This window comes from Sus scrofa, chromosome 8 (genome assembly GCF_000003025.6).
Source record: "Sus scrofa isolate TJ Tabasco breed Duroc chromosome 8, Sscrofa11.1, whole genome shotgun sequence".
Classification (NCBI taxonomy): Eukaryota; Metazoa; Chordata; class Mammalia; order Artiodactyla; family Suidae; genus Sus; species Sus scrofa.
This window is the reverse complement of record NC_010450.4, coordinates 117,067,604-117,139,692: the sequence shown is the minus strand read 5'-3', so window position 1 is coordinate 117,139,692 and position 72,089 is coordinate 117,067,604. Positions and strand designations below refer to the sequence as shown.

At 37.8% G+C, this 72,089-nt stretch overlaps 1 protein-coding gene across 5 annotated transcripts; it reads right to left on the bottom strand.

The window, feature by feature from the left end:
- CXXC4 (CXXC finger protein 4) lies at nt 14,750–45,251 on the bottom strand. Of its 5 annotated transcripts, none has more exons than XM_021100711.1 (4): nt 42,453–45,251; nt 41,765–41,840; nt 37,972–39,316; nt 14,750–18,837 (listed from the first exon to the last, which is right to left on the bottom strand). In XM_021100711.1, exons 3-4 carry the CDS (start codon nt 39,058–39,060, stop codon nt 18,793–18,795), a joined length of 1,134 nt encoding a protein of 377 aa, XP_020956370.1. In that variant the 5' UTR covers nt 39,061–39,316; nt 41,765–41,840; nt 42,453–45,251; the 3' UTR covers nt 14,750–18,792. The 5 variants fall into 5 exon arrangements, with proteins under 5 accessions (XP_020956370.1, XP_020956368.1, XP_020956371.1 ...); XM_021100709.1 differs by lacking the exon at nt 42,453–45,251 and adding an exon at nt 41,961–42,276; XM_021100712.1 differs by lacking the exons at nt 41,765–41,840; nt 42,453–45,251 and adding an exon at nt 41,961–42,276.

The following is a 72,089-nucleotide window of genomic DNA, read 5'->3' as shown; positions in this document are numbered from 1 at the left end:
TATCTATCTTTCATGGCAAGACCTTTAATTCTGCATCTTCCAAGTCTGGTAAAATTCTGGCATAAAGTGTGATCAATTTTGTTTTTAATGGCCACACCCACAGTATATGGAAGTCCCCAGGCTAGGGGTTGAACCCTCACCTCTGCAGGAACCCCAGTCTTTGCAGTCGGATTCCTAACTCAGTGTGCCACAGCAGGAACTCCAATATTTTTTTAATTGGATAAAGATGAATATGTTGCAGCTAGATACATAAATATCAATGATCCAAAGCAACACATAGGCCTGTTCAGAAAATCAAGAAAAATAAGTAGAGATGCAGGCAGGAATGTAAGCTTCTGCTATAAAAGTTTCCTGTAATTTGTTTAATTATGTTCAACATTTTTAAGTACTTCTATGTGTCAAGTCCTGTATTAGGTACTGAAGAGAATATAGGTATAAAAAATGAATAGGGTTATTCCCAAGCCACAAGGAGCATGTAGTCTAGTAGGTAAACTAAAGTATGTACTAGACCATTTCAAATGTAGATGATAACAACTGCATTAATAAAATTAGAAGAAAAAAAATAAAAAGGCACAGAGTTCCCTTTGTGGCTCAGTGGTTAACGAACCCAGCTAGGATCCATGAGGACGCGGGTTCGATCCCTGGCCTTGCTCAGTGGGTTAAGGATCCGGCGATGCCATTAGCTGTGTTGTAGGTTGCAGATGTGGCTCAGATCCCAAGTTCCTGTGGCTGTGGGTAGGCTGGCAGCTGTAGCTCCCATTTGCCGATTTGCCCCCTAGCCTGGGAACTTCCATGTGTCGCGGGTATGGCCATAAAAAACAAAAACAAACAAAAAAACAAAAGAAAAAGAAAGCACTTTGGACAAGAATGATTAGAGTGCTTCCAAAAAGACATCTTGAATATATAACAAAAAGGAATTTCAGGAACAGAGAAGAGCTTAAATAGCAACATTGTAGAGGGATAATATTTTGAGATATTAACTGAGATTTGTCTCTTGTAATGTATTTCCTTTTACTTTTTGCCCTGTATTCCTCCTCTCACATTACGAGAAAGATAGGATATCACTATATACAAAGAAAAACCTTTTGATTTTCAAAAACTAAAGCATTTAAATCTCAAAAGGCAAGGCTTTTGCAGTGAGAGAATTAAGCCCTGAACCATTCAAGGTATAAAGTTTATCCCATAAACAAGGAATAAAAACCCTACCTCTCTACTCAGACTACATAAAGATTCCACAGACTGAGAAAAATGGAAGATAACCCAGGAGGAAGCTAGGGCTTAGATATTGTTAGATTCTTGAAAGGACCCTATACTCTGCCCCGCCTTAACTTTGGAAGGTATAATTAAACCCTGAGGACTGAGATACCCAAAACAGGATGAGACTGATTCAAACCCCAAAATAAGAATAATAAGAGCCAGTCTTGATCAAGCCCTTAGTGGGGCCAGGTGTTATTCTTACCAAATTTTGAGTCATAGCCAGATTACAGAGATTGACCATTATAGCAGCCCCATTTTATAGATGGTACAAGTAGGTCACAGAGAAGTTAAAAAATTTATGCAAAGTCATTCCATTAGAAATGGCAGAATTGGTATTTGAATCCCAGGAGTCTGATTCTAAACAGGGCTTACCATGATTTTGAACTACCTAATGAAGACACGTTGTGCTACCTAAGATTTAGTTTCTAACACCAGCTAGGTTTAGGGATCAGCATGGAAACAGCAAGTTCAGTTATAGAAAAAGAAAATTACATTTTTTGCATGACTGAACTGTGGACATCACCACCATCATAATGATAGGTTTTAAGTGGATGATGCCTTTTAATCCCTCCGTTGGCTCTCTGAGTACAACTATTATTATCAATTTAAATATGAGAAACTGGTAGAGGTACCATAGTTAGTAGGTGGCCCAGCAGTATTTGAACTCAGGCAGTCTGACTCCCAAATCCATGTGCCCACACACTATGCCATCCTCTTCCAGGAAACTGTAACTGTGGTGTCCAGGCAAATGCCCAGCTTACATCTCCTATGGGCAACATGATTGACAGATGCTCCAACATGGCTAGTATCCCTTTAGGTCCATCTCTGCATTCATTCCAATACTACCCTTCCTCCTGGTGGCTCCTATGCGAGGACTGAGCATGGTAAGGCCACATCGGGGATTTTAGCACAAGGACTCCCATTGGCCTTATCAAATCTTCATTTGGAACTCTGTTGAAGTCTGAGACTCCACCTAATTCCCCTGCCTTGCCCTCTCCTACCACAACTGCCAAACCTATATCATGATCTGAAGCTTACCCTCACCTGCTGCTTCTTTTCCCAACCTTATTTTGGCATCTGTTTCTCTGTGAACTCCCACGAATGCAAGTGGTGCTCAGGGTGGCCTGAGAAAACAAGTAGTAAAATAGGGATTTGGTTGTGTCTCACTAATACCCATTCTGAGTGGAAACTGGGTCACAGAACATCTCTGGCACAAGGCCCAATTGCTATAGATTTTACAGTGGGTGATGATTTGCCTTTCAGGTATAATGGTTTAGACATTTTACATAGGGTGGAGTTGGCTGGTTCCTGCTAAATTGTTTTGATATTGACACCCTACAGAGAGTGAGGCAGTAAGAGCCATTGTAAGTGGTCAATAAGTCTAAGAGCTAAAGGGACTCATAGCCTACAAAAGCCCTTGTTTTCTAGAATGGAAGAGCAGATCAGCTCAGGATCAGAGGAAAGGTCTGATGAGTCACAGAGTTCCAGAGACCTTAGAAGGCTCAGAAAATGAAGATCTGTTACACTATCTTCAGGGCCCAATTTGGGAAAACCTGGTATTTTGAAATATGGGATGGGGACAGGCAGACAGATGTGCTTGAGGATGCTGGCCCTGCACTGACCCCTCAGAACTTGCAGAGGCACAACAGCTATGCTCCCATGTTAGAAGATGCTGCAGAGGCCACAATTCTGCACAGTAACTGATGTCCCTTAAAGGATCTATCCCCACCTCCTCTCTTGGCTTCTAGGACCATAACTAAAATTAAATCACAGAATTACCCAGCTGGGTGTTGCTGGGCTGGATAAGGGAGACTGTATTTGAACATACTTGTAAGAATTAGCTAGCCTGTACCAGAAAAAGTCTCTAAAGTAGCCCTGATATGGATTTAGAAAGTACTTAACAAGGCCAGAATGTAAGACTGGATAAGGAGGAATTCATTGTCTTGAGGAAAGGGGCACTTTTCTTTCGCCTTTACTTCTCCAGATTTAGCATCCTGACAAAGGGCCCTCAGGAAATTGGCAAATTCAGGACTGGCATGGATCAACCTAAGCAGATCTTTCTTGAAAGCATGCTACATTCCAACACTCATCCTATGCCATCTTCAATCCTGTACCCTCCTTACACAAGAGTCATACATCCCTTGTGATCTGAAGGTTCTCCCCACCTTCTCCTGATCGCTCTCATAATAAACTTCTTGCACCACTAACCCAGACTTATTGTCCGCTTTGAGAGGGACCTATACCAAGGCAAAAAGTAAACAAAGCCAGCCAGAGGTTTTATAAAAGCAAAAAGAGGAAATAAGACTGGAAACTGAGGTCTGGATCTGATCATGCACCTTCAAAGTCAGGTTGAGAATCCTGTCTTCACCTCTCAGTGAGGTGTTTTAGTGAGTCAACTGGTTTGATTTACAGCAAGTATTTAACGTACACAAACGTTTTTGGGAGTATAATCATCTGGAACTCAGAGTAGGAAGAGGAAAGGGGATTAGGAATCAAACATTTGAAAATCATTTAAACTTTTTAAAAACTTGTGGTCTTCATGCCTATACCCTTTGTGTGGATAAGTGATAATAGTTATCCTAAAATGACTGACTAACCAATGGCAAATAATAGGAGAGCACTAAGTCCATTTTTCAATTTGCCTTAGCAGACCCCCAAACCCCAAGGCCCAGGTGGGAGGCTCTTCCTCTAACTATAGCACTGCTCTGGGGAAGTAAGACTTGGGACAAGCATTCATTTAAGTTAAGAAAGTGTTACCTGATTATATTCAAAGGGTTAATGGTTAATACATTTACAAGTGAATTATTTCATTTAAAAATGAATCACCACACAGGTGTCTGACGTCTGAAAAAGATCAAACGGTAATAACTAAGAAGGAACAATTGGTCATTGGATGAAAGAGAACTAACAGGGCTGAAGGCAGGGTCAGGAGGGAGACCTCAACAGAAGAGGCATCTTTCAAAGTTGCTGAAGTTGGTTAGTCATTTTTTTCAGTACTTCCCATTTCTTGAAAAATGCTCATGCTTACAAAATAAGAAATAATATGTAAGGATATCAATCATTCCTTAAAAAAAAAAAAAACTAAAATTAATGTCATGCTAATACTGACATTAAATATAGATGAGGCTATCAAAATGGATGTTTGCTTGGTATTTAAGTGTATACTTGTTTGAGTGGAAGCTTTTGGAAAATATTTATGTCATATAAGTTTGTGAGCTATTTGTGATATTCGCTCTAAGGAAATACTTTTTTAGGATTGAACAGAATCCACTTGGAGGACTCCCTCATCCTAAAGAAGAGACGTGCAAGTAAGTGATTGAACATCAACTTGTGAAATATGACAGAAAAATAAGAGTAGCAGTAATTATATTTGAATTATCCAATGTCAAATGATATAAAATTCTTTATATCAACTATTATTTAGGCTTTTATATATGTGAATTCATCAAAGTGATCAATGTCATAAAGATAAAAGTCTTATTTTTAGAAAGACTACCTTCTCTTTTTAAAAAATCAGTGTTAGTATGTATGTGTATATATTCTACTGATGACTCAGGAATGATAAACTGAAAATTCATAAATATGGGTATAGAATCATTATTATGTCTAATCACTTATTTTAATAAGATATTCCAATTAGATTGAAAGGATTCATTGTCATAAATAAAGGAAAGCATAGTTAAATTTCCTATAAGCACATTTATATCATACTTTTTAGATTTCACAGCAGTGTCCCTGGATCAAACTTTTCATGTTGATATCTGGAATCAAGGTCTATTTTAATCCAAAAAATCTGTTCAAATATTAAGAGAATCCTAATTCAGGATTTCACAAATTCTCCATTCTTAGCATTACCTATTTTAGGTGTTTTCTTTTTATACATATGTATTTTAATCTGACTTGGCTTGGCATGGATCTTGTACTGATCCCTGAATCACTGGTGCATACATTTATTAGTCACAATGGGCTCATGTGCTTGCTCCTTCCCCTCAAGGCTTGGGTGTGAAATCAGTCCATCGGGACCACAGAGAAGGAGAGGAGAAGAAGGAGTCTCTCATCTTAGCCACAAATAGAGTATGGACTCAAACACTTGGGCACACTGCCTTATTTCTGCCTTATTTCTCCAACAATATCACAGGCCCAGCTTACTTCTTCCTTCTCCAGCTCAGAGACTTAAGTGCCAGGCAGTGATGAGAGTTTCCATTTCCTTGTGCAGTGGACAGTTACTGCACTTGCATCTACTCTACTCTGCTTATTGTGGTTTTGACTGCACTTTTCCTTCTCCGCTGATGCTCCACGCCTCTCAGTGAAGTTGAGAGTGACAGTTTCTAGCTCTCTATGTTCGTAACTAGAAGTCCTGTATACAGGATTCAGACTTTCCTTTTCAACAAAGGACAAAATTATCACTACCACCCATGGTTCAACTTCTTCAATTGTGCCATCTCTGTCTTCAGAGCAATGTTGTTATAATCATTTGAATATTACACATATAGATTTATTATTTGATAAAATAATAACATAAAATGGGAAACATGACTTTACTGTTCCTAGGAACAACAAATACAAATTTTCTTATGAGTATAAAGTTATTGAGTCCAAGATGAAAAACGTTAAGTGTACTGAAACTAGTAAACCTTGGCTTCAATCTTACTCACTGGGCTGCATCCAGTGAAATGAAGGTTCAACCATGAGGCAGAAAGTATGACTGAAGCATCGGTGCGAAATGCACGTTAAAGTTGGTGGCTAAAATCTGGTTTGTATTTTGAGATTTTGTGATTGTCTTAGTTCTCTCATGTATAACCCTATGGCCAGTCTTCTACACAATCAACATTTGTACACATTTCTATAAAATAATGGGGTAACTATGAGGAATGGAATTTTGCTGGTAAGTCTATCAAACCCTTTGTAAATTGTCTTCTTTATCCCAGAAGTAGTGTTGTGTTCATGCAGATCCAATCAGAGATATAACGGTATTGTGTGCACCTGTGTGTTGTGTGTGTGTTTACGCATATACATAACTAATTAATAAAAATGGATCTTTCAAGTTAACCAAATAGAGTTATCATACAATTATACAGAAATTAATTATCCTATTAGAATTCCAGTGAAGATGTTTCTCTGCCTCTTCCCTCCTGCTGCTTCCTTGCCCATTAACCCTTCAATAAAACATAATGTGGTAGACATTTATCAGCATTTCCCATTCCATCTTAATTCCCTCTTCCCTCCTACTCCTTCTCCTCTCCCTTTCTTCTTCTTCCCTCTTTTCTTCCTCCTTCCCTCCATTTCTCTTACTTTCTTTTTTCTCTTTCCCCTTCTTCCATCCTTCCTTCTTTTCCTTCCTTTCATTCATTTTATTCTACTTAGTATTAATTCCCTCCTTGTTTTTAACATATCTTGATTTCCCCTGGAGACTACTATTCTTTCATTCTTAGTAAATGTGGTAGGGAGAGGCTTATCTCCACCCTGATCTTAAGAATAGGCTAAGATCAAACAAAATTTTGCATACTGCATTTCTGTAAGATAAACACAAACTTCCCTCTTTACAGTGACTAGCTAAGTGTTGGGCACATAATCCAATATAGGCCAATTGGATCCACCAAGAATTAATTCCAAGATTTTGGCTGAACTTGTCAGGGAAGAAAATTTTTTCTATACAAGAATTCTTGGCAATGGAAAATAAATATTTAGAGGTGCAGTGGCCATACTATAAACAAATAAGGTCTCAGCATAAAGCCAACTGAGAATACTATAGAGACAAAAGAACATAAAAGCCTGGGATCCTTTCTTTAGTCTTCCCTTAGGACTTTTCAGTTACCTGAAATAATATGATGCTTTCACCATTTACACCAATGTCAATAGTTACACTTTTTACCTTCTTTAAGGTGTGAATGACTGACTGAAGCAAAAATTCTGAACAGAGAGGTTTTCGTAGAAACCAGTATTTCATTTACTCTTCTAGAAAACAGGAAGGCTAATTACATCGACTCATCATCTGATTTGTGTTTCCAGTTTAGCAATTCAGAAAAAGCCTGAGAAAGTTGGGAATATGGTGATAACGATATGGACTCATTAGCTTTTTCATATTAACTGTTATTTATTTTTTCATCCTCTCCCTATACAACTCTGCTGAAAGTTGTCATTTGACTGTGAGCATAAAAGAAGGTGTGACAACTTCACTTCCTTTTAAACGCATTAGGACTTCTAGTGAAATGCCTTTTTCAAACTATAACCCATCATTTAAAAACCTATTTACTCACTAGTCTCTGAATAAACCAGTAAGTAGTCTGTTAAATTAAGCTCACCTAGAAGTTGTTTTTCACTTAGTTCTTTTTCTAAAAGTAAGTAAATGAGACAGTCACCTACAATGTAAGTATCAAAATGATCAAAAAGGATTATTTAGAGACACTCCCATGGCAGTGAATAGCCTCGCCGTCTCAAAGTTCACAAAGACATATTAACTTCACGTCTTGAATAAAATGCAAATTTATCTTCCAATTACAATTGATATTTTAGCGTTTACAATTTGTGGCAGCTGCAGGGACAATTAAAGAATTCTAATTAAAGCTACTTGAAGCAGATAAAGCCTATGCCAGCTTCCTCCATCCAAGGCAGGTCTACCTTTTAAAGACAGAAAAGGATCAACAGTCATTTTTAATCTAAATCAAGAACAGATTTATTTACCTATCACATGCTCCCTCCACTAATAACATAAGGAATGCATACATAGATTATATAACGGAGGATATAAATGTACAACATTGGCAGCGTGTGTGATGATTACCGACAAGAATTAATCAGCATTCCTCATGCCATACACAATGCAGTTAGAATAGAAACAGCAAATCTGTTCAAGTAATGCAAACAAGCTGCATAAAAGGCTAAACAAGTAAAAGTATATCATCAGCCATGACTCAAATTACATCTTTAGATTGTGTGCCAGCTTCCTTTAAATTAGCCATTTAAGAACTCCGTCTGTGACAGACTTTTATAAACTGGGGAAGCACTATATCATCTCAGGTTCACAATTGTGTTACGGTGTGGGACTGCATTTAATAATTCACTGTGTAAATTAACCCTTACTTGATGCAACAGATACAGTGCAGTGGATACTGATGTGGTGTTTTCCTTAGTGATGAATCTATTGATAAGTCTCCAGAAGTTCTACAGCCATCCAGGGGGACAGTTTTGCCCAAGTTCCCAAAGAACGTTTAGATTATAGTTTTTTTGCTACATTATTTTCAACTCGATTTTTAAAAATTGACATTCATAAGATTCTCAGCATTTACTATCAAACTGTGAAATCAAGCATTTCAGATTTTGTTGTAGTCACTGCTTGTTTGTTTTCTTGCACTGGGTATATTGAGGGTTCTTGGGATGTTAACGGACTGAAATAATTACCCTTCGGTTCCTTCAGATGTGGAACAACTCACTGTTGAGTCCTCAGAATCCTGGTGGTAAGAATTCAATGGGGAACTTGTGGCATGTAGAGATTTCTATCAAGTGGTAGGTTTGAAACTGAAACTCAGCCTCAAGGAAATTCTGGTACGACATGCTTTATCTTGCAAATAAATATAAAGAAACACTTCTAACCATGCTCCCTGGAATGCACTTAGGCTATTAATGAAAATGGCATGACTGTCTCTATAAAGAAGCAAGAGTAAAGAACGAAAACAGTAAGTATTAAGAAATTTTGCACTCCAGGAGTTCCTGTCATGGCTCAGTGGTTAACGAACCCAGCTAGTATCCATGAGGACTAGGGTTCAATCCCTAGCCTCGCTCAGTGGGTTAAGGATCAGGCGTTGCTGTGAGTGTGGTGTAGGTCACAGATATGGCTGGGATCCAACGTTGCTGTAGTGGTGGCATAGGCTGGCATCTACAGCTCTAATTTGACCCCTAGCCTGGGAACCCCATATGCCACAGGTGTGACCCTAAAAAGACAAAAGACAAAAAAAAAAAAGAAATTTGCACTCTCATGTTTTTATAGTCATGGGCCAACTTATTCCTTGTGAAGCAAAGTTTAGGCAAACTGAAAACTTTATTATTCCTTTCTTGTGACTGGGAGTCAACTAAATCTCAATTCTGAATTTGTAATTTTAATCTCTATCTGCTTTCTGCTCAAACATTTTGGTTCTAGGAGGTGTCAAATAAGAGAGAATGATTTTATCTTCTTTGATGGAATTGATAACAAAGAAGATAAAAAGAGACAGATGAATTATGTCATACCAAGTCCAGAATTATGCTTATTTTTAGTGCACTAATTCTAGTCAGCAACAAACTTTGAACTTAATGTATTTATATTCGTGTTAGGAAAAAAGATTGCCATATGTAATTATTGCATTAGAACATGTATGGATAAACATAAACAAAAAGCATAAGCTTTTGCACACAGTGGAGATGGGTAAATTGAAGAGGATGAATAATCAACCTCTAGATAAATGAAGGGTAAGGATTGGGGTTACTAAAGGTCAAAAGAATGTGGGTCACTAGGAAGAGGGGAAAATGGAAGAATTTGCCTGAAGAATTTTCCTTTGGGTTTTCATTTCTTCTGTGCCTTGGTAGTGCAAGACATGGGCACTATCAAATAGTGATTAGAATGAAGGTGAAAATACACCTGTTGCAGGTGAGTCCTAGATCTCAGTCCGTGCCCTTTCTTTCTTTATCTACCCACATGCAGTCCTTCGATAATCTCATCCAGGTTCCTTATTTTAAAATATCATCTATATCCCCAGCCTATAAATCTACCTTAAACTCCAAGCCCATATATCCAGTTGTCTGCTTGACATCTTCACTTAAACGTCTGAGAAACAGCTCAAACTTAATATGTCTAAACCCAAAATTCAGTCTTTCTCAGTAAAAAGGGCAACTGCACTTTTTTTCAGTCATTCACATCACAAGCCCTGGCATTATTATTAATTCCTCTCTTTCCTGCATACCTAAAGCCCTACTTGTCTATCCAAATTCTATTTCCTTTATTTCCAGCTGTGTGCTAATTCCAACCTCTTTTATACATCTCCACTGCTGTCTCTCTCATTCTGCCATCTACTTTCAGTTGGATTACAGCAATGATTTCCCAGACTGGTCTCCTTTCCACCATTCTTGACCTTCTATATAGTCTACTCTCAACACAGTAGCCAAAGCAATCCTTTTATAATATAAGGTGGGCCATGTCTCCCTCCTGTCAAACCCTCCAAAGATGTCCCTTCTCACTCCAAGTAAAGATCAAACCCTTAACATGACCCAACATAATCTGGTCTCTCTTCCTTCTCTAACTGCACTCCAGACGCAATGGGCTTCTTGTTGGTCCTTGAAAACTCCAAGCCCTTCTTGTTACAAGGTCTTTGTACTTGCTCTTTCCTTTGCTAGGTAGGCTATTTCCAAGTCATCCATGTGGCTTACTTATTACTTGCCTGCTTTAGGCCATACCTCAAATGTTAACCTGCTTTGTTAGGCTTTCCCTAACTACCCATTCAAAATTCCATCTACCTTCCTCGTCCTTTCACCCCACCTGGCATTTCTAATCTCCCTTTCACATTTAAATTTTACCCATTTTATACATTACCATGTGACATGTATATTTACTTCTTATCCCTTTTTCTTTCCACTATAATGTGAACTCAATGAGGGCAGAGGTTTTTGTCTTGTTTTATGAATATATTCTGGTTGCCTAGATGAAGAGCACATGGTAAATGTGCAATATATATTTATTGAATGAATGAATTTATTAATCAGCACTGTAAAGAAGCACAAGCTACTCTGAGAGCCCGCAATAGGTGGATTTGACAGTCAGAAAAGTTATGGAGAAGTTCCTTTCAAAAGTGAAGCATTAGCTAAGTTCTGAAGAATAAAGAGGCATTATCCAGGAAAACAGAGAAAGAAGATTCTAGGTGTTAAGGACAAAGTGAACAAAACATCCTGAGGTGAGAGGCAAAACCCATTTTGCAAGTGTCAGGACTGGAAGAAAGTCTAAGTGGCTGGAGCACAAAGAAAGGCATGATATGGGATGAGAGTGCAGAGCCAGTCCACAAGACCCTCTCGGACCACATTTAGGATTTCATTCTAAGAGCAGTGGGTCATCATGGACGATGAACATGGGATCACATGAACTGTGTGTGTGTGTGTTAAAGGAACTACTCAGGTTGCAGCATAGAAAATGTTTGAGGACAGACAAGAATGAATGGGAGAAAACTCTGATAGCTAAAAACGTGGCCCCCACAAGAAATGACAGCAACTTGGACTAGAGTGGTGGCACGTCTCAAGTCCTTTGAACCTTCTTCTTTTTCTTTTCTGCCATTCCTGTCTCTTTGGTTCACTACTTTACTCTTAGGTTTTACATCCCATGGGTGCTCAAGCCTTGCCCTCTTCTCTCAGCTGGAAAGAATTTGAAATTAAAGCACTCCACTCCACCATCTCTCGTCACTCTTTCACGTGCTGCCTGCTCCATTCACAACAAACATTTTTCACTGCTTATTTATTTGTGCATTTATTTCAACTACTTGGTTGAGTTCCACGGTGTTGGTAAATGTGTCAGGAATGATGTTTTATTCATCTTGATGTCCCCAGTAGTTGGCACATTGAAGACACACAATAATACTTGTTGAATAAATGAGAAATTAAACCAATTGCTGGTTTGCCAAAGCAAAAATTACCCACAATGTTCTTGCTGCTGCTCTGTAGACATCATGAATTTTGGAGGGATAAAGGCCTTTTTCATGTGGTCAAAGTATATAAGCTACAGATTAAGTCATCTATTAGTGTTTGGATGGGCACTCAAGCTCAAATATACATGCATATAGACATCTCAATAATATATAAACACACTTAAAATATTCAAATTATGTGAAGATAAATAACACATTTGGGGAGCAAATTTTATGCAGAATTTTCAAAACAGTCCCTTAAATGACAGCAGGTAGGACTCAGTGAACTGAAGTGTTAACTTACTTAAAAAAAACAATAACAAAACCCTAAAAGCCCAAAGGATTCCATGGAGCTTCCCCAAATTCCCTGATCCCTGAGAATAAGTTAAATATAAGACACTGAGTATTAACTTCAATTGCAACAGTGTAATGGTGGCAGGATCTTTTACATGAAAGATGTTTAATAACCTGCATTGATCCCTAGCTACTAGGGTCACGAATTAAACTCTGTCAACCAAAAACAACACATACATATGCACACACAGATTAATCTCTCTCCACCCCCTGTGTTAACTCAATATTAATAAGATATAAATCATGAATACGTATAAATAAGTAAAAATTATGAATAAAATTATATGGCAATTCAGGAAAGGTAAGAAAAGTTCTTGGAGGCTCTAATGAATAAGAATTTTCAGCTACATGTGTTTTATGATGGTATCAAAGGTTAAACAGCACCATTTAAATGTTGTTCTTTTCCAACCTCCCTTCCAACTGTGCAGTTTTCCTGAAGCCATATAATTTTAAACAGAAGATCACTTTTCAGAAAAGTCATAAGCAGAAGATCATAATTCAAACCAGGCAACCAGATTCTCCTAACACCTAAGAGTGACACTGGCAATTCAGTCCTGTATTAAAAATGCCTTACATGTAGTTTATACACAATTAGAATAGTTTTTAAAAGTGCTATTCTTAGAAAGTACTGCTTCCAATTTGTGAAATTACAATACTGTTAATTGGAATGATTTTTGTCATAAGTAACGTAATAAACACAACACAGACTCAGACTAAAAAGACAGTTTGGTTGACATTTCATTTTATATACATACATGGAAAATAAGAAATGCTGACTTAAAAATTGGCCCCAAAATCTGAATGCAAAGGATACAAAGATAGATTTTAAGCCAAAATATTAGAATAAAAGATTAGAAACAAAATTTCCAAATAGCCAAAAATGTCCTATATAACTACCATGCTTATGGAGTATATGCAAGTAAAAACCTTAAATTTATGTTTACTTCAAATAACATTTTTTCTCCATTAAAAAAAAGACAAATTAAAGACAAGAGTGGGAAAAAAAAAAAAAGCAGGGAATAGCTTCTGCATAAAACATGTCAACTAAAACAACTGTTAGCAATAAACACACTTGAAAAAATACATGATTTTCTAGAATCATATGAAATTATTATCTGGTTCAATGTCTGAATAAGTTATGGAACTCTCCTCTAATCCCTTTTTGGTTAATTCAAACTATTTTGAAGAATTATTCTATTATTACATATAAACCTCTAAGAATTTCTATCCTTGAAGATGTCAAGTAAAGAAAGTATTATCTATGAAAATCCAGTTTTATAGTTTTGCCCTATTGTTGCTTACACCAAAATATAATAAAGAAGCATAGCAACTCACCTGCAAAATTGCTGAGTATCCAGGAACTCTCATAATTCAAGTCATCTAATTTTCCTTTGTCACCCTAGGTAATCCAATTCTGTTGCCATGGCCAAGATATTTTATATTAATAATATACTCACAGAATACATCCTGGAATTTATAAAATTTACAAAAATCTTCTAATGTGTTTTTTCTCCTGTGGACATAAAATCTAATTGTTTAAATTGCCATAGTTGCAACCATATTAATGATTTCCAAGATATAAGACTGTTCTATGTTTCTCATAGTTTACGAAGCATCAAAAAATTAGAACTTTGGGAGTTCCCATTGTGGCTTAGCGGTAACAAACCTGGCTAGTATTCATGAGGACATGGGTTCAATCCCTAGCCTCACTCAGTGGGTTAAGGGTCTGGCATTGCCGTGAGCTGTGGTATAGGTCACAGACACTGCTTGGATCTGGCATTGCTGTAGCTGTGGTGTAGGCCAGCAGCTGTAGCTCCGATTTGATCCCTAGCCTGGGAACTTTCATATGTTGCAGGTGTGGCCATAAAAAGACAAAAAAAAAAAAAAAAAAAAATAGACCATTGTTCTGAGAAGCAGTGAAGTAAGCACATTCACCACCAAATAATAAGCAACATGGGTGGAACACAATGTTCCACAATTTAAGAAGTAACACAATAAAAACGTAACCTTAGAGCATTGCTGGGAGTGGCCCAAGATTGAACTCCAGTGTAGCACATTTCTTCATGTACCTTAATGCTTTCAAGTGTTGTCACCAGGACTTTTCATTCACAGCACAAGGAATGCATGGAACGCTGTCTCCTGGCATTTATGATGGAGAAGGAAGGAAAAAGTTTGGATACAGTCATTTCTCCCTCTTTTTAGGGGCCCTTTTAAAGCCTTCAACAAAAAATATATCCTTTAGAAGTATGGAAACCATCATGTTCTTCTTTCTTCCTTTTTAAAAAATATGTAAGAAAGAGAAAATAGATGAGAAAAACAAGATGAACAAACCCGGAATATTTTATGAAAGATTTATATACAGTATTCATTCTGCTGACATAAGGCAAGTGTAGCACTAAAAACAAAATTTTGTTATCGTAAAAAAAAAATTAGATTTTCAGGATCATATGCCGATTACTTTAAATCCCACAAATAAAAATCTGTTCATGGAAAAATAGAGATATTTTGAATACTAAAGTACTTTATTCAACAACACAGAAATTTCACAAAAACAACTTTACTGGGCAAATTGAACGTGTTTTTTTTAAGCTTTTTTTTTTTTTTTTTTTTTTTTTTACAGTTTTGTACATGCCCCATAAGTAATTTTCTTTAATAAATACATTGTTTTCCAAAACTGCTTTTTTTAATAATTGCACAAGCATACATACACCTTACACAAATATCTATTAGAAAATGTAATAGATAACTGCACAGTTCAGAATAGGAGAACACTGTGAAAGGAGTACATTTTGTGGCCCATGTTCCTGAAATAGCTCTGACTTCCTTGCAATTGTGAAAATGGAATCCCTCCTAACATAGTAGCTATCTTTTATTCACTAGGAATACAGATCTCAGTGTGAAACTGCCAAATTTAATAAAAACAAAATCTGAAACATTTAGCTGTTACATGAGAACCAACTGTTTGATATCACTGTGAATCTAGCCATGATCAAAGACCCACTACAGCTTTTTGCTCTACATATTTGACCCTGAATAGTGTGTTCATTTAACTGCTTTCCTTTTTTTTCATTATTTGATTACAGACACTATCGGCTTAAAGACTTTGTATGCTTTAGTATTAATTGTACAACTTACATGCCAGGGGTTCTGAATGAAAGGAAGGGAATATTCCTTTCTTTGAGTGATTGTTTAATATTAATTCACAGGACGCCTACCATCTCTCACTCCCTACAAATGTGTTTAGAAGAAGGTTGGGTCCTGGGAATTAAGCAACCAGGAGACATTTTTATACAGCCTTTCCCTGGGGGAAGACTACTACTGTTTTCTCTCCCAAGGATGGACACACTCCTCCTTTGTTAATACGCCTCCACTTGTGCACAGACAGGCAGAATCCATCAGAAAGCCCCTTTGGTTTGAAGGCCTAGAAAGAGATTTGCACTCTCGTGTTCTTGTGCTTTTAGGGTGGTGCGTGACAGCTGACAAAGGAATGGATTCACTGCACCACTGGCTGACACCTCAAGTCCTTTCCATGCTCTCCCCAAATCCTGACAGTATATGGCATCTCCTTATCTACACCCAGAGAAGGCAGGATTCCTGCGTTCCTACGTTTTTCCTCTGTCTTATCTGATATGTAATTTCTAAGTTGTATAGAGAGTCCACGTGATTTATATTCTGATCACTATCTTCCGGATTTTTCTTGCAACTGAATATGAAACAAACAGTGAGGAATGTTTGAAAGTTACATTTCATTGGTATTTTAGAATCATGAAAAATGTAAATCATTCAATCACTCCCTCAGGGCTGTAACGATATGCTTTACTAGTTCTTGATACATGGACTTACAGGGAAGAGAAGGGGGGCGGGGAGGCCGGAAGGGTAATCTGTCTTCAACATCACCAACGAGAACTTTAGATGCACCCTACATTACATAGAGTTTTACCAAAAAACATAAAAAATGGCTGGTGTAAAAGAACAGTATCAAGAATAAAAACACATAAGAGAATTTTTAAAAAGCTGCACTTTTCCATTTCAATAATCAACAGATTTTCGTTCATTAAAAAACGGAATTGACATGTAAAACACCACCTTTTACAATATACAGATTCATTAATTCTTTAAGAAAACAAACAAACAAAAACACATCAAGACATGCAATACTAGCATGTATTTTAGACTCACAGTACATTGCTATGAGATCTTTATGTTATCGTATGCCTAATGCAGCCTGAAGGAAAGTTTGTGTCAATTCTGTAGTAACAATCATCATTTTCCAAAAAGCAAGGCAAGCTTACCATTCAAGTGTGAAAGTAAATTTTCACTTACTTGTAATTAATTAGCAAACTGGTTTCAAAAAATAAGTAAAATAAAATTAAAAAATGGAACAAGAAAAAACTCATATTGCTCTCATTGGTCCCACAGCAGAAAGAGAAATTCTAACTAGAAACCTTCAAAGGAATATACATCAAGTAGAAAGCTATCTCAAAATTAATATACAGCACGTTTTAACTTGTGTTTATATAATTCTCTTCTCTACACATGGATAAGTGGAATACATAATGAATTCATATCAAACAGGCTATTTGACAGTAACTGTAGACCTTGCATTCATACTCTAGGCAAGTTAAGTCACATTGTTTTTCACATTGGCATTTGTAAGTACCTTCTCTCCACCCCTCCAGCCAGCACTCCAATGATGAAGTGCTCCTTCTGCCTTGAAAAAAATCTCCTCTGCCGTATTTATTTCCCATTCAAAACTACTACTAGCCTTTAAAAATCATTCGTCTGCTAGTCTTTCTAAAACTTTACAGTCCTTTTCATCACCCTTTCTCTTCTCAAGTTATTTTTCTTCGCATGATCCGTTTTGCTAACACTTTTCAGCAGGCTAATGGATGTCACAGGCTAAAATAGCCGGCTAGTGGATAAAGAACAAAAAGTTACGGGTAACATGGCAACTTCGATACACTATGTGTTTTTGCTAAACTCTGTTTTATTCCTGAAGCTGAAAACAGTCTTTATAATCTGGCCAAAAAAAAAAAAAAAATTAGAAATAAAATTCTTAAGTATCATGTCATCACAAATATTTGTCTTAATGGGACAGCCTTAAGACCCCTGATGCCAGAAGAAAACCAAATAGTATGTGAAAAGGTAGCACAGGTCCTATGAAGCATTCGCTCCTTTTGTTTGAGGGCTGTTTGCATTTATGGAATTCCACTGACTGTGGCACTGCCTCCTCAGGAATAAAAGCATCCAGCGACAAGAATGGGAATGGGAGCAATGGAACATTCCACTGTTCCAACTGGGAGGCTCTGAGAAAGGAAGATGAAAAGAGATTTAAAAGCCTCGCTTTCATGAATGTGTTTAATTCTTTTTTTTTTTTTTAACTTAAAAATGTACTCAGCCATGTCAATGTAGGAGGCCTTTATGTATTCACATTTTAAAAATCAAACTACTCTTTTAATATTATACATGGAATGAAAACATTAGGGTATGTTTTCTTAAGTGTTTATCTTTCTACCAAAAAAAAAAAAAAAAAAAAAACAGCGAAAAATAAACAGAAAATACATACAACCCATGTTGGGCTGGGGAAAAATAAAAGTCAGTCATGAATTTCTTCCCTAAGACATGATACTTTATCTTGCATCCTAGAAGACAATGCTTAAAGAAAAAAATTTATACAACCGATTCTGCATGTTCCAACTACTCTGAGTACTCCGCCTTACAGTGCGACCCAAGACAAGTCAACTACACTAAGGATTTGGGAGGTATACCCTTCTGTACAGCTCGTTTGTAAGCAATGCAAGTGCATAACCACTACTCTAATATAGTGCTCAAAAGATTAATTGAAACTTTCATAACATCTTCCCCTCTTAGAACAATACAACCAAAGGTAATTGCTGGATGCATGATCATCTTTTAGTCTTGTAAAACTTGGCATCAAGTCTCTACGGAAAGATGCATGGCAAAACATGCCACTGCTGTTGCTGCTTCTAGAAACAACTGGCAAAAAATATTTAAAGCTAAAATTTATTGCTCCAGATTTAACTCGCAGAACCATAGTGTTGTGTACAAACTGTTAATCTCCATAGATGCTCAGACATGATTGTCTCCTTGTGTCTAAACACACAAAATACAAGCTGCTATCTGTACAGTTTACAGTACTGAAACACATATATTTGAAAATGAAGTATAGATATGTACTTTGCAAAGATACATGATTTTACAGCAGGGGTTTACCCAAACTTATTTTTTACAGCCACTTTCAAAATAGACAACAACTTCACTAGTATAGCTAAATTACATCAAAGAAAGAATCAGTGTATTGAAAGTAAATAGACTGGCCAATTCCCCAAGCTCCCAGATTATTTCTATGTCTTTTTTTTCTTTTCTTTTCTTTTCCTTTTTTTTTTTTTGAAGAAACCCCTATACATAAAATGAAAATAATATCTGGATATTTTCTTCAGTGGTGGACTAAGCAGTTTCTTAAAACAAGACATTAGTTTGCCCTTCACTTCCAAATGCCTTGAAAATAAGATATACTACTGCTTTAAAAGAACCATCGGAATGCTTCGGCGCTGGGAACAGGTGTTCTCTATAAAAAAAGAGCAAGAAAACAAGTTAAGCTTTCTTTCTATGCCAATATAAAATTAGATTCTTCTCCTTTACACTTCAGCAATATTTTTAGTCCGCAATACACAACATAATGACTTGTATATTTCAACATTTAATAAAAAAGTTTAATCCTAGAACATTACAAAAATTAGAATATTGAATTTAATGGTAATTCACTAAATAAAACGATTAAAACACAGTGGTCTAAAAAATATAGGAAACATGGCCTAGAACATGGACAGCAATCAGACGAAAAGGGGAGGTGGAAACTATTTATCAATAGGAGGAAGACCAGCCAGCGAGTACACTTAAAATCTGTGTCTCCTACATACATATACTGCCTATGTAAGGCTGATGTTTAAAATTCAGTGAAGTAACTTCTTTATTCTGGAGAATTTCTTTTATGACAGGACAACAACAAATATTACATCAAAATTACCTCTCCTAATGCGAAACATTCCTATACTTAATCGGATGAAACCTATACTGACAAAATACACCACTATTATAAAACATCTGTGTTTTCCACAAATTAACATCAGATACATGAAATAAACATGTACGTGACCGATAATACTCAATGGGGTATAACTATCCTTTTTGCACCATAAAAATACTATAATTTTCCACAGGAGTGATAAGCTAGCACTAAACGTATGAGCAATCCTTTTAATAAAAAGCTTAAAGTTACTATGGGGTTTCTGCTAGATGAACAGAAGTTTAGCTACCAGATTTTCCTTTATTTATTAACATTGCAGCAATTCATCATGCCAAACTCTTCTTTATAAAACAGAATCACATGAGTACATATTGAACGTATGGAAGAAGTAACAAGCTGAGAGTCAATTTTTCTATGAGGCAAATTAAAAAGTTGATTTTTTTCCTTAGACCTGCCCAACAAGCCTGTGTAGACTAGAAGATAGCTGCTAAACATTAATAAGTATATAAATTGGTATGCTGAATATCACCAAAATATCTATTAGGTATAAAAGAACACATGCTTTGTAAATACACCTTAAGACATTAACAGCACTTGACTTTTCAGAAAACATATAAAATTTCTACTACGAACACTCTTTAATAATTAAGGTTAGCTTTTATTTACTATCTTATATATGATTTACTTGGTTGACACAGTCCTAATGTAATAATGTCATCTCAAAAAAACCTGTATTGGGAGTTTCCTTTGGGCTCACCTGTAATGAACCCAACCAGTATCCCTGAGGATGCGGGTTTGATCTCTGCCCTTGCTCAGCAGTTTAAGCTTGGCATTGCCATAAGCTGTTGTGTAGGTCACAGAGGTGGCTCGGATCTGGCATTGCCGTGGCTGTGATGTAGACCGGCAACTGCAGCTCCGATTTGACCGCTACCCTGGGAACTTCCATACGCCGTGGTGCAGCCCTAAAAAGCAAAAAATACTTAAATAAATAAACCTGTATTAATTAAGATGCTGAATGAAATTTAAATGAGTAAAATAACTATTTTTGGCTATCTGCACTAAAAAAGAAGTTCAAAACTTTGTCCCCATAGTCAACACAATAAATTTCACAATGAATGTGTTAAGAACACACTAATGCTATCTAATTCAAGTTTGCATCTATGCATATAAGAAATTTAACTGGTGAAGTATTTTTTAAAAGCCCAAAAAGGTCCACTATTCCCATAAAAATAGTGCTTAATATTGTCCTCCTTCCTCCTCATGGTTTAACCTGTCTTTTCCCCAGTTCACTATGCATACCTCCATCCCTACCACTTGACTTGGTTAGTGAGAAAAACCCCTTTCTACTTTTAAATGATAAATGCAATTATATATGCTCATTACACTTATTTAATCAGTACTAAAGGTACTGTAAGAAATAATAAGAAAATATAACATTCATTCATCCTAATATTCATGCTTTACACACACACACACACACACACACACACACACATATAAGCCTTAAATGAAAACTTAGAAGTTTATACCAGATGCTAACTTGCTGCCTGATGCCAACTAAGAATAAATTTTATATAAGTATGCATACTTATATTAAATGTAGTCATTTTTAACAAGACAAGTTAGATCCAAGCATATCCATGCATTGCAGAACCCCATATGAAAAATAAACATGTGCATATATATTCATATATATTCACATTTATGTGTACAGTATATGACAGAGAGATGCCAACTTACTCTCAGATGCCAACTGGAAACAAGACTGTAAGTATATACTTATATATCGTGTATCTTGATAAACATATATGTTTATGAAGATAAACAGAAAAGATATATGGAGCACATTTTTTTAAATGAGATGAACTCCTTATGTCTTAGTTTCATTTTTAAATCTCTTTTCTAACTCTTGGCTCATCCTGTGCCCCTTTCCAATACTCAGGTTTATTTGCAACATTTAGGAAAAGCAAGCTTTACAAATGGCCACCTGAGGTCAAAGGTCACTGTGAAGAGGAAAAAAATCACTTTTCAATGCTTGTTAGCACTTAAGATAATGCAAGTATGAGAAAAGCAGAGTGTTAGTTTTCTTCCCTATTATGACCTGCCAAAAAATAGCACTGTGATGTGTACACATTAGTATGCATACAATGAGACAACTATATATCTCCATAAATAAGGACACAGACAATCCATTGTTGCAGGGGAAGGGAGAAGATAAGCAGGACACATCTTTTAAAAATTATTTCTCCCTTTTTTTAAGGTCTTTGGGGTTGAACCCTAAAACGATCCGTTGGAAAATCAACTAAAATGTGTGAGAAAATTTAGGAAAACCATTGTAATATTAATTGGAACAAATTATCCAGGCATTCACCAGAAGCCTGAAGTGAGGTTTCTCTCAAGGTTTTATTTCAGGGTAAAAGAATGGATATGTATATATGTATGACTGAGTCACTTTGTTGTACAGCAGAAATTACCACGACCTTGTCAACCAGCTATACTTCAATAAAAACTTGAAAAAAAATAAGCACAAATGAGTGTCCAAAAGGCCACACAAAACCAAAGATGTATATCCAAGTTCCTTCCCAATACACACGGGTTCACCGGAAATTTACTTTAGGCCTGCATGGACTTTTCAGCCAAAATGAGGGTAGCAACCCTGTTTTCACATGTATCATACTGGGTTAAGTTATGGGTTCTGATTAAGACTGCCCTAATTTGGAGGGCAGTCTTCTCTAATTCTGTTAACTGAGGAGGTGGTCTTTGTCAAAGGACCTCTATTTTAAATGGTTTGGAGGCTCAGGACATCAACGTGGGGATTAAGCCCCTTGACCAAGCAAGCCACCTTCAGGTTATATAAACTCAAGAGTCCCAGCTGGGGAATCACACTCTTGATGAGATTACAGTGACTTTCTGGATCTCAGTGATGCTTGTGGTAAATCGTTATCCTTGGCGACAGGGAGGCAGATTCCCTAGGAAGAGAAGGGGGTGGGGAGGTAAAGAATGGAATTGAGTTGATGAGCATTGTTTAAGGCAGCCTTCACTGCTCACGCAGGTGCAAACACGGACAAACAGCAGACCTGCTCCCAGGAGGCCTGGGGAGAGCCCTGCAGCCCCTAGTTCTCTTTCTGGGACTCTGCTACTGCTGTAAAGCATAGTGTTGCGGGGGGAATTCATCCCTGTATGAGCCAGCCCCAGAAGGACCTTCGAGTTTAAAGGAATGCCTTCTGTTTTCCTCCTAGATAACTTGAAAAAGCAAAGATATTTTCTTGAATAAAAGAATTATGCCATCCAAGACTACATTTTACACTTACTTTAAAAAAAAAATGAATACAAAAACAATCGATATGTCTCTGGCAGAAATGTGTTTCAGTTTGATTTTCATTAAATCAGTATTGAAGAAATAATTAAAAGATCGAAAATCAATAAGCACCCCCAAAGCTATTACCTTCAACATGTGAGCCTAAGTTTCTCTTTTGGTTCCTGCTACGTGGTCTTGTGAACTGTTATATCTTTAGATTGGACCTATATGTGTGCGTGTGTGTGTGCGTGCATACATGTATACACCCTTATTTAAAGTATATCAAGTCTAATAAAAACTCACCTCCTAAAAGCCGAAACTGGATATCTATACATCTCCATATGTACAAAGATATATGAGATTGGTTATTCATATATTAGCTATATACAATATGTAAAATGTTGCAGTATTCAGGACATCAAACAAAATGAATCATTTTTTAATAAAGCTAGACATGAGTTTTCAAGGAGTAAACGAAAGACAATTCAGATGCTGAAATTTACTTCAGAATCCACAAAAGTTATAAATTGAGATAATAATGACATTAGCAAATTTTGTAACTAAAGTTAAATGTATCTTTCCAATATTTATTCATGTAATTTCTAATCTAAAAATCTCAGTGGTTCACCTAGGCTTTCAGTATTCTACTGTGAAACAGGATGACTCTAATATAATACTTCCCAAGCTGAAGTCAGCATTTTGGGGGTACCATTATTCTTACACTAGTCAAAAAATAATTTTGTGTTTCCTCATATTATGAATTAAAGAAATATAAATCATCCAATCACTTTCCAATCCCCATGTAATGATGGGAAGTATGCCTTTTCTAACCAAAAACAAAGCAATTTCAAACAGTAGTTAGCCAGTACAGCCTCTTATAAACTCTTCTGAAATATCGTTTTCACAGCGAGAAGCTGCACTATAAGTTTCTAAGACTTCTGAGCATCTAAGTCCTTGAAAGTGGAACCCCTCACTGCATTTATCTCTTTACACTAGAACATAATGAATCACTGAAAATTTGCAATAGGAAGTACATGAATAAATATGAAAAAAGAATAGTAGGAATTATCATTTGCTTTAGATATTTGATTATATTTTGTTTTGGCTTCATATGTAACTTTCAAACTTTATGGAGTGTTATGGATAAACAAAAGGAAAATGATTCTGATAGTGAAAAAAAAGCTACTTTTTTTCTGATTTGATTCACAAAGAATGCTAAAATACCAAGTTACATGGGGTCCTTTTTTTTTTTTTTTTTTTTTTTTTTGCCACACCCAAGCCTTGTGAAAGTTCCTGGGCCAGGGATGGAAGCTTAGCCAGAGTTGTGATCTGTGTCACAGCTGTGGCAACACTGCACCACAGGGGAACTTGCTGTTATATATGTTCTTAATTTTTGTATTGACAATATTTCAAAACCTAATTGGAGAAATGGAAAATTGTACCATATATACTGTACAATATTGTGAATGTGTAAACACACACACATGCATGTTATTACAAATAATTAGTGATTTTAGTCTAAAATTACAACTAGAAAATGTTAGACTCCCCAAAATGTGTTTGGCAGAAATATTTTCCTATATTCTTTTTATAAATAGTATATTTTAAAAATCATAATCCAATAACTTTAGAATTATAAGGAAGCACACTTATAGATATAGGTTAGTAAATTTAGAGAACAATTAATTTATGATAAACGATAAGCTCACAGTCCAATACTTTACCATTACTTAATAAAAACGATTCTCCATTTTAATAATAATACCTCAGTGTTTAAATACATGGTTTAATATAAGTATATACTGTCTTTACTCTTTAAAGCACATCTAACTTCTCTTTCTGTTCTGTTCTAATATATATGTATCATATATGTGATCTCTATCAGATTAATTTTTCTCATAAATCAGATTCACTTATCATATAACTGTATAAGTCTCTGGTATTATTATTTTGGCCACGATCCAGATGTAAACACCTATCAGTTACCACTAACTGGAACACTAGACCCCTCTTTAAAAGGGAGACAGCACCAAATAAATAACTGCATAAGTTTTATGATTCAAATTTCCGGAGGTCTTAAATATGATTATACGGAGTTTTCCACTTTTTTGGTTACCAAGTTGACATTTGTGGCTAGGATTTCTCTGATTAATTCTGGAACTAGAGACAGCTTTTTCACTGGTATTGATTCTCTGTGGACTGTTGCTCCTGCTACTCCTTCTGCCATGCAGATATGAGGGTTCTTCCTCTTCCTCCTTGCCTAGGAGGACACCACCTCCTTCCCCATCACCACTGTGATAGTATGACTTTGACTTAGCTAACTTTTGCCTTTTTTTTTTTTTTTTTTTTTGCCTTTTGAGGGCCCCTCCCCCGCATATGGAGGGTCCCAGACTAGGGGTCTAATCAGAGCTATAGCCGCCGGCCTACGCCACAGCCACAGCAACTCGGGATCCAAGCACGTCTGCAACCTACACCACAGCTCATGGCAACGTCAGATCCTTAACCCACTGAGCAAGGCCAGGGATCGAACCGCAACCTCATGGTTCCTAGTCAGATTCGTTAACCACTGCGCCACGATGGGAACTCCGTGACTTAACTAACTTTCATAAATGGAAAGATGAGATTACTTATTATGTTGTACAGGTGCTAAATCAAGTCAATATGGCAGCAGAGCCAGTTAGAAAAACAATTCTCCAAAGCGGGATGTGTGTTTGGGGAAGGAAGATTGGTAGGAAAAGAAAGTAAGAGTTTGACACCAAGACTCACACTGACCCAAAAGTGGCCAAAAAAAACCTTTCACTTTTGGCCCTAGCAGCTAATGTAACTATTTTATTTAGGCAAGTGTCTTGATTAATGCTATATAGGATTAGATTTCAATCACTTTTGGTAAAAACACTTCAACCCACATACTTCCAACAAGTAAGTAAATTTATTGTATTACAAATGGGTAGTTTAGTGATTAAATGTTCTTAGACTTAGACAAATAAACTACAATTGGATGGTACGCAAAGAGGAAAATTTTCAATGATTCATAAATTAAGAGTGTTTCTGAAAAAATATTATTTTATTATTATTATTATTAGTAGTAGTAGTATTCTTTTAGGGCCACACTTGGAGCACATGGAAGTTCCCAGGCTAGGGGTCAAATGAGAGCTGCAGCTGCTGGCCTACAACACAGCCACCGCAATGCTGGACCCAAGCCAGGTGTGCAACCTACACCACAGTTCGCTGTGTAGGATCCTTTAACCCACTGAGCAAGGCCAGGGATCAAACTTGAATCCTCATGGATATTAGTCTGTGTTTCTTAACCCACTGGTCCACAACAGGAGCTCCCCCAAAATTATTTTATATATATTTTTAACCTATATATGAGGGAATGTGAAGGGAAATTAAAAGTAAAATTGAGATTCAAAAAGCAAAAATCAGGTTAATAAAATCAATATGGTAAAGAATAATTAAAATATTATGTTCATATGTTTAAATTTATATATATATACACACATATGTGGCAGAGACACAAATTAAATAATTCTTTTTTTTAAAGAGAGAAATGAGTTTATTTTCTATATAATTCACAATGACAATGACAAATAATTCTATCTCCCCTCAAAGTTACTCTACTAATTCCTGTTGACTGCAACAATACCTTGAGGTGAGATAGAGCATTGCTAATTAGCTACTGAAAACCCACCAGCATTTTTTTCATGACCAAGATGTAGGAAAATTTTTTAAAATTTTTCGTTATTTTTTAAAAAATCAGACAGTGAATGTCTCCTTTTACTGACAAGAAGAAGAAATATTCATGGAAAATGTAAAGAAATGGGAGGAGGTCACTTAAAAAAAAATAAAAGGTGATTTTTAAAACTACAAAAACCTAGGAATTCCCTGGTGGCTTAGTGGTTAAGGATATGGTATTGTTACTACTGTGGCTTGGATTCAGTCCAAGGCCTGGGAACTTCTGCATGCCATGAGCACAGTAACAAAAAAAAAAAAAAAAAAAAAATACCAAACCAAAAACTATCAAAACTATAATTATGATTTGGATAGCCTCTAACTTATATTCAAATAAATACAATTGTTACACCTAATCTCTATTATGGTTCTTCTCTTTGATTAGTATAGATCTGAGAATTTGAAAAATATTCATTTTTTTCTATATTACATAAAAAGTGAAAATAAGTGTCAATAACAATTTTCTCTTAGACTAAGTTGTATAACATTTTGAATGTAATCACTGAATTTCATTTGGTTCAGAATTTGTATGACAAAAATTCAACCACTGAGATAGATCCCTTTGGTCTAAAAACCAAAGCATGTTTTATATCCATGAATTCCTCAGAGGAATTCAGAGAAAATTCCAAACACTTCACAGTCATTAGATGTTATCATCAAAATAACTGTACTTGGTTAAAACTACACTGCTGAGAATCACATGTTGCTTTTGGAGTATTTCTTTAAAATTTTTTTTTTAAACAACTGCAACTGCCATTACATTAAATGCCTAAATTCACGATTAGAATTTTTGATTTATTTTTCTTTTTAAAGAATAACATTAAAGGGTACACATCGAGCAATTATAACTTAATCAAGTTACTGCAAGTTACTTAGCTCTTTAGAAATGTACTTTGGTTAATTTCCCTCACTAAGAGGGCATATACTTTTAAGCACTCTCCACTACAACAGCATCAGCATATCCTATGATAGAGCAAGTCCTTAAGATCCAAATTTCTCCTTGGGGAACGTCCATGTTCTACTTCTTTTTCTATATGTATCATGTGTTCTGTCTTCATGCAAACATAGTCACAACCGCATAGTTAACTGACTAACAGAGTAAATGAATAAGCCTAACTTTTTCAGGTATAGGATTTATAAGATGTAGTGATTCTTATTCCTTTCATCGCTTTTTCTGGCATCTCTTCCATATGTGAAATTCTGTATTTTCCAGGGAGTTCTGCGTATAACCACTTAAAAATTACACTGATATTTTTGAACACTTTGATGTTTATAGATACTGGATGGCCTCTATCTCCCTAAACACCACCATCAATTTTGAGCATGAGTTTTTCCCAGCCTGGTATTTCTATGTTTCAAATTATAGACTTGAGCAAATTATTCTTACAGAGAAATTAGGAGGACAAAAAAACTAGTTAGTTTACATGAAACTATTTTTTTCCCACTATGGCAAGTGAAAAGAAACAAGGCTGAGTGGTTCTGGTGAACCTAAACCTAGACTCATGGCATCTTTGAAAAAAAATCTGAGGCATTAACCATTTCTACTAATTTCTTATTTAAACCAGAGTCAAGAATATGGCCTTGAGCATGGCACTCCTTTCTGCCAACATGCTCCTTTCTTATTTCCCTTTAATCTGTAATACTACAGTCACCTGCCCTCCCTCCCACCTTTCCTCCTTGTCTTCCTTCCTTTACTTCCTTCTTTCAATGTAGCCCTTTCCCTTATTCAGGTCCTACAAGGATTTCCACTACTCTGCAAAATATGCTTGAAATAACAAGTCATACTGTAGATTCTCACTATGTTCAAATATTCAAGGCAAGTATTCCTTTTCCTTTTCTTATTCCTTAAAAAATTGCGGCATACTAATAGAAAACTTAATACTATACAACATAACCACATGGAGTTGCCAGATAGATCATAGACGGAAATATTTCTTATCTAGATCTGGGAAGAACTAAGCCAAGGATGAATAAAGAAATCCCAAGGCTTATAAACAGGAGTAAGATGGCTTCTATAGTTCTCTAAAATTACAATTATATCATTTGGAATGTGTATATTTTTTGGACAGAGAATTAAGAATGTAAGTAGGCAACGAAGTATCTTGGATGAAAGGGTAAGATACAGAGTGAGAGAATTACATGGTATTTTAAAAAGGCAGTTAGGAATAAAGAAAAGTTTGAGTTCCATGGTTTTGTGTGTGTGTGTGTGTGTGTGTGTGTGTGTGTGTGTGTGTGTGTATGCACAGTACTTACTACAAATCTTAGAAAATAACAGTTCCTACCTAAAGATACGTTGAACTGAATTGAATTGATCAAGGCTATACCATGTGCCAGTATATACCATAAATTCATGAATATACCTCATAGGTGCAGACCTTCCTAGGAGAATTAAAGACATACTATTTATAGAAACACATTTAAATTTTGTTCTTTATCTTGTTAACATTGTTCCATTTACAAATATAATTTCTTTCCTCACTACAGATTTGTTCAATAGTGTTGTTGCTGTCACTAAACTAGTGTTTTTCAAACTTTCTTGACTGCAACCAACAGTTAGAAATATGTTTTACATAACAGCCTAGTGCATGCATATACATACATTTATGTGTCCATACACAACTGAAACAGAAGTTTAACAATATGTACGCTTACTACATGTGATACACTCACACGTTTTCTGTTTCACTCAACTCTACTTTCTAAAAATCCTGGTGATAAGCCAAGACATTAGTTTCATGGACCACAACTCATGTGTTGTCTCCTGCAGTTTGAAAAACACAGCTTCACATCATACAAATAACATACACATGTGAAGAGAATCACAGGCGCATAATCCAAAACCACTCCACTCATAACACTTAACTCTATAGACAGCAGCCTTATATAGAAGATCCAATGTGTATATCCTTTGGAATTTTAAAGGCCTGTGTTCTCTATTCCATTTTTCATGAAAGAAAATTAGAGCACACAAAGTATGTAGTGCATGCTAGAAGATTCCACATCTCACTTCTCATCCATCCACAAACAACTGAGAATTTTATCTCTTTCCCTCATTTTCGACTCCATGAAAACCATCACTGATCTCATTTAACCTATATACAAGAAGACTTCCCCTGAAGAAGTCTTTCCCCAGCGCAGTTATTTTTCTGCCACTGACGCACCATCGCTCATAATCATCATTTCCATACAGTTAAATTAACAGAGTCTGCTATTCTTTTAAAAATTTATTTCATTTCTTTTCCCTCTGTAAAGTTTTGGGAAAAATGTATCTTCTCTGAAATTTGCCAGATTTGCTGTAACACACAGCAATGCCCATGACTCTTCCTGATCTATAAACATTTATCCCTTTCTTCTCTCAACCTACTTGATCTCTGTCCTTTTAAAACTATCAATCATCCAGAGTCTGTTTTTTGGTTTTTTTTTTTTTTTTTGGTCTTTTGTCTCTTTAGAGCCACACCCATGGCATATGGAGGTTCCCAGGCTAGGGGTTGAATCAGAGCTGTAAGCTGCTGGCCTACACCAGAGCCGCAGCAATGTGGGATCCGAGGTGTGTCTGCGACCTACACCACAGCTCATAGCAATGCCAGATCCTTAACCCACTGAGTGAGGCCAGGGATCGAACCTGAAACCTCATGGTACTAGCTGGGTTCATTAACCACTGAGCCACGACGGGAACTCCCAGCATTGTTTCATTTTTGGGGGTTTCTTTTTAAGTTCTTGAGCAAGAAATGGCACTTTCAGTACAGTTTTCCTCATAGTTTGACACTTTTTTCACTTGCTCCAGAATGTCTTCTGAAATATGAATTTAGGTGAAGACCCGAATGGGATCTGATTTTCCACCCATCTTGGAAGTATTCTTTTAGTTACACTTTGGAGTTGTTCTACCAAATGCATCAAAGACATAGGTAAATATAATAACATCAGCTGAAACATAATCTATTTTTCCTTGTCTCTAATTTGGCTGCCATTGCACTGAACTTAGGACTCAGCTCTGTCTCCCAAAACAAATGTGTTTATTCAAATTAGGAAAATACCATCTTTCCCCCTTTATAGTTTCCATTCTCTGCATAATTTCTATAACTGTTAAAGCAAAGCAGACATCCATATCCTGTCCAAACAAAACTCTTTCTAGAGTTTGCACTGTATCCTGGCTTGACTATCCCTTTCTCCTTTGTTTTTAACGCTTTCTTGGTTAGTACTCCAAATCTCTAAGGGCTTATCATATTTTCTCCCAGAAAACCACCAGGCCTTTCTATTATTGCTCACTGATTTTCTTTATTTCATAAATACTCTCAAAAAGAACAAAGAAAAGAAAGCTCTACTTCACTTTTTAATTTCCAAATGCCTACCTGTTTTACGTCCTACACTAACACACATACACACACACCCCATCCTCCAAAAAATAAAAATAAAACTTTACAATTCTCCAATATTTGTTAAATATGCAATCCAACCAGAATTTGTGATAAGCACTTAACTGTCTTACAATGATTTTCTTAAATTCACTAATGCACATTTAGAATAACTCCTTGTGTCTGTCCAAATAAGGCAATAGGAGCCAAACAAAGGTATCGAGTTGGTAAAGTGAAACACACACTTATTCACACATACACAATCTATTAAAAGATATAGAAGTTAATGATACTTGTGTGCCTTTGGTGAGGAAGGAGGAAGAGTACTAAGTTCTCTGAACTGGCTCACACATTGACTGACGTCACTAAGTAAGCTGCGCAGATTTCCCAGGCTTTTGATCACGAGGTTCAAGAACAAGGGAAACTTGTTTATCAGGTTTATCTCTTGCCAGGTGAAAGCAAGCCAGATCCTTGGTGAACTGCATGATTAAAACAAATATCCAGAAAACACAAAGCCACCAAATGGTCTACACCTAAGCTTTAATTTCTGAAAACTCAAGGAACCTGTTGGTGTACTGAATTATCTGTGAAGGTAATTGTCATCTTCTCTGCTTTTTACTGGTGACTTTAAAATCAGCAAGATATTGCATAGCATCTTTCAGCATGCAAAGAACATGAACCTACATAAACAATATTAAAAAGGTGTAATGAAGGTTGATATTATTACATCCATTTCACAACTGAGGAAATAAAGTTCAAAGAAGTTATGTCCAACCAGTAAGTTACTTCATACTCGTGGCTTTTCCCACACCACCTATCACCTAAGTGTGGCCCCATGGCCCCAATATAATTTTTATTTATAAAAGAAATGAAAATCCAAGAAACCAGTAGTATATTTTCTAAATATAGTTTATATTTGGTTTTATATCAGCCAAAGAAATACATCTTCGGTATTAATGCTCTGAAAAAGCAGTTGTTGCTTTGCCACTATCTTTTGAGTAAGAAATGAAAAGTGAAATAGATGGGTTAAATATGTTTTTAAAAGAGAGAGACAAAGGGAAAAAAAATTCCACCGGCTCGCTCTCATACCTGGCTGTGGATTCTTATGCTCCTAAAATAAATTAAGCGAAAGCCCTGAAGTTTCACAGAGGAAAAAATATTTCTCATAATGTTTTAGAGTAGAAGTTAACAAGCCTGCTGGGATCCTTTTAGCCCCTGCAGAGCTAAGTCTTCAACATTATTAAATGGCTGTCGCATCTGAAGTATGGTGCAACATAACTCAATAAACAACAGAAAACATATGATGCCGAATGGAGGGAGGCTTTTCGATTACCCTGCAGAATAATTCAATTTCAGGACAGGTGTTTGCATATGATGGAACAAGATATGACTGAAGGAGAAAACCACCCATGTGCCCCTCCCCCAGTATTTTGATATTGCTGAGGAGACCAGCGTCATGCTACCTGGAAAAAAGTATATTAGGAATGAGAGGCACTGCAGCACAAGTGAGAGGATAACATTAAAAAATAGATAAATAAAATGAGTGCACAACATCCTCAAAATTTACACTGATCACACCTGATAAAGTACTTCCTTGAAAACTGGTTTGTTTTTTTGTTGTTGTTGTTGCTGTTAAACAATGAGCTTTTCTAGAGTGCTCTCCTTTCCTGGTGAAGACCATGTGACATTCTAATCAGTGACTGAAAAAATCACCCTGATAAAAAATGAAACATTTTACTACTACTTTGGGTTCCTTTTTGCTTTTTAAAAACCAATCTAAAAATAAGAGGAAAACTAAAAGTGGAGTCGTCCTTTCTCCAATTTACACACTTACATGGGCCTTTCCATAAACCTTGGTTTTAACCTATTACCTTAATTAGATGTTTTATATGATGAATAAGCTTATTTTTAATACTTTCTACAATATGAATAAAAATAAATGTCAGAAAATGAAGCATATCCACTCTCATGAAATTTACGGGATGGCAGGACATTTTGTTATGCTTTTCCAAAGCAAAATAAGAAAGTGAATTGTTTTCTGGTAAAAGTAAACTTCATATTCAGACAATCTGACCAACTGAAATTGAACAGTAAGTTCTAAGAGCACCAACTACGTCAGAAGAGTTTTTAAAAACATACTTCAACCTATTCCTGGGGAACACTCTGTTTTTTCATTTTATGTTTGTATTCAGAAGGAATATTCTACCAGTGCTTCCAGGGTCACCCCAGAATAGGTCTTCAATGACCAACCTTGTAAACAAGAGCAAATATGGATGTAACGCCCATCTGTTTTTAAATAACCATTCAATTTTCAGTCTTACAGACTATTTTATGAAATTGTCCTGTATTTGTCCATCTGTAAGTCTGAATTGTGCAAAATTCATAGCTATTAACCCAGGAAAACGACTGATTCAAACTCACCAAAATATGCAGCAATGCTTCAGTCATCAATTCATTAAAATGCTTAAAAATCAAATAACTTTCATCACTAGATACACTCTCCATTCTCATGTAAACTCTCCAAATATTTTTATGTGATTAAATTAAAATCTAAAGTTTGTTGTTGGCTTTCTGATTATTTGTATTTTGTTTGATGATGGCTGAGTTTCAAACATTCTTGCAGAATAATTTACAAATGCTTTTAATTGTTTTTATTTTACTAGACCTAATTGCTTTCTAAAAGACTGCTTAAAATTTACATGATGTTTGGATGGGAGGGGTATTATTTTCATTTAGGAATTACTACTAAATGTGTGGTTCTTTTAAAAACAATTTTGACCACCCGATATTAAATGCAGTGATAGAAAGAGAATCTCATTGGACTTGTATTACACTTTGATGCCTTGGCCACAAATCTATTTTGAGACTTTAGTCAAAGCTACACTTTTCTGAGCTTTTTTCTTATCACTTATAAAATTCAGAATCTTTCCCCATGTTATTTGTATATTACTTTCTAGTGTTGACATACTATCCTTTTGTTTGAATTTATTGAAAAGATTCCTCTTTCCCTTTGGTAGTTATATATTTGCATTTTTAGATTAAAACAAAAATGTATTTTTTACACTGGCATGTTTTTGATTCTTGAAACTGGAAACTGAAAATTCATTTTTGAATTATGACATAAAATGACAAACTGGCAGATGTCTCAATTAAAGATCTGAAACATCTATATTTTACCTCCAATTGTTTTGGTTACCAAACTTCAAAAACTTATATTCAATTATCGACTGGTTTCATTACTTAACTATACCGATTCTGAGTTTGAGTGGAAATCTTACATTATGTACGGTCTACAAACAAATTTCTTTGGGAATCAGGTACCACCTTCCTGCACAAAGTACAGACAATGTTTTGGCCAAAATTTTATAATTGCCATTTGTGTGGATGGGGCTTTTAGAACTTAACAGTATGTATAGAGAATGAGTCTTTTCTCTCTCAAAACACTCTTCTAAAGCCAGTTATCAAGTGTGGGACAAAATCTGGATGTTTTCCATCAGACCCCCTTAGAAACTCAAACTAACTTGTAGAAAGTTATTTTGGGCCTGTACATTCAGCAGATAAAATTTAAAAAGAGAGAACAGAAAGAGGAGACCATCTTTTTTCCTGACTTTCCAGTTTCTCTGTCTCTTCACTACAATGTGCCCCTTTCAAGTCCCCCTCCAGCTCCTGGAAAGCCAGGGTGGTGGGTGTGGAACTTGCAGCCAAGAGCCAAGAGTGGGGGCAGGGAAATCTCCCGAGGCGCTGCTTCCTAATGTAATTCCATAAATCAGCTAATGGGAGAGAAACCAGATCTGTGTGGTCTCTAATGCTGTCCCACAGAGATCAATCACGTCACCTGAACAATGTTCAGGGAGTACAAGGCTGGGTTGCCCATGGGATGATTGTATCCCTTGAGTCATATCAGGTTGGGATATTTTTTAAAAGTTATATCTTAGTATCAGAAACACAGCTGCTGCACGAGACAAAGGTCTATCATATAACTTATTGTCATAACACATGAGCATGTTTCTTAAAACATCTAGGAACTTAATGTTCATCATTTAGCATACAAATTTTTAAGGTAAGTTTTGTTGCACAGGGGCATACAATATTGCAAGGACTGCTTTGAATAACTAGTGATGATTTTTTTAATGTAATAATTAAATGAACAGTGTTATATGCAACTATACAGAGTACACTATCACAGAAAAACTAAATTTGTTTTATGTGCATTGTTATTGAATGGAACATTATAAAGGGGGAGGGATTTTACAAACATATTTCTAAGCAATTAAGATGGTCTTAACATGAGACTAAGCAGGAAAATGTAGAAATAAGAAGTTTTAAAAGGAATGCCAGAGAGGAGGCTTTAAGAATCCCAACATATCCATGTGAGTTTGTCTTAATTTCAGTTTACTCACCCTGAAAATATGATTATGCCCCCAGTCTTGGACATGAGAATAAGTCAGAGGGAAGAAGGGAACATGAGCTTTGAAGTGATAAATAAGAATGTTAGTAATGACTATAATCCGGATATTAATTGGTGTCCATAATTTAAAGCCAACAAATATTAGCTACTGAACTTATACCTGAAACCCACAGGTAATATTCATAATAAATCCCCAAATTACTCAAATCACTATCCTCAGCTAGGGAGTCTACCCAACAGCTAAAACACCTCTACAGGTGATGGTAAGTTACAGAAACCAAGTCAGAGAGGGAAGTAGGTCAGCAGAGGGGACTTTTCACCATCCTACAACCACTGTTCCAGCTTTGGTTAAGTCACATACACCCTGTCACTCTGACATGTATCCAGCTGGTTTCCTACAACATAACTGTGTCATTACATGTGTGCTAAAGGCAATCATGCCACCTTTGCCTTTTTAAAATGACCTACATAGAATCTTAGCCAATTAAAAAAAAAAAAAATCTCTCTCTGCCAAATGCATTCCACTAATAAATCAAGAACAATCCTCCAACAGGAAGGCATGTATAGTTAGGAGAACATCTTCAGAGAGTCCTACCAAGAGAGAAATGTGTTTCCCCTCCTATCCGCACCCTACTTTCTGAAAATGAACAGAACTTTTTGCAGGTGAAATTTTCAAAAGAAGAAAAGGTAGTGCCATGGAGTTTTGTGGTCAACAAGCCTAAGGACCTTAAACATCTGAACAAGTTTAAGGGAAAAATAACAAAAGGAAGAAAAAAGGAAACTTAGGAAATTTGTTTAGACTGATAAAGCAGCATAGAAAGTTGTACCCAACCCCCCCCCCCCCTCTTGGTACTCACAATGAACTCTTTCAGGAAGGTTCCTTGCAGAATAAATCAGAATTATTCTATGGTCTTATCTACTACCTGCCCTAAATTGAGTCAGTCAGTGCATGGGTCTGGCTAAAGATGAAGACCACCTAGGAACACCAAATCTCTAATGCTAGATACTACAGTTCAAGGGGTGTGTGTGTGTGGGGGGGGGAGCCATGTAGTCCTTATCACTTGGGCATTAACAGGAGGTTTTAGTATGAACTGAATTTTAATTTCCCATGGGCCTCAGAGACCAGCAAAGTTACATCAATCCAGAAAAGATCATTCAAAGCTAAAAGATGATTTTGGCCACCTAAGAAAATACAGGGGCTTACATCTTTATAAGTGCTATGATCTTTGCTTAAGCAGAGTTGCCAAAGGAAATATAATAAACCACCCTGGAGTAAACTCAAACTTTCAACAGAGATGGGTTCTCTTAAAAAGAGGAATAAATGCAATATTTCGATGGACTTGATCAAAATCAATAATGATCTCAATATAGTATTGATTTTTGAGAATCTCCAAGTGCTATTTGTTTTCATTTATATTAATAAAACTTAAGTATATATGTATCTCATTTGTGTTCAAACTTTCAACAAAGATCTTTAACTTTTCTTTCTCCTTTTAAAGACCAGTCCTTCTTGGAGAAACCTCCTTTAAGCCAAGCTCACAATTTTTTAAAAGAATGTGTAGGTGTCCCTCTGATGATAACTTGAGAGAATCACCCAGCCTAAACTCCAGACCTTAGAATATTCCCAAAGGCTAAATCCATCACCTTTATATCAACATTTAGCCATCTACTCTGTAAATTATATCAAGGAGCTAAATATGATTAACAGTCCATATTTCTTTGCTAACTATACCACCAAAACCGCTGACCTCTGCTTTTACATTTTTCCCTTTTTTGTTTTGATCAGGTCACCATATAAAATTTCCACCCAAGACATCAACCTTTGTATTTAACATAACTAAAAAGCCTAATTTAAAAGTACTTTAGTGAGAATCTGTACATTATTCTAAGCACATATAGAAAAAAGAAACTATTATTTACCTCACAGGGTATCAACCAAAACAGTGCTTGGTGTATAGAACAATTTGGTTTCATAAGGGTTACTTTGTTAAATGGAGAACCCCAAATTTATATTCTTTGTAACTGAGTTTTAAGAATCATTTGTTTCTAAACTATGTTACACAGTTCTTAAATAAAAGTACCATCACCTGCCCCAAAGGACCTAATTGTATCTCTTTAAGTCATATCTCCTTAAAAATTGCAAGTGGTGTTCCGCTTTCTACACTATTTCCACTTTCTGAAAAAATACCAAATATGCAGAAAATAAAATAGGAAACAAAAACATTTTGTCATAGAGAAGAGAAAAATTACTCTAGAAGCGGGTAGAAAATCCCCTTCTGAATTCATGCATTTCAGTTTCAATGATTACTCTGTGTGTGTGTGTGTGTGTGTGTGTGTGTGTGTGTGTGAGAGAGAGAGAGAGAGAGAGAGAGAGAGAGAGAGAGAGAGAGAGAGAGAGAGAGAGAGAGAGAATGGGAATGTAGTCTTGTGTGCCACAAACTGTGGCCTCTCTGTTACAACCAGGCCACCAATGGTCTCTCTTATCCAATAAAAGTATATGGAATGTGATGTGTCCAACCTTTTGGGCAGAGGTGCTTTTAAAAATAATAATGAGGGCATTTTAAACCACCAAGGGAAATTTCTGACCACATTGAATGTGAAACTTCGGATTTTTCAAACCAATTACATTAGTTTTCCCCCAAGAGCTAAAAAGGAGGGGCTCCCTCCCCAACTGGAGGGCGGTTCCAGGCGTAGCACAGCTGGGGCGGGTGGCGGCGAGGCCAAGCCCTCTGCAAACCACCTACGATTTTATCTTACAACCTGAATGAAGCTTCAGGAAAGGAGTACTGCATCTTGAAGCCAGACAAGAAGCCCTGAAGGGGAGAGGACAGGGGAGTGAGGAGGGAGGGGGGGAAACTGGGAAACAAGAAATCATCTCCTCTGACCTCTAGCGAAGTGCCAGGTTTTTTCTTTAGCTCTTCACATTTTCTAAATTTGCAGATCTGGTGTCCCGTTTTGCGGTTCCTGCAACTGCTGCAGACGCCACAGTTGATGAGCCTCTTGCAGGGCACGCAGACCCCACACCTTTTCCTCTTCTTCTTGGCCGGGTTGGCTCCGCCAGCTCCCCCTGAGGAGGACGAGGAGGAGGAGGAATGATTCTGCGGGCAGTCTGCCAGATTGGCAATTTGAAACGCACTGTCTGTGACGGCTGCTGAGGCTGCTGCGGGGGAGTGAAGGGCTGTCATGACGATGACCCCTGGAGGTAATGAGATGCCCCCTAAAGCCGGGATAGCGGAAAAAGTCCCCACGCGCTCGGGGAGATTCATTATCTCTGCTTCAGCAGCGCCGCATTTGAGCTTGTTCATGCATTCCCCCGCCAAAGGTCTGCAGTGTTCAGGGGATAAGGTGGAGAGGAAATTAGTATTTGCCATTTGCAACGACGGCTCTGGCGGGCAGCCAGCTTTCCCCAGCCTCTGGGAGTCGTTTCGGTGGTGCATGCTGGTCCTGCTGCCGCCGCCGCCGCCACCGCCGCCGCCGCCGCCACCGCCGCCGCCGCCGCCGCCGCCGCCACCGCCGCCGCCGCCGGCGGGGAGAATCGCCGAGGAGGAGGCGGAGGAGGAGGCGGCGGCGGAGGAGGATTTCCTGCCGCCCCCGCCGCCCCCGCCACCGCCCCCGCCGCCGCCGCCGCCCCCGCCGCCGCCCCCGCCCCCGCCGCTGCCCCAGAGCATGGCGGTGGCGGCGGCGGCGGTGGCCGCGTTGTCGCAGTTCCAGGGGGACATGCCGATGCGCGCGGCGGCCGCGGCGGCGGCGGCGCTGCTGGGGAAGATGGGGGTGGTGATGCGCGCGATCTTGGCCGCCTGCGGGAAGGCGCCCCCGTTGGTCTTGTAGAAGGAGGTGGCAAAGGAGCGGTAGCGCTCCATCTCCGAGTTGTAATCCACAAGGCTGTTCAGGGCCCCCTCGGGCAGGTGGCTTTCCTTGGGCAAGCCCGGGGCCTCCGGGCTCGGCCCGGGCTCCACGCAGACATTGGTGTTCATGGTGCAGGGGGGGAAGAAGGGGTGCAGGGTGGAAGTGGGGACCGTCTGGTCCGACACCTGGGTGGGAAAGGGGGGGAGGTGGGGGGAGGGAAGGGGGTGATGGTGGTGTCGGGGTGGGGGCCGAGGCGGGAGGGGAAAGTGGGTCTGGGTGGGGAGAGCAAGGTGAGGACTGCTTTATTCCTCTCTGGGGCGCATGTCCACAGACGGTGAATTCCCAGGCAGCGTCTTCCTTTGCATTATCCTCCAACTGTTACAACTAAAATAAAGAAAGTCATTCCAACGAGCTGCACGAGGAAAAAGATGAAAAATAAATAAACGGCCTCCCTCACAACCCCACCGCAGACACTGAAAGCTCCCACATTCTTCGTCAGGTCGTTTGCATGACAATCATCAAGACGTGCCTCCCCCCCATTCCCATCCTTCCCCCACGCTCCCAACCCCGCTCCCTCCCTCCCCACAGCACACCACGGCTCCTCCCCCCTATTCTTATAACCCTCCTGAGAAAATGTATTAATAGCCAGGGTACCCAGGGAAAGAGGAAAGACGGGGGTGACAAATGCCGAGGGAAAAGGGCAATTGGAGTGCTAAAGACATGCAAATCAGGGGTGGGAGGGCGATACTACCTATAAGCAGAGGGCATTTAAACATTATGAAATGTGTGAACAAGTGCTGCCTGGGCATGCAAATGCTCTAAAGTAGAAAACAGCTATGGCCCTATGAGGAAAATGAACAGGAAATTAGCAAATGAAGTACTGAGAAAGTCTACAATACATCCGAGTATAAACTGTAAGCAAACACAATACAACTGAGAGCTAAGAGACTGCCCACATACAATCTGAACTAAAGAGGCAGGGAAAAAAGAACTACCAGCTGCCACAGTGTCCTTCTGTGTCTGCGGTCATTAGTTTGAATCCCAGCACAGCTGGCTCTGTTAGGGTCTTAATTCAATGGACCAAGGACAGGTCTCAATTGTACAAGCCATTTGGTGGTGGGGCTTGGAGGGGGTAAGAGGATGGTGTTCTACTTGTTTAAAAGAAAGACAGAAAAAGATGGACTAGATAGAAAATTTTTAAATAATACAAACAATGTCACAGGTTTTAAACCAAGTGCCTGCAGTCTCTGTAAGAACATTCCCAACAATTCCTAATGGAGACTCTGGTCTCTTCCCAAGACAAGAGGAAAGCTTAGACTTTTGGAGGATCTCTCACAGTCACTGATTTTTACAGTGAGTAAAAGTGGTGGTCATGGTGGGGGCTCATTTTAGGTATTACCTGAAGAAATAACCATTAAAATGATTTTTTTTTTCCTTTTGCTCACTTTAGGAGGAAAGTTTAATGATAACTGGGTATTTGCATTCATCTCTTTGCTTACAGGCCATTATTATGCTTAGGAAGAGGTATTTTAGTTGTTTATTACAGAGAGAGAGGTACACCACAGCCTTTTAAGAAGTAAAGCAAAAACCTAAAGTCTATATTAACCTAAAAAGCCAGTTTCTTTGTTTCCAGATTTTTTTTTTCCAGCCAGAATATCTTTTTTGAGACATCTTCTGAAACCCACATATTGGTCTAGAATGTGGAGTTCAGGGAATTTTAAATGGGGGCCCAGTAGTCTGACTCAGTCTCAAATATTCACTTCAAAATGGATATCAATTATAGCAATTACACTTATAATTAGATTAATGAACCATTTATGCCCAAACTCCAAGTGCAAAAACTTCAAGACCTGATGATGAGGTGCCCTAAAAAGAGGGGTTTATGTAAACAAATCCCTATTAGGCAAAGTAAATCAAGATAAGGAACCTCACCCCAGGCTGGATTAGAAGCTAGCAGGCATCTTTCAATCACAGCAAGTCCCTAATCATTCAGGAACCACCTCTGTGGTTTCACATTAGGGAAAACTGCTCCCTTCAGAGGTCTGAAGGCAATACAAAGGGTGCCCCCAAAATGCTCCTGGCTAAATATTCTTGATGCTGGGAAGGGGGTGGGGGAAGACACAGCAAGAATATGCATATAGCTTCAGTTTCTGCGAATCACATTGTAACTGCAAGACCATAATAACTGCTACTCAGTAAAAACTAGTTATGCCAACCATGCATAGACACCAGCACACTGAGTGGAGGGAAACATTTCAACATTTTAGTCTTTTGACCTTGTTCCAAATAAAGAAATAATTTAATGTCCCCTTTTCAGAGGATTAGAGTGGTGTCTCCAAACAGAAGCTTTCCTTATTACCATCACCTCCCCCTTCCTCCTTCAAGGTTTAATACCACCAGAAACTGTAGAAAATGATTGTGCCCACTATCCAGGTCATTATTGTTTAATCAATGCATCTCTGGAGCATGAAAAAGGTACCTAAGCCACAGCTATTGTTTGGATTTTCCTTAAAAAACAAAATAAAACACACACAAATAACTACAGTCCTATTCCCAAGCTAAATTAGACATCCACACTTCATGATCCTGTTCTGCCTTTAAACAATGTGACTGTACATGCCTAATATTGTATGTCTGGTCTACCAGAGACAGAGAGATCAAAGGTCATATTTAACATTCAGGAGGAGGGGCGGGTGCAGATTAATTAATAAATTAATACAGCGACGCCTTTTATTGCTGGAGTTCAGCATTAATAATCTACTTTTACAATCCCAACGGACAGCAAACATTTAAGAGCAAAAAGCCAGAGAAAGAGAAAGAACAATCACTTACCAGTCTCTTTTTATTTGGGGAGCCTTAGAATTTGCAGACGCTGCCAGTCTGCCTTTAATTAGTTGCACATCACCCCCTAACACAAAGAAACACAAATCCAGATGTGTCTTGGCAGCTCCCAATTACAACTTTAATACTTGTAAACAAACTGTTGGGGGGGGAGGATAAATAAATATGCGGATCAAAAAAAAAATACCTGTAAATGGCTTTTTTTTTTCTTGTTGCAGAGAGGAGGAGGAGATGGTGTTAGTGGTGGGGGTGGAAGGAGGAGGAGGAGGTGGGGGGGAGAGGAAAGAGCCGAGTGTGAGTGTATGTGTGAGAGCGCGGGGCTGTTCTCGGTGGTCTCTCCTCTCCCAGCGCGTTGCTCTCCGACCGTCTCCAGTCGCTGTGTGCGAGGGAGGGAGGGAGCCGGGGAGTCTCTTCTCTCTCTCTCTCTCTCTCTCCCTCTCTCTCTTTCTCTCTCTCTCTCTCCCCTCTCTCTCCTCTCCGTCTCTTCTCTCTCCCTCTCTCTCTCGCCCCCCCTCTCCCCCGCTTCTCTCCCTCTGTTTGTGTGTGTGCGTGTGTGCGGTTGCTGGGGGAGGGGAGCGGGAGAGAAAGGCGAGGGAGGAGGTGGGAGGTTGGGGGCGGGGGCGGGGGCGGGGGGTGATCGGCGCCGAGGTGAGGAGGACGCAGGGACGCGGACACCTACTGATGATTGGCTGCAAATTACACGGGGAACAAGAGGCGCACGCGGGCCGGCGCTCCCCTTCACAAATCCTCTGCTCGCCGGAGGAGCCACGTTTCCCGACTCGCCCGCCGATGGCCCTCCCTCCTCGCGCCCGGCTCTCCGGCTCAGCCGCCCAGCACAGAGGGCTGTTGATTATTTTCTTTTTTGCTCTCGGAGATAATTGTTTGGAAGGGCTAGAAAGAGGGTGTTTCCGCCGCTCTCTCTGCGTGTGGGTGGGTGGGTGTGTGTGTGTGTGTGCGCGCGTGTGCGGGTGTGTGTGTAAATAAACTTGTCTGGGTTTTCTGGCTGGGTTGAGAAGAGCAGTACAAGAAACAGAAAAGGTCGTGTTTGTTTGAAGAATACTCTGATTTCACACCCTACCGCATGGCTTTGGAATAGTATTCCTGATGTACCCAGGAAGACTTTTTAAAAATATTATCGTTTAAATCTTTAAAGTAAGAGGAAACGGTTCGGTGTTCGGCTGTCCAGATCTCTAATATTATAATGCCAGAAGGCAAAACAAAACAAAACAAGAAAATGGGTGATGTGTAGCTTGAAGATCTCAAAATCAATCTCAATCTCGTCTCTCTTGCTCTCCTCCCCCCACCCCTTCCCCGACCCCATCCTTTTCCTATTCCTTCTGGTAGTTCCAGTGATTGAAACTGATTTTTAACTTACTGCCCTATTTTTTAATTCCAAACTTTACTTAAACAAAAACTACTTTTATAGCTACGTTAATCTCTTTTATACTAGTATGACTTCTTGACACTTGGGAAAAATAGTTTAGTAATTGAAAGGTAAAGCTTTTTACCACAGGTCAAAAATAAATCTCACTCATAAATGCAGCTATGAATTAACTTCTTCACTGCTGCCTTAAAGACAATGAGATATTCCTGGTCACGTGCTATCCTACTATTGAAATGAAGTATGGTCTAGTATAAATGGTTATGAAATATATAAAATACAAATCTTTTGATAATTGTAAAGAAAAATATAGTGGTTGATAATAAGCCACAGAACCAGGGAAGACAATTCATATTGTTTATTTGGTCTTCTAAGGCAAAGTAAAAGTTTTCTGTTAAAATTAAAACTGCACTTTTGAATAATGCAAAAGTATAGTTTCAGAGAAGGAATAAAACTATAATAATGAATTGTTTCTTTTATAAGAACAAAACGCTGAAACGACATTTAAAATCATTTTGTATCTGAATTTTCAAAAGATCGACCTTGACCATATCAAGATTCTGCCAACTCTGCAGGACTGATTATTGATAAGATGTTAGGAACTGTGGTCCACATAGATGAAGGTGCTGTTTCAAGAGTGGGCAGCTACTGAAATGGGCAGATTGTTTTGTGACCCATTGATAAATATACATGTTTTGTAATTTAAAAAAAAATAGAATAAGTTTAGGTATAAAGTCAATCAAACCAGGTTTTTTGTTTTTTGTTTTTTTTTTTTTGCTTTTATTGTCAAAATAACTGGATGGTTAATAATCACTTAAGTTCATTGATAAGATAATTTTATACTTTTGTTAATGCTTTGTGAAGGCAAAGAAGGGGATTTTCCCTTTGATGTGGGTTTTTTTTTTTTTTGAGCTGAATATCATAAGAAATTTATCAGCAAAATGTACGGTGAAAACATACTGGAAAGATGATAGATTCTTAATCATCTTTTCAAAATATTTAATATATCCATCCAATGTTAGAGGTTTTGAAGTTTGTAAATAAAGAATTTTTTAAATCAAATTAGTTTGGCTTTCTTATGCCAAGCTTGTTTTCCTTTTCAGAATGCTTCAAGCTCACTTTCAAAACAAAACAAATGAGAGAAAATGAGCTTTAAATTCCAAGGAATTTATTTTCTAGCTTTTAAAGGAAAAATTACAGACCATTTAGTCTTAATAATTAATAAGAGCAACTATTAATGACCCATCTGTGTCAGACACTACTAAGTAATTTGCAGATAGTTTATTTTGTCCTTGAAATAATCCTATGAGGTAGTTACTCCAATGGAAATAACAGGCCCATAGAAATTAGATATTTCGATGGAAAGTAGAAATTGAGGCCCATAGATATACAATAACCTAGATGGGTCAAAAAGCTAGTGTGTAATATAATAAGGCTAAAATTTGTACCCAATTGTATCTCTAAAACCTTTGCTTATAACCTCTACCCTGGTCTCACTATCAGTAGTTAATCAATCAATAAAAACTTTCTGCATCCTAGAGCCTTAGCTTTAGTTATGATCATAGGCCCTTCATTACTATGAAATACAGAATATTCTATAAGCAATATATCTCATACCTACAGAATATATTATAAACAATAGAACTCATAACTCAAATATAACATCGATTGCCTTTCTACAAGGGAATTATATCCTTAGTCAAATGTGATATAAGGAAACATCTCTCTTCTGGTCTACCTTATATCCTTTATATTTTTAATACAGACTGGCTTTGCTACTTGCATATCTCCTATGTATCATGCTGCTCCACATTCATGTTGCCTTCTCCAGGATGTTGTATCAGGGTTTTTAGGAAAATCATGGAGAACACTCAGTCCTCTGTCAACTCTCCTTTGGAATTCATAGTCCTATAAAGTAGCAAAAGTTAAGGTTCATTTTTGCAAAATGCCTGTTGCTCTTGTTTGTGCCTTTACTCTGCTTCATATGTTTTGTGATCTGAAGTAAGGAGTTTAAGGGCTTGGTTGATATCTTGAAAAGTAAAAAATTTCAACGTGAGTATCACTTGGAAAAGTATCCCCCACTCTGCAGAAATTTTGTATTGTGCTGTGAGGCATCTTTAAAGCATGGCTGCTTTCGTGGTGATCATGATCAATATTATCATCATTATCCAGAATCTAGAAAAAGTAGTTTATCTGTTATAACAAATAGACTTCAAAATGTGTCAAGGCAAAAACCAAAGAAATATATCTTTTGTTCCTGTCACAATCCAGGGTGGGAATGTCAGATGAGAGAATGGCTCTCCTCTATGAGTGATTCATGGATCCAGTTTCCTTTCATCTCTCGGGACTCTGCCAGCCCCAAGGGACTGCTCATCAGCTACATCAAACAGGCAGAAGGGCATGAAGAGGGCACGATCCCTTCTTAAAGACCTTGGTCTTGAAATGACCCACAGCACCACGGCTCACTTACAACTGTCAAGAGCCAGCCACATGTCACCCCTAGCTGCCGAGATGGCTGGGCAGTCACTTCCTAGATGCGACTCTATTACTATGGAGTAGAGTAACAGTTTGGGTGGACATTAGCAGTTTCCCCCACAGAATAACACTGGAAGGAGAATAACCTGCCTGCCGGAGAAGTTAATTTAGATCACACAGCCCTGAATTGACAGTGAGAGTCCTTTTCCTTTGGGGACATTTTTGCTGATTACCAACCTTTGAGATTACCACCAAGAGCAGTCTTAATGACTCTGGGGAAAGTTGGACAAGTAGGGACAAATTATGCTTTCTTAAATACCTGTAGGACAGCCAAGCTATGCTTAAAATAGTCAAACAAAATTTACTAAAGAATAAAGCAAGGAGTAACACAAGCAGAGGAAATACCATCAAACTAAAATAAATTAATTTAGAGATAAATTTGAGGCATGAGCTACTTGTTTGCTGGTGTTTCCAAAACCCAGAGGTGAATTTTAATCCCTCCACCAATGAGGTGTTTCCTATGAGTCACAAAATCTACTCATGTCCAGGTTAGGAAAGATGATGAAGCCCTCTTACCTAACATTCTAGAAACCACCTTCCCTATTCCTGTTCACAGTCTCTGAGGATTGCCTCTTTCCATAGTAATTCAAACTGTAAATAACAGTAACCATGTCCTTCACAGGAGGAATATACCAGTGAAACAAATAGGGAATAATTTCTTTTCTTCTTCTCTGAGTATAGCTGCCTGAGATTTTTATTTATCTGTTTTCTTTATCAGAACTAGGGATCCTTGACAATCAGGGGTTGTGTCTTACTCAGCATTGTATCCTACCATATACATTGCCTGGCACATGGAAGGTTCCTGACATTCTGTGCCATGTGCATTGAAGAAAGTCGCATACATGAAACATGGAAGTAAGTTCTCTGTGGTCCATAGGCTAAAAACGCAAAATTCATAAAAAAGCATTCGAAGCCCTTCTCCAGTTGGCCCCTTGTTTTGAATCTCATTTCCTTATACACCTGGCAAGAACTCTCTACTCCAGCAGATCCACTTTGCCCAGAAAATGTTAATCACCTTACCATGACCATAAAAAAACCCTTTTAATTAATAAAGAACCATATGCTAAGATGAGGTATCATTGTTTAAATAAAAGAGACTTTTTGCTTATAATGAATTATTCTATTATAATGAAATAATGTTTTTAAATCCCTTAATGAATATTTTAAGGAAATTTTCAGAGATTTTCTTGGTGACTCAACAAAGTGGAATTTGATGAAATTAGTCCTGAAAATCAATATTCTGCACACCTGTTATTTTCTTTTACTTTTAATTAAATATCGATATATCATGATCACAATGTTGACCTTCATATTTGTAGTTGATACTTTTAACCTGCCAACAATGGGTCATGTGCTTTGAGCTGCTTTCCAGAGATGATAAATTTGTCTTAAACTTTTCCTCACTCTTTTTTGCCTTGTCTTTCTAATGGCTAACAGGATGCATTTATGGAATGGCTGATCACTGTTAAGGACAAGATCTGTGACTGTTGAGGATAATGAAAATAATGAGTTTACGGGTTAAATCCATTACTTTGGTCTCATTAGCACCATGTTCAAATCACCTACACTTATCAAGTACACACTGACCTATTTTTACATGCAATTTGGACATATACAGATATGTACCAAATGCTAACCTGGGCATTCATTTTCAGAATTGTTCTTTGCAAGACCTAATTTGGTCCAGGTCATTTCTTATTTCATCATGGCACACCTTCTCATCACATAAAGTCTCATTTCTATAAAATTGCATCTTTAATACTCTATGGTGGTACAATAGCAATTGTCCCCAAACATAGAAACCTCTATAAATGAAAAAACAATAGGCTAGAAATGAAAATCTCCAGAAGAACACTTCTTCCATATGCTTCCTAACCTGGCTTGATTTTGAGAAGATGTAGGCTTCCTTGTATTTTATCATCAATATTTGGCATGATTTGCTCACAAGATTATTAGAAAACCCAAGCCATAACATTCCAGATTTTTTTCAAAGTATTTACTCATAAAGGGAATAATGGGCCAATTTTGGTGAAAAACATCAAATCATGGTGAGTAGCTTCCAGACACTAACAGATGCAAACACAAATTTTCAGTATGAGCCCCATGTTCCTTTTTGGGAGGAGGGGATCCTTTCTTTCCTCTGCCTGACAGAGTCAAGTACCCTGCATTGGGCTTTCTCCCAGGAAAGTTTTTGCTTTGGGCATGGAGCCACCTGTATGCTTTCTTGAAAGTATATCTCTTAAGATAGATAAGTAATGATAAAGTGATATGAAGGTTGGGAATCTTTTGAAATTAGCAATCATGCGCTGGCCAGAAAATAATTCCTTAGTTCTATCAACAAGCTTTGTCCCCTCATTCTGGGACAGCCATCAGGAGTGTGGTGTCAGCTCTCTGCTTCTTCCTCACACAAGTCTGATCCAGCAGGATTTACAGACCACTGGAAAGCAAGTGACAGCCCAGCCCCCCTCAATCTGTCTCCTTATTCTCAGTCAAAATCTCAAACCCAGGAACTCAGGCAACTAAGGTTCTCCTTAGATCAAAGGCAGAGGTAGACTTTTATTTAAAGTGAACTGGGCATTTTGCAAATAGGCTTCTGAATCTTCAATTTACCAAGACAGGACTTGTCCAGTTATGCAAAACAAACAAAAAAATCTCAAAGAATTTTCATAATGAAGTAATTTCTAAAATTTACTTTTTTAGAGACATAAAATCAGCTTATAAAAGGCTTATAAAAGTCATACCTTTTAAGTTCTAGAAACAACTTTGAAGTTAAATTGATCGTAAATTATTTTCTACTAAATAATGTTAATTGAAATCATTTTTAATTTGCTATTTTAAATATAAAAAATTTTTTCATAAAATGTTTGTGATTTTTATGTTTTTCTCCCAAACTTGAAATTTTGACTTTCAATATAACCTGGATGCTCCTATTTGCAAAAGCATAGGTTTCTGATGTTACCCTCAAGATTTCAAATCAAAACCAATTTTATGCTTGATTTTTTTTTTTAATGTAGGTTTCCATTGTTTAGTTTATCTTCAATTAGTCCTTCTCAGTATAAAGGGTTATTATCTTTCTTTGCTGGGAGGAAGAATTCAGGGTAATATCCCTGAGTAGTTAATGTTCAATCCAGGAAGGTTGGCTGTTTTTTTTTTGTTTTTTTTTTTTTTTTTTTCCCTGTGCTGACCTTTGTTATGCTGTAGTTATAGCAACGACGAGAAGAGTTCCTTCTGTCTGTCTGTTGTGTTCTCTTTCCAAACTAATGACAGTCTTTTCTAAGCCTAGTATAGTAGGAAGAAAGCTTTATGTGCATAGATTTCTTGGTTTATTCTTGCATTTAGCTAAACCAGCAATTTAAATGGAAATATTTTTAAATAATCACAATTAATTGAAACAGAATTTGCATACTATAAATGTTTGGAACTATGGATTGTTCATTTAGACTTTTTCCATATTGTCTTTAAACTTGCAGTTTAACTTCTCATTATTTATTTATCCTATCATTTATATCTTAATCTAAAGAGAGAGAGAGAGAGATTGAGAGATCCAGAAAAGCCCTTTCCAAGGGAGCAGTACATTGTAAGAATATGTAGCTTGTCTGCCAAACTGGGCCACACAACCTCACTATGACCTTGGGCATTCTAAGTTTCATTTTACTGATCTGGAATATCAGTTTAATTATAGTAATTACCTATCTCAAGGGTTTGTGAGGTTTAATTAATGTTAGCAAAGTGTTGGAGCTATTTAGTAGCACAGTACTATAAAAGGCAAACTACCTGAAAATCACAACTCCCTCCTCCCTACATAGTACTTAATTTTATACACTCCTTTCCTTTCTTGTTCAGAGTTAATATCACATTTATTACCTTTTCCCTCACCCTCCATATCTATATGTACAGTCTCTCCTACTTGAGACTTACCGTGGATGAAAAATGGGCTCTACCAACATCCCTCACTTTGAGCTCCAGGAGCTCAAATATTCCTGAGTTCAACAAGATCAAGATCAAAGTGGTATCTGAATAAGCAGCTGTGACTATGCACTTCCTTTAAGTCAGACTCAAACCACCTGTCCACAGTTTAAATTTGGGCCTCAAACACCTTTGGCTTGGGTCCACAGTGTTAAGTAAATGGAATTAGACTTCTAGCCTCTTTCAAAAACTGGGAGACCTGAAAACATTATGTCTACATTCCCTCCTGAAAACAATGGCTGGAGCTATGATTAAAGATGGGGTCTCTAGCTTGCCCATTTTTAGCATTCCCTAAGTCCACCTAAACACTGGAATTTGCAACCCAGGGCCTCTTAGTACATCTGTGCTCGCTGTTCACTGCACCACAATGCCTGGCCAAATGGACAAGTAGGGGCTGGAATCCAGCCCATTGCTCTGCTTGCCAAGCCATGTTCTGATGTGCCTAATTTGCATAAAGGCATTCTAGGGACCAGAAATGGCCTGGTTGGTATCCCAGCTATAAGTCAATTAAATAGAGCAGTGAATGTCACAACCATCTTAATTAGTATTAAAAATTAGCATCCGATCTTTGAAATGATATCCTATAAGACCATATCTGGACTAAACTTAAAATCATATTCTATTTTATCCTCCCCCCCCCCTTTTTGTGGACCCATTTTCACCTAAAACACATTCTAATATGTACTACTTTACAAATAGGGTGAAAATAATATGAACATTCAGTGTTAACTCAATGCAGCTAAAACAAGAGCTATATTTAATTGAAAATTAACAAAATGACTAAAATAGTAATGTATAATGGATAGTTATAATAATGGCATATTTCTTTCTTTGGAGATAACTACTCTTTGAAGGAGGAGGCCACTGTTCACACCCTAGTCTCTTTCTGTAATATTTTATAATGGTAGCACTGCTGAAAGAGCAGTTGTTTTTACCTATTTGTAGCTTAGCTCTTTTAAAACGCCTGATGATTTGATGGCATTTCCTTTTGAGTGTTTCTATTTTTAAAGCTATTCTAGTCCTGTAATTTTGGCTACCTTGTATTAGTGAAAAAAAGACAATTCTGTTACCCATGACAACATTAACTGATTTGCGCTTTTTTCTTACCTAATTTCAAGCGTCCAAAATTTGAACAATTTTCCATTGAAAGCTAATATCTAGCCAGGTTACTGACAATTAATGTACTTCCCAAAGACATCCAAGTACGTGTATCTTTTCCTTATAAAAAAACATAATATAACTTCACTCTTCAACCTTAGAGAGAAAGAAAGTTGTCAGATTTCTACTGACCACAGATAAGAGAAAATTACTCAAACTGGCTTAAATGAGGAGGTTTCAGGTAGGGCAGGCTCTGGGCAAGGAACAGTCTTAGGCTTCAGTGTGTCATGGGTGGTGCAGGTTCTTCCCACCCTTTTCTTCATCATCCACATTATCTTGGCTCCTCCCTGAGGCAGGCTTCCCTCACAAGGACCCCAGCAGCACTTCCAGTCATCATATCCAGGCACGAAAGGTATTCAAGGAAAGGAAGGGACTCTCTTTTTTTGTGTCTATATCTTTAGTGATAAAATTTCCTAGAAGCACTTAGTTGACTTCCACTGAGATCTCCTAGCCAAAATTAGGTCAAGTGGCCACACCTAACCAACCACTCTCAAAGAGAATAAGATTGACCTCTTTTTATAAGTATCCCCTATTCCTGGAGCTAGAGATGAGATCATCCTGAAAAACTAAACATAATTGTGGTTCAACTAAGAAAGAGGAGGGAGGAGGTGGGGATTAGATGGATGTTGGTGAGATGCGTATCAGTGTCCATTGTGGACATAAAACTCCATCACCTCATTTCTGCTCTCTTAGAAAAGCTAACCAACCCTTCATCTCCTGAATCTACATCTCATGACAGATTATACCTAAGAGGAAGTCAGTTTATGGACACTAGCTCTTTATCATGAGTGAATAATTATAATTTCAGCTACAAAGGTCTATAAGTAGAGCTTGTTTTTAAGCAACATGGCTTTCTGGGCACAGTTTTTATTTCTCAACCTATCCTTATAGAATCTTTCAGGTTCTTCTCAAAATTGCGTATTATGCTACACAAATCAAGTAGTATCTGAGCTTAAGATGAAAGAGATGAGGCTAAAAATTCTGGATAAGAGGAGAAAGCAAGGAAAATGAGGAAGTTAAAATAAACTAAATTGGGAGAAATGGTAAAAAAAATTGTGGTAAGGAACATCTATTTCCATAATTAAGTCCATCATGAATAATTTCCTCTCATAACTTCTGACGGCCCTTAAAACTATTACTTTAAGATATTTGCAAGGTATCAGAAGCAAAGTAAATAGCCAGTCTTTAAAATTTCAAGTTGATCCCCAAACTGACTCAAATTTGCAAAAATCTGGCATAATTTAAAAGTAAATAAATAGAAGCAACACTTAGCAGAAGGTTCCTAACATAAACAAAGCTGTGCACGTTTTGTTTATTTATGGAATCCATGCAAAAGTGCCATATTCATTTAAAAATATTCAGCTCAAGAGTGATTGATTTAAAAAATTGAATAGACCTAAGGAGAATGCCTTAAACCTAGAAGTTTGGTAAAAAGAAGAATGACTATTTTATTATAATATTATGCTTGAGAAAACGTTTTTCTCCTTTATGTATATTGAGGTTTTTTTTTAAAAGGTTGCCTGTGAGAAAAGTAGCCACCATCTTTCAAAAGTACATTTGAATTGAGACGTAGCAAATGCTACCCTTCATATAACTCCCATGTGTTGAACAAGGTTAAATGTTGAAATAGAAGTGTGAAATCTCCTGTATTAATCTTCTCCATTCAAGGAATTTTTACAGCCCTCCCAAAAGACAAAATTGTCCCTATCTTTGTGGAACTCATTCTACTGACATCTCCTTATTCAGCAGATGGCCATTCACTCTTCCTTTCTGGCCTGTTATTCCCTATTGTATTTTAATTGAATAAACATTAAACACTTGTTATATTCGTGGCACAGTGTGAAGTACTGAAGGAATGAGAAACTGCCCCGGAGAAACTAATAATCTAATGGAGAGTACTCAGACATGGAGAAAATACACACACATACACACACACACACACACAGATTTAGTGACAATTGTCTCACCTCTTTTTTTTTTTTTTTTTTTTTGGTCTTTTTTGCCATTTCTTGGGCTGCTGCCGCGGCATATGGAGGTTCCCAGGCTAGGGGTCCAATCGGAGCTATAGCCACCAGCCTACACCAGAGCCACAGCAAGGTGGGATCTGAGCTGCATCTGCAACCTACACCACAGCTCAGGCAACGCCGGATTGTTAACCCACTGAGCAAGGCCAGGGACCGAACCCGCAACCTCATGGTTCCCAGTCGGATTAGTTAACCACTGCGCCATGACGGGAACTCCTCACCTCTTTTTTTTTAACAAGAATTTAGGAGTTTCTACTGTGGCACAATGGGATTGGTGGCATCTCTGGAGCACTGGGACAGTGGCAGCTGTGGTGTAGGTCACAACTGTGTCTCAGATCTGATTCCTAGCCTGAGAACTCCACATGCCTCACCTCAGGGTAGACAAAAAAAAAGTAGGAAGAAGAAGAAGGAGAAGGGAAAGAAGAAGAAGGAGGAGGAGATGGAGAAGGAGAAGAATTAGAATTAAATGAATAGGTAAAGTGTATCAAAAAACAGACTCTGAAAACATCTATGTTGGAAGTGTAAGTAGGGTGTCATGACAGCAAACAGGAAGGATGGACAGTTTGGGGAGCTAGGGTGCTCCTCAGAAAGACCTCACAAAAGAAGCCTTCCTTTGACTGGATTGACTAACAAATGGAGAAGAGGAGAAAGAATATATGAGGTAAGGAAAATAGCATAAGCAAAGGCTAAAGGAACACAAGTGTATATCAGAACCCACAAATAGTGTGTTGATAAATGTGGCTGTCATTAAGGGACCCCATAGGAAGGGAAAGGTAATGGAAAATGATACCCAGAGGATTTCCCATCATGGTTTAGCAGTAACAAACACAACTGGTAACCGTGAGGATGTGGGTTTGAACCCTGGTCTTGCTTAGTGGGTTAAGGATCCGACATTGCAGTGAGCTGTGGTGTAGGTCACAGACATGGTCGGATCCCATGTTGCTGTGGCTGGGGTGTAGGCTGGCAGCTGCAGTTCCGATTGGACCCCAGCCTAGGAACTCTCATATGCCACAGGTGCGGCCCTAAAAAGACAAAAAAGAAAAAAAAAATGAGACCCAGGAAGAACAAAATCAAATTGCATATAAGCTTCAACATTATGCTAAGGAAAAACAAAACAAAACAAAACAAAAAACAGACTTGCTTAGTAGTAAAAAAAGAGGGCATTAAATGTTTTTGAGTACAGAATGTTAACTATTGCTGGTGTTTCATGTTTATTAAACATTAAAACTGGTGTTTAACCAGTATTTGGTTTCTGGTTTTTGAAAAAGTCCCTCTGATTTACATGGGAGCAGATGATTAGGAGGAAGGAGAGACATCCTATCCCTTGAGGGCATTTAAGATTCAGATCCCTGCCACACAACAAAATAAGGAGACCAAGTAGAAAATTTTAGAAATGCCTACAGTTTGTTTAAGGGACAGAAGAGTTTCAGAAGACAAGGAAGATGACTCAGAAAGAGTCATCAGGAAGGGAGATAGTGACAGGAATTCCCAAAAGGAAGGGTATTCCTAAATTGCTGAGTGGTCCACAGAAATAATGATGCTGAGAGGTCCAGAAAGGCTTGAAAGAAGCTGCCAGGGGCAGTCCTAGGGTTGTATTCAGAGCAGTTTTATTTTCACCACTAATTGGTTTGGGAAAAGATGGCAGACTTCCATTGCCATTACTGCTCTGAGTACAACCCCACAATTGGCTTCTGTTCATGCATGTGCCAAAACTATGGTTATTTTATAATTTATTTAATGGGAAATTATTATTTATTTTATATGGAGAAAGAGGTGCCTGCTATGTATTTGAGCTTGCCTTATATAGAAGCCAATGTATTTGGCAATAAGGACTTTTTGCCATTAAGAAAAATGTCACTCTATGGTTACATGGATAACCATGCAGCTTTGTCATCCCCTAATGGGAAGTCTCTACACCTCCATCAAGACAGTGAAGGGAGGTCCACAGATTCCAACTTTTGCATACCTCCTAACACTCACCTCCTCATCAGGACTCATCAGAATCACCAGAACTCTATTCATGCACTTTATCACTACTTTTGTTACTCACACCCTGGGTTCCTGGGGCATAGTTCATTTTCCACATTCTCTTTTTCTGTACAGCTCTCTACAGCTCCCTTTCTGCAGCCAGCTCCCTGACTTCCAAAACTGATTGTCATTAGCAGACCACCCTCCCCTCCCCTGTCCTTAACAACTTCTCTGAAAATTCCCTTTATCTTCTTGCTCTTGCTGAAATGTGGTTCCTTTAGGGGGCACCGCGTACCCTTCATCTCAAATGATGAAGGTGGGGAAAGTTCCTTCTTGCTCTTCATTGCCACAGACTATTCTATGCACCTCAACACCCACTTTTCCTGCTTTAACATTAATATCATCTAGCTCTGTTCCTTTTTTAGTTATCTAAAGTACTTTGGGGTTCTCCACAATCTGTGACAAATTCAGCTTCAGCTCCTGGCTCAGTCCACCACAACTCTTTCCTTAATTCCGAGTCATTTCAGTATTTAGGTATATAATTCTTGTGGTCCCCTTGTCTCCTTGACCATCTCCCTCCAATAATAGTTTCTTCCACCTTGACTCAGTCTCTAAGCTCTATATTCACACTCAAGATCCACTGTGTTCTCATCACCTCCTATCTTTCTAGACCACTTCCTCAAATCCTTGTCTTTCAACCCTTCCTCCCACCAGACCTAAAATCCACTGACCCCTCCACCATTTCCTTCACTAACATGCCTTTGCTTCTCTACATACTCTCTTTCAAACATTCTCAGTTTTCCATGATTGATCATTTTGAACACTGTCTTTCATAGAGCTCAATTCACTTGGCTTTCTCCTGACTAAACTTGTTAAGCAAAACCCTTACTCCAATTAAACATTCCTGTACCTGAATTGCTAAATGTGGCTGGTAAATTTTTTTTTTTTAACAAATTTCTCACTTAAAATTCATGGCTGTTACTCAAGTGGGCATTTAATGATATGGAATAATGGTATTACTTTTACTCTTCCTCTTTCCTCTCTTTCTGTTTCATTTTCTTCTTATACCTCTAAAACCTCTTCCCTGTTCTTTATTCCAGTTCTCTACTTTCACTGAATTCATGGAAAGCATAAGAATAAATATTCTATAAGCTCCCATCATTCCATCTACTCATCTTCTAGAATCCGTACACAGACTTTTTTTTCCCCTTTTCCTCTTATTAGAATAAACTCTAAACCTTCCTATCTAAAGTCAAATGACATGTTTTTACTAGTAAACCTCATTTGCTCTGGCCCCATTCAAGAACCTCACTCCTGCAATTCTTCCCCCCCGCCACCGCCTTCATAATCAAATTAGTCTTCCCAGTTGTACCATTATCATCAGACCATCAGTGTACAAAGGTATATATTTTGATTCAATTCCCCTTCAACTTAGAGCTTATTCACTCCTTTGACAGACTTCTTGAAAGAATGGTATATATGGAATGTCACAATATCCTTTTTATCTGTTGAACTGACTCCAAGCAGACTCTTGTCAAGATTTCCAATCACTTGTATCTGGTTAAACCCAAAGTTTAACCTTTTATTTGACTCATCATCAGCATTTAACATTTTCTTCACCTGGCTTCTAGGAAACCACATTCTTGGTTTACCTCCTCCTGCCTTTCTAACCTCTTAACACTGAAGTGATCCAAGATTTAGAGATTAGTCTACTTTTTTCCTACCTGTGTAAATTCACTCCCTTGCTGTTATCATCCAATCTCATGGTTTTAAATTACATCTATATCCTAAAAACTCCACTATGTAGATCTCATATCTGGACTTTCATATCTAATAATTTGAAAATTCCATTTAAATTTTTAAACATTGAACACCTCTCCTCCTAATGCCACCAAAACTGACCCTCAATTAAGGGCAACTGCATCACTCCAGTTACTCATATCAGAAATTTTGGTGTCATTCTTGACTCTCCTTTATCGCTTGCAATCCACATTTAATTATTAGCGAATCTGATTTACCAAAATATATCAGGCTCACCTCAACTACTAGATCTCTAGTTCATACCACCAGCATCTCACACCTGGAGACCCTCATGACTGGTCTTCTCCTTCCCCCCTTCTCTCCTGCAGTCTATTATCAACACTACAATTCATCCTTTGTGGCCAGCAGAGACCAAAGCTGAAGACTCAGTATACTTTAGAAAGTAGAACCCTCTACTCCAGAAGGTGTGCTATGGCAACATCAGGTCCCAAACTGCAAAGGAATGAAGCTCTGAAACCTGGGAGTATGGGTGTCTGGGTTGCAGAACTTGCACATGCTAAATCTTCAGATACTCCTAAACCCCTTGAGACTTCAAAGTGATACACCCCACCTTGCTTATTAATAGGCTAGACTACCTTTGCTTGAGGTGTCTTCTCTGCAAGACCAAATGTGCTCTTCTTAGGATATGCTTCCACTTCTCCCTTTCCCTCCCTCCTAGTTCCTAACCAATAACTATGGTTAAGTCACAAACTAACCCATCTGGGGAAGTGCTGAGTCTTCTCAAGGAGCAAAGGGATTGTGAGGTAAGGAAGAGCTAACCAGTATATACTTTCTGTACACAGGAGAGTCTACATGGGATTGCATTCAGAGGATGTTGGTTAAAAGAGAGCACTTTCTCAAGTCGTTCAAAACTCATGCAAAGTCCCGGGAGGGGGGCAAACAGGGTGCTGGGCTCGCTCTTAGAAGCTTAGAAAAAATGATGGACTGTACTCTTGGAGGCAGAGTGCTAAAACTGCTGTAGCTTACTGCTGTAGGGGGATCAAAGAGCTCACAGAGGTAGGCATGCCTGAGTGGATACACTAAGTAGGTCAGAAAACCTACCAGCCTGCTATGTTCCATGAGAGAAAATTCCACTTACCAAAGGAATAAGGAATATGCTGGGAGAGGAGTATGAGCATTACTGAGACATTTTTAGAGGGTAGGGATGACAGTAGGTGATAACTGTTAATAACTGGGCTTACTGACAAAGGGACTCATAGGATCTCTAGTTAACAGAGGTAAGGTGGCACTGCTGAACTGCCAGGGCCAGTTGGGACAATTATTATAATGAATAGCAAGATCAGAGTGGAGACCAGGACAGGACCTGAAGAGAGCTGCTGAGGTGGTTCTAAGATAAGATATGTGAGTGGCCAACACAGGTTCTGCTCAGGCTGTCCAACCAAAAAAGGGAACGGGTGCTCAGGAGACTAAAGGCAGTTACCCTAATAAAAATGATTCAATCTCTTGCCCAGATTCCAGACCTGAGCCAGTTTTCAGTTGAAGGAGCAACTTGTAATTCAGAAGGGAGAAAACTGCAATACCATGGAAAGGGCACATAGAACCCACACAGTAATGATGATCCCAGTCCCTCCCAAGTGGCCCTTGCCATTAACTTAGTTAATTTTACATTGAGAGAGGAAGTCCAAACCTTTCAAGATCTCTTGACATAGGGTCCAAGCTGGCATGGCTACCAGGAGCCCCACAGCCTCGTTATGACCCTTCTGTTCAAGGAAGGAGTGGGAGACTTAAGCAATGGAGTCAAGTCCCAGGCATCACTCACAGAGGGTTCATTGGCACCACTGGGTTTTCAGACTCACTTGGTTTCTGAATGCATAATTGAAGTGGACATACCCGGCTTTTGAAAATACCCCATATTGGTTGCTTGGCCTATAGCTTAAGAACCATCAAAGTGAAATTCAAAGGCAAAGTCTCTGAAACTTGCTCCTCAGAGGTATCTGGATATATTACATTGAAACCAGAGGAGAGTAAGTAAATATTATTGCCTTTATTGGAGATGTAATGGATGCAGGATTGGTGACCCACCTTTAATTCACTGCTTAATTCACCAGTCCAGTCCCAATAAACCAAATGAATCCTGGGTTTACAGTGGTCCACTTGCTGAAAACTCAGCCTAGAAATCCCAAGTGCAGTCGCTTTGCTAGATGTGGTATCTTTGCCAGAGCTGGCTAACAATGCTTAAGGTATATGGTACACAGTAAATGATCTTGCCAGAGAATTTTCCACCTCTTCAGGGAAGAGCAAGAAATCTTTTGTATTCACTTCAAATGGACAGACAAAAGTATGGTTTCAGAGTCTTAGCACTATAATAATTCTCCTGCCTTGAATCAAGATATATAGTATGAAGGCACTTCAGCTATAGCTTCCACCAGCCTAATGGACATGTTCCCGGAAGGAGGACACTTCCAAAAGGAATCACAGGGAGTGTGCCTTCATCTTTCAGCTATGGCTGCAAATAGGTCACTCTGGGATACTTTGCTTATTTCCTTCCTCCATCTTAACTTTTCCTCCCCAGAGCATTCTCCAAAACACTCCAGAGTGCGAATTACAGAATCTGACTATCTATCTCCCTTGGAACTGGCCTTCAACAATTTTCAACCGATGATAGAATTTACTGGTTTATCGACCTTCTTGCTTATTTTCTCTTTCTTTCCTATAGAATGTGAGATCCAGGAGGGTGGGAATTTTTGTTTGCTTTCTTTTCAACTGTAATCCAACATCCTAGAACAGATCCTGGTTCACCAAAAGCACTCAATAAATATTTGTATAAATGCATGTTGTACATGAAGGTTTAATACATTAACTTTAATTTTGGAGGTTATGACTGATTTTCGACTCTAAATGCTTCTAAAATCATTTTGCTTTTAGAACATATTGCTGTGAGACCTAAACATCTTGAAATCTATTTAAGACCTTATTTTAAGTTCATCTAGTGATACCATAGTATGCTATTAATTTTTAAATAGCTTTATAATTTTTCATATTATCAAATAATTTTTTACTCAAATAGCATGGAGAAGCATAATGGACAGGTAAAAATGTTACAGTCCAGAGAGGAATACTATCAGATGACCATTCTTTAATATTTCTTTTTAAACATGACATAAATGTATATATATATATATATATATATATTTGTGTGTGTGTGTGTGTGTGTGTGTGTGTGTCTTTTTGCCTTTTCTAGGGCTGCTTCCACGGCATATGGAGGTTCCCAGGCTAGGGGTCTAAGCGGAGCTGTAGCCACCGGCCTATGCCAGAGCCACAGCAACACCAGATCTGAGCCACGTCTGCGAACTACACCACAGCTCATGGCAACACCAGATCCTTAACCCACTGAGCAAGGCCAGGGATCGAACCTGCAACCTCATGGTTCCTAGTCGATTCTTTAACCACTGCGCCACGACGGGAACTCCATAAATATATTTTTAATTTTACCTAAATAAGATTTATCTTTTTTATTAATATTTCACCTTTTGTTTTGTTTGGATTACTTGTACTTCTCCCAGCCCAATTGCTTTCCCCCTCACCAAGCTTTATATCCTATTTTTCCCCATGCATGTGCAATCATTTATAAATATGTTTGCACCTTTGGAGTTTGGGCATAATTTGCTTCAGGTGTTGTGATGGATAAAGGCGCCACCCAGATCCTTCTTCAGGAAAGAACTGGAAGCTGGAGGTGCTCTCAGTAGATGCCTCCAGCTCTCATTTCCTTCAGGGATCACATCAGCTGCAGAACCCTGCGTCACCTAAGGTCCCACTATTTCCTGAGAAGCCCATGTCAAGTAAGTGCCTGAGAGAAGTCACAGGATTACTTACTGGGCATTTTGTCCTGGTGCAGGGACATTATTCTGATGGCCCATTTCAGTCTTAGACCTCCCCTGGGCCAGCCAAGATTCTCATCAGGCCTATTCCACAGTTCAATTTCACCCTCTGCCAGTCTTGCCTTTTTCCCCTCCCTCTCCTAGGTGTGGATTCTAAAATACTTCCTAATAAATATCTTAGCATCTAAACTCCAACTGACTTTCTGCTTCCTGGAGAATCCAACCTGAGAAACAGATCACATTATGTATTCAACTCTGCATCTTGCTTTCTCCCTCACTATAATCACAGACTCTGTCCTGGAAATTGACATCAATTTAATGCTTCTGATAGGGATAGAGTAGGCACAGGTGGTTGTAGAAGTCCCAATAGGGGATGATAGATAAAGAGGGAAACCTGGGGGATGCTGGGAGGCCACGGTAAATTCAAGAAAGACATCAGAACAGGTAGGCTTGCTTAACTAGCAGAGGTGCAAGAATTGCCACAAGTCCTTGGGTGGGGGATGAGGTAAGACCTGCATTCAGATTCAGATCCAGGCCAAGAGTTTGAAGACCACCCTTCAAATGATTTGGTACCAGATACTAAGGAAGAGCTACTGCTCCCAGAAAGGAAGAGGCGGCCTATCCAATCCCTACTCCCCTTGGATTGATTAAACTGTGGCTCCTCCTGCAGAGCTTCCTTGCCTGCCAACTTTCCTCTCTTACAAGCATTCTATCCTAGTAACTCTGTTTCTTGCCTATCGCTTTGTCTCTCGCTGAATTCCTTCTGCTTGGAGGCATAAAGAACCTGCACCTCAGTGAGTCCAGACACAAAGTGAGTAATTCTAGTTTAAAACCATGTGTTCAAGTCCCAATCTAGGTTTTGGCTGGGTTTAAGTCCCAGCACGTGGGTTCAAGTCCCAATCTGTCTTCTGGCTAGGTACAGGCCATTAGTGCTGTCAGTTTCACTTTCCTTTGAAAGACTTAATTTTCCAGGGTTTTCATGTGCCAAAATTTGTCCAACTTTCCACACAAGGGAATATTCTAGTAGTTTCCAAATTTTATTTTTATCCACATAAAATAGTTCTGAAATAAATGCCCCTGTCACAGAACAATTTAAACTCAAAATTACACAATTACTTGCAAAGTTCCTATTACTTTCTTTCACTAATCAGCTCTCCTTTATTTCTTTAATAAAGTCCACAGCAGTCCACTTATGTCTTCATTGATTTTCTGAGAGTGCCAAAATCAACACAGGTCAGTAATTTAAAGAATTCATGGCTGATATCTATAGAATCAAAGTCCTCCATAATTTCTCAGTCATTCTTTTCTTAACTCTGTGAAATGTCTGAAAACAGTATTATCAATATTCTTTAGCTAGAATAAATCATCCCCATAAAAGTAATAATGTCACCTTTACTCCTGTCTTAATCTAATCCATATGCACTGAAAAAAATATTAAAACCTATAAATTTTGAAATCATAGACGAGGTTGGAGGCCTGACTATACAAAATATTGCATGTCCAATATCCAAGTTACTCAAACCCTCTCCATTTTCCTCATTTGAAAAATGTACCATACTTACTGGGCTTTATGCTTTATTGTCTTTACAAAACTAAAGATTCTATAGGTTCATTGTCTGCAAAGAGCTTGGCATAGAGAAGATGGTCTGTAAATCATTACACCTATTTCCTTCACATTCTTGAATTTCCATGCAGAGGTGTGTGTATGTATAAATGTTATACTCACATTTTTTTTCTAAAAATTATTTCTTTTTTAAAAAAATTGGAGTTCTCTTGTGGCTCAGAAGGTTAAGAATCTGACATAGTGTCCATGAGGATGTAGGCTCCATCCCTGGCCTCACTCAGCAGATTAAGGATTCAGCATTGTGCAAGTGGCAGCATAGGTCACAGATGCAGCTTGGATCTGGCATTTCTGTGGCTGTGGGGTAGGCCAACAGCTGTAGCTCTAATGTGACCCTTAGCTTGGGAACTTCCATATGCTACAGGGGTGGCTCTAAAAAGAAATAAATAAAATTAAAAAAATTAAAAATTTGTATAAAATTATAGTTGTATATACACTGCTGTGTTAATTTCAGGTGTATAGCAAAGTGATACAGATATATATATATATATATATATATATATATATGTATGTATCTGTTGATAACATATATATATGTTCTTTTTCAAAATTTTTTTCCATCATAGTTTATTACAAGATATTGAGTATGGTTCCCTATTCCAGTAGGTCCTTGTTGGTTATCTATTTTATATATAATGGTGTGTACATATTACTCCAAACTCCTAAATTATCCCTCCCCCACCTTTCCTATTTTGTAATCATAAGTTTGTTTTCTAAGTCTGTGAGTTTATTTCTGTTTTATAAATAAATTCATTGTATCAGTTTTTATTAGATTCCACATATCATGTGATATTTGCCTTTCTCTGACTTACTTCACTTAGTATGGTAATCTCTAGGTCTATCCATGTTGCTGCAAATGGCATTATCTTATTCTTTTTTATGACTAATACTCCATTGTATAAATATACCACATCTTCTTTATCCATTCATCTATTTCTGAGCATTTAGGTTGCTTTCATGTCTTGGCTAAGGTACATAGTGCTGCAGTGAATATTGGGGTGCATATATCTTTTCAAGATAAAGTTTTCTCCAGATATATGCTCAGGAGTGGGATCACTGGATCCTATGAAATCTTTATTTTTATCTTTTTAAGGAAACTCTGTACTGTTTTCCATAGTGGTTAGACCAATTTACATTCCTACCAACAGCATAGGCAGGTTCCCTTTTTCTCCACATTCTCTTCAGTATTTATTATTTGTAGGCTCTTTGGTGGTGTCCATTTTGACTGGTGTGAGAGGGTACTTCACTGAAATTTTGGTTTGCCTTTCTCTAATAATTAGGAATCTGTATCATTTCCTCTTTCTGTTCCCTGCATCAGGAGTTAGTTTCTTTAGATGGGGGTGCCTGTGGTGTACAGAGAACAGGATGCTGCTTTTTATCCCAGCTGACTTTGAATGACCTTAAGTGTAATATACAACCCTGTTACATAGTGCCATTAGTTCAAATCCCCCCTCCCATTTTGCTACATATTCTCTATTTGGCAACATTTTAGTCTTGTTTTTTATTTCCTCTGAGTCCCAGTTTTCTTCTTGGATTATTTCTTCCACCTTGCCTAGCAATTCTACTAATGCAAGAATATAGAACATTGCTCAGGCTCTTTCATCTTTTCTTCAGGTGAGAAGTAACTCAAAGTTCCCTGGTGGCTCAGTAGGTTAAAGATCCTGTGTTATCACTTCTATGGTTTTGGTTACTGCTGTGGTGTGGGTTTGATCCCTGGGCTGGGAACTTGCACATGCTGCAGGTCATAAACCAAAAAAAAAAAAAAAAAAAAAGAAAAAAAAGAAAAAAAGTTTAACTCAACCAAGAGTCTCTCACCTGTTAGAAGCTAGATACTTAAACCATGAGTTGGAGAACAGTGGAGAGGGTGGAAGAAACAGAACCTCCAAGAGAAAACATTAAGAGAGGCTAAGAATTCTCTTTCAGAGAAATCTCTCTAAATCATCCCTCAAATTTTGTGGCAGAAGAGAGTGAATCCAAGATCTAACCCACACTGAAACCCCCTTTGAATATAGTGCTTTGTGCAATATGACAGAGCAAAAACTGGCATACACTGTACATAGTATAACAAAGTTACATTTTTAAGGGAAGCTATTAGAAAGTCTAAACAAGTATTCACTTAGGAACATTTTATTAAATTTGTCTATTCTATCTTTCTGAAATCTTTCATTTAGTGCTTCACAACCTGGGGGGTTACTAGTTACTCTTTGAAGCATCTGCAAATATGTGGGGGTATTTCAGATCATCAGAAAGACTGAGGTGTGTTACTTGCACATTGTTGGCAGTGACCAAGGATGCAAACATACTTTCTTCCTCCTGGAAATCTAGTCCAATAAAGAATTGGTTTACATGAAATACCATGGATACTCCAAAGGAGAAATACAGCAATATAGAGGCAGATACGCTGCTAGACTAATCATAAACTTACTGTTTTACATGTTACCTTGTAGGATACAACTCTTAACAAAAGTAGTTACTCCTGCACCCATCACCTCTAACACTGGAAGTACCTTCTATAGTGTTCAAGTTGGCCCATTCAATATCAGGAATAGAAAACCAAAATAGTCCCTTGCTATGGAAAAATCAGAAAAAAATAAAAAGCCTAGCGGATAGAGACTTGCTTTTTCTAGGATGTGCTTCTCATCAGCTGAGGACTCTTGTTCTCAAGAACATATCCACAATCAAAATAAGCTGCTCAGAGCAAAGTTCATGTAAGCCATGGATATACACATGCATACAAACACACAGGTAACCACATGCAACTTGTTATGCAAATTAGCAGGCTATGTTCACTAAAAGAAGAATTCTCTGAGAAGAGTTTTAATAAAAATGTAAATTATAATCCACAGGAACCATATTGGTCATCTTCAAGATACAGATGCTGATGGCTAAGAGATGTGTAGTCATTATCACAGTGTAAGTAGCAGGAGTAGTGGAAATGTCATAACCTGGTAAGAACTATGCCAGCTGAAAATGTTTTTAGCTATTTGTAAAAGTGCTATTGTACTCTTGCTAATGGGATGGAGGTAGAGACATTCATATCATAATATGGAGAAACTTATATCTCCCTGGAATAACAGCTGTAACATAACCTTTCTGACTAGCACTGCATGGATTTGTGGAATATAACAACTGAGGACAATTGGAATGAGGCCCTCCTCTTATCGATGTGTATATTTGAATAATAAGACAAAAGCTTTTCTTCATAACATCTGACTCAATAGTTCCCTTAAAGATCTCATTGCAGGGAGTTTCTATCATCGCTCAGTGGTAATGAAATGGGCTAGTATCCATGAGGACATAGGTTCCATCCCTGGCCCTGCTCAGTGGTTTAAAGATCTGGCATTGCCGTGGCTGTGGGGTAGGCTGGCAGCTGTGGCTCCGATTTGACACCTAGCCTGGGGACCTCCATATGCTGTGGATGTGGCCCTAAAAAACAAACAAACAAAAAATCTTATTGCAAAGTGATTAATTAGAAATTTTACTTAATATCTGAATAATTTTCATCTAGGAAAGATAGTGAGGGGAAATTCTTATTCTGAATCCACATTAATGGACAAAAGTGCCTCCTTGCTCCTAGGACCATGTTCCAACTTCTATGTGTTAGTTTCTACATGCTACTTAATTTCCTTTTTCTTCCTCTTGGCACAAGCAACTGAAGAAAGCTATGATTATCTAGCACAAATGGCATAGAATTTCATATATACAGCCCCAAATATAAAATCATATTTACAGCAGATAACCCCACTCTTATTGTTACACTTTAAACTTTTAATAATAGTTGAATTCTATCCCATGTTCATTTTGATGTTCATCTTAAAAAGAATCCATGAAACACTTCTGTAGAGGCACAGAAAGTCACAAGGTACAGGCAGCATAAGTAAGAATTGAAATTTGGCAGCACCAGGAAAGAAATACAGGTCCTCAAAGCCTAATCCTCTAGACTATCCAGAGAACAAAATAGCTTTCTTTTCTCATCATCTCTACACCATATGAAGCATAAGTGAAATTTGAGGCTCCCTAGCTTTAGAATATTAGATATTATCAAAAGAGATGGAACTGGGACCATCAGTTAATATCATAAGCTGCCCAGGAGTTAGGCAGACCTGTTCTCTACCTTAGGCTGTATCGCTTGTCAATTTAGTCTTCTAACCTCTCTAAACCTCGTCTTTCTCAATTAAATTCATCATGTCAAAATGATGATGTGTAGCTCTAAAATTCTATACTGCTAAAAAATTCTTAATTTTCCTGAACTTTATATAGATGCTCCAATAGAAGCATGGAAAATTTAAAAAAGGAAGAGACTGAGACTTTACCACTCCAATGAAATAAAACATTCTCTGTGCCATATAAATAAAATATCCTCTATGCCCAAAATTATGAACAAAAATATAAGGCAACCTCCCAAATGGAAAATATTTATAAGAAACATGTCAAGGCATAGAATCTTTGTATATGATAAAACTCAGACAATTTCAAAGGAAAATTGTAAGACTCAAATTTTTAAAAAATAAGTAGAAAACATTAAAAAATGAGTCACAAAAGTTAAAATTCATATGGCTAGCAAACTTATGAATGGAAGTACTAGACTTCCTGAAGAGTTAACCATTTTCCTTTTCCCATACTCCACTTCCACATGCTTCAAGATTTTCATTTTATACCTACAATTTCTTCCCACTCTTCCTTCTGCATCCAGTCACTTCTCAAGTAATTGTGTCCTCTCATTCTCCATTGAGGAAATAAAAGTAATAAGCAAAAACTCCAAAGCCACAGCACTAGATCTATAAATCTATCTGCATTTGTTCCTGTATTCTCTATCTTTCCATCACAAGGGGTGAAATGTAGCTAGTGTCTGTGTTGGCTATAGTTACAAAGATACTGCCTAACAAATCACTCTGAAATTCATCAGCTTATAAAGTACTCATTTATTATCTCATTCATAAAACTGTGGGTTGGCTACAGCTGTTCTGCCTCCTCTGCCCACCTGAAGGATCACTGGAATGGTCCTGCTCCATCAGGGTCATTCTAGGCTTCAGGCTGCTCTGAAGCTCTTCTCATGATGGAGTCTGAAAACTCCCAGAAGGGAGGGTAGGAACACATGGCACTTCTTATGACATACTATCACTTTGCCCATATGCAGTGGCCAAACAAGTCATTTAACCAAATCAAATATCAATTTGTTGGGGAAAGTATGATCTCTCTAAAGGAGGGGATATAAAGTCACACAGGTGTGAATACTCCAAGGGTCAAAGAATTGAGACAGGAAGTGCAGTCTACCAGAGTTAGACATTTGTTCAAAGGACTGGACCAGGAAGATGTGGTTTTGGTGCTTACAAAACAGTCTAGTGGGGAGATGGAAGTTATAAGTACAAAGGGGGTGAATACAGATGCATTTTATATTTGCAATACATAAAGACATGGTGGATATCTGATGTCACTTTCGAGGATGAGTTCTGTAAGACAGAATCAGAGTGAAGAAAGAAAAGTCCAAGGACAGAATCACATACTTAAGAGATAGCAAAGGATTATGAGCTCTTGAAAGAGATGGAAAAGGAAGGTCCAGAGAGATAAAAATAAAACCGTAAGAGTGAAAAAAATAATCAAAATCAAGAAGGAAGTGACCCTCTAAAAGGCAACTCATATACCAAAATCCTGCCAAGAGTTCAAAAAGATTGTGGGCTGACAAATGCCCATTTGATGTGACCGTTAAGAATGTGTCTGTGACATTGATGATGATAATGTCAGTGGAGTGATGGAGCTAGATTCTAGATTGAGGTGAGTTGGGGAAGTAGAAACAGTGAATACGGTCTAAGTTCTTAAGCTTTGTTACAGAGTGAGTGAAAATGACAAGAAAACTGAAGAGGCTTGACTAAAGTGATCAAAGAGAGGGAAGGTCAGAAGGTAAAATAGAACATAAGGTCCTCTATGAACAAGCCGTTGCTTTCCTCTCACTTCCCATCGTCTGTTTTTTCTCCCTTTCAAGCTTCTTCATCACTTAAGAGTTCCTCAAGCAGGCCATGCTGTTTCACATGTCAGCTCAGGCCATATTGTGTGCTTTCTCCTACCTGAAATAACTTTTCAGTATAAGGAATTCTCTTATATCACCACATATCTTTATAGGGACAAGTACTAACACATATTGGGTACATATCATGCATGAGGCCCTGTGTTCAGGGTATTAAATCAATTGCCTTAACAAACTGTCACAGAAACTCTAATATAGGCACAATTATCTCCAATTCACAGGTGAAAAACTGGACTTAGAAAGGCATAATAACTTGCTCCAAATATGCATCTTATACATGGTAGATCAGAAAATTGAATTTCTGACTGTTTGACTCTAAGTTTGTGTTCTAGTTTCAGCTTAATTAAGCATCTGCTTTTTTTGTGAACAATACTCCATTCCAAGAGTGTGATTCCCTCCTATGAGCAGTGGGGAAGACAAAGGAGGTTTTGTATCATAACAGATTAGTGTGGATCTTACACACCTTTGTAACACTGATGTATTTTGCATATGTCAACCCTAACACTTATTACAACATATTGTAACATTAAAGAATATAAAGAGCACTCTCACAGGCAATAAGGAGCCATACAAGTATTTGAGTCTTTAAGTAGGGGATGACATATCACTTAGATAGTTGAGAGAGAAAACACTTATGCTAATAGGGAAGGTGAGTTGGAAAGGAAGAGACTGGAAGCAGAAAGATAAACCAACTAATTTCTAAATCCAAGCAAGAGAAATGAGGGCCTAACTAAAGCTATCCTAGAGAGGTTAGAAATGAGAGGAAAGGGTTGAGGGAGATTTAAGAAGTAGAATCACTAGGACTTGGCCAGTTGGATGGGGAGAGACTGATGACACAATTTTCTAGCTGAATGGACTGATGAAGCTCAATGAAAGTAGGAATATAGGAGAGAGAATAGACTTGAGGAGGAAGTGTGGAGATAGCTATGAAATGTGTGTGAGACCCAGAGGGGAGGGAAAAAGACCACACCAAAGAGATCCCAAGTCAGGATGCTCACAACCAAGTCTGAGAAATTCTATATCCAATACTCATTTGATCTACAGGAACTCTTAGTCCTAATTATTATCTGTGGATTTTGATTCAGAAGGAGGTGGCAACCAAACAAATTACTGTGCAAGACTTCTCAACAGAATACCATTGCTCAAGTTTTCCAATGCCAAAATAAAATAGTTTTTTCAAAATTATTTCATTTTGTTCTCCCTGCAAGTAGCTTAATTTGATCTCTGAAAATGGTTTGCTATGCACTTGACCAAGAGAATCCCACGAAATTCTGCAAATCACCTGTGAAACTGCCCAGGAGGAGAATATGCATATCCAAAAAGCCACCAAGTATGTGAAAGAAGTCACTTTAAGAGGCACATGTGTGCCATTCCATCATTACACTGGTGTAGTTGGTAGGTTGCCCAGACAAAACAGTGGGTCTGGACACAGGGTCAGTGGCCCCAAAAGAGTGCTGAACTTTTGCTGCACTTGCTTAAAAACTCAATAATACTGAAATAATTGTTTAGAGGTAGATTCTCTAACCATTAAGCATATCCAAGTGAATGAAGTCCTTTAAGGTGTGCTGCCTATTCATAGAGCTCATGGGTGGATCTGAGCTCGCCCTGCCATAGGGAGATGGTTTCACTGAAAATGAACCAATTGTTCTTAAAGCACAAGAGGAGGTTGCACAGAAGAGGAAATATCCCTGAAGAAATAGAAGAAACACAAACTTACGTCCTGGGGATAAATTTAGTATAAAACAAATGCAAATAAATGTGCAAAATTATTTTAGTTAGAAACTTTTAATTAAAGTTATTTTAGTGTTGCTGAAATGTAATATATTTAAATAGCCATCAGCATCACTTCCTCCCAATGATTTTGTAGTTTTTTGATAATGACATCATAACCCGAGTATTGTTTTCTGGATTTCTTTCTGGATCTAAAAACTAGGAGATTCCTGTAAGATTGCTGGTGAACCTCAGGGAACACACAGTTGCTGTTGGATAGAGGAGGAAGCATTAAATAATTCTGGCTGATACCATGTGAGCATTTTGAGCAGTGAAATGATACCATATATATCCCATTATTTTTCCCCTCCAGGTGTTGACATTGTTTGCAACTTTTAAGGTCTGGTGTAGCTCTGTTGAAGTTTAAAAATAAAAAGAGGGGTAATATTAATGACTTTGCAATGTACCTCTATTTTTTTTTTTTTTTTGTCAGATACCATCATGAGACAAAGCACTGAAGTGTCTTCTCTAGTACAGGTGTTTATTCCTCCCCAGACTTATTAGGAGAACTCCTGCTTCTTCAGTGAAATGGTTAAGGTGTATTGAGGAGATAGATAAAAAGTGAAATTGTCTCTGCTAAAGTTTCAGCAGTGGGAGTTTGGTCATTAGTGCTCTCTAGTGGAGCAGGGATTTTGTGCTTATATCCTCAGATATCTCTCAGAAAGCTCTAAGGAAATCTTTTATATTACTCAGTACAGCCTGATGTTTACCATCTGCATAGGATGTATATGATGCTGAAGGTGGGGTCCTAAGTTGTGGGTGGTGGGGGTTTTAAATCATTCTGGACTTGGTGTGCAATTAGCTCATTTTTGTATAACCTGTTTTGGAAGTGAGGTTTTATTCTATCACTTTGTTGAGGGCCATGCATATGCACATTCATCTTTCATGCTGTAGGAAATTCTAAAACAATACAACTTTGGCACCAGAGCTTACTGTTTTAGCATCCTGGATACTCTCCTTTTATTACTCTTAAATTAGAGGTAATTGTTATTCTAAGTTTATTAAATCATAGACATTTATTATCCAAATTATAAATACATAAAAATTATAGCAGATAAAAAGAATGATTTCTGAGTCTAAATCAATTAAATTACTTTGCCAACATTATGTTTCTTATATTAATTTAAGTCTAAATTGAGAAAAAAATTAGAATTCTTTCCAGTGACATTTGTCAGGAAGAATACCTTTGGTACTAACTTAACCAAAGTGCACAAATTTTTTTCAAAATTGACTTCAATTGGAATACTCCAAAATTCAGCACATTGGTGGAAAAATCAAATAATGTCAAATAAATGGTGTGAAAACAAATATACAAAGTTTTCTTTTGAAATATAAAAATGTTCTTGTGTGGGAGAATCCTGGTAGAACAAGTTATATTTTGGAAAATTTTGGTCATTTATACAATGTAAAGCCAACTGGTGAATTTTCATTTATTGAACAAATTTTGATGCCTAAATGTTCAACCCAATATGGTAGACAGTCGTGTCTCTCTAGCTCTGTATCATCTATATCTATATCTATCTATCAGTATGGAAAATAAAATTAATGAATAAGAGTGTAAAAAACTCTGAACTACATGAAACTGTATATAGATAGATGGAAACATAGATTAGATAGATAGATAGATAGATAGGTAGGTAGATACATACATACATACACATATGGACATAAATTTTGAGCCAGTTGAGACTTTGTTACATTCAGTCTCATTCATTACATTTATTTTCTGCATTTCTATTGTTAATAGAGCTTCTAATAATCATTTAATAGCAACCCTACAGCTCCATCCTTTTACTCACCAGTGCCTTTTCCCTATCACTAAGAAGCTACTGCAGTGCTTCCTTTGACCAAAGAAAGGCATTCTGTAGAGCAGAGCTTGTAAAATAGAAAGCAATGGTGTGCAATGAGTTTGAAAGACAAGGCAGAGGTTTAACAGGAATAAAAAGGTGATGGTTGGAGGACTAAAATAGAGGGAAAGAGGTGGAGGTGAGGCTTGGGTTGGATCTGTCAAAAGGCAAGAGCCAGCTTATGGCAGGAGAGGGCAGGAGAACAGAGTGTAATCTGATTCTAGTAGACAGGAAAGGGCTGTTTAAACGAATACTGTCTACTACCAGAAGAATATAACCTAAAAAGATCAGTTTCCCTCCCATATCTGCTGACAAATCCAAGTATCCTGGACCTTGAACACCTAGTGATCTCTATTTTTTAACAACCTTTCACATCAAAGAACTT

What these genes read in the sequence shown, in the direction of transcription:
- CXXC4 (XM_021100711.1), bottom strand. Translation starts at nt 39,060, where the DNA reads ATGAACACCAATGTCTGCGTGGAGCCCGGGCCGAGCCCGGAGGCCCCG. An exon ending in AACCTGGCACTTCGCTAGAG is followed by an intron (nt 18,838 to 37,971) that starts GTCAGAGGAGAT and finishes CTTTTTTTATAG; the next exon opens with AGAACACCTGTTCCCAGCGC.